This window comes from Populus euphratica, unplaced genomic scaffold (assembly GCF_000495115.2).
Source record: "Populus euphratica unplaced genomic scaffold, PopEup_1.0 scaffold4.1, whole genome shotgun sequence".
Taxonomy (NCBI): domain Eukaryota; kingdom Viridiplantae; phylum Streptophyta; class Magnoliopsida; order Malpighiales; family Salicaceae; genus Populus; species Populus euphratica.
In genome coordinates this window covers 1,999,016-2,063,827 of record NW_011499859.1, presented here as the reverse complement: position 1 = coordinate 2,063,827, position 64,812 = coordinate 1,999,016, and the positions used below count along the sequence as shown (strand labels likewise).

General features: G+C 31.0%; 4 protein-coding genes, 1 long non-coding RNA gene and 2 other non-coding genes across 7 annotated transcripts; 3 read left to right on the top strand and 4 right to left on the bottom strand.

Annotated features, from left to right (window-relative positions):
• Positions 1–4,454: 4,454 nt before the first annotated feature.
• On the bottom strand, positions 4,455–4,527 carry TRNAF-GAA (transfer RNA phenylalanine (anticodon GAA)). The gene has a single exon. It is a non-coding gene; the product is annotated as a tRNA-Phe (tRNA).
• A 7,121-nt stretch (positions 4,528–11,648) lies between these two features.
• LOC105124345 (BTB/POZ domain-containing protein At1g63850-like) lies at positions 11,649–14,452 on the top strand. Its single transcript, XM_011024331.1, has 2 exons — positions 11,649–12,837; positions 13,108–14,452. Exons 1-2 carry the CDS (start codon positions 11,803–11,805, stop codon positions 14,047–14,049), a joined length of 1,977 nt encoding a protein of 658 aa, XP_011022633.1. The 5' UTR covers positions 11,649–11,802; the 3' UTR covers positions 14,050–14,452.
• Positions 14,453–15,840: 1,388 nt separating this feature from the next.
• On the top strand, positions 15,841–15,913 carry TRNAA-AGC (transfer RNA alanine (anticodon AGC)). Its single transcript has one exon. It is a non-coding gene; the product is annotated as a tRNA-Ala (tRNA).
• An 82-nt stretch (positions 15,914–15,995) lies between these two features.
• Positions 15,996–18,042, bottom strand: LOC105124348 (phosphoglycerate mutase-like protein AT74H). The gene is made up of 5 exons (XM_011024332.1): positions 17,389–18,042; positions 17,102–17,221; positions 16,808–17,021; positions 16,632–16,712; positions 15,996–16,523 (listed from the first exon to the last, which is right to left on the bottom strand). Exons 1-5 carry the CDS (start codon positions 17,876–17,878, stop codon positions 16,433–16,435), a joined length of 996 nt encoding a protein of 331 aa, XP_011022634.1. The 5' UTR covers positions 17,879–18,042; the 3' UTR covers positions 15,996–16,432.
• Positions 18,043–37,574: 19,532 nt separating this feature from the next.
• On the bottom strand, positions 37,575–38,200 carry LOC105124343 (uncharacterized). The gene is made up of 2 exons (XR_842028.1): positions 38,122–38,200; positions 37,575–37,926 (listed from the first exon to the last, which is right to left on the bottom strand). It is a non-coding gene; the product is annotated as an uncharacterized LOC105124343 (long non-coding RNA).
• LOC105124344 (homeobox protein BEL1 homolog) lies at positions 37,766–41,530 on the top strand. The gene is made up of 5 exons (XM_011024330.1): positions 37,766–37,930; positions 38,133–39,113; positions 39,516–39,898; positions 40,340–40,400; positions 40,583–41,530. Exons 2-5 carry the CDS (start codon positions 38,193–38,195, stop codon positions 41,213–41,215), a joined length of 1,998 nt encoding a protein of 665 aa, XP_011022632.1. The 5' UTR covers positions 37,766–37,930; positions 38,133–38,192; the 3' UTR covers positions 41,216–41,530.
• A 9,494-nt stretch (positions 41,531–51,024) lies between these two features.
• Positions 51,025–54,712, bottom strand: LOC105124342 (uncharacterized). The gene is made up of 3 exons (XM_011024329.1): positions 53,424–54,712; positions 51,555–52,097; positions 51,025–51,440 (listed from the first exon to the last, which is right to left on the bottom strand). Exons 1-3 carry the CDS (start codon positions 54,333–54,335, stop codon positions 51,339–51,341), a joined length of 1,557 nt encoding a protein of 518 aa, XP_011022631.1. The 5' UTR covers positions 54,336–54,712; the 3' UTR covers positions 51,025–51,338.
• Positions 54,713–64,812: the final 10,100 nt, after the last annotated feature.

The window sequence follows — 64,812 nt, the reverse complement described above, 5'->3', positions numbered from 1 at the left end:
CAGCGAACTAATCCTTAAATTTTGATGTTAGACAACTTTATAACATTTTTTTATCCAATTTCTTTTTAGTGAAGAACTTATTTTCTTTTACATGTTTCATACAATTATATTGAATTAGTTTATAAATAATATCACATGTTATTTTATTATCATAATATAACCGAATCAATTTTCTAAATGAATAGCTCAAATCCTACAACAAAAATCTTAAACGTAATGCTTCACAAAATTGAAGAGTTGTAGGTTTAAAATCCGCTTATGAAATTGAGTGAGCAACAACATCTTGTTTCTTATTTTTTCTACATATAAAAGTAAAGTAACTAGAACTAGATCATTTATCGTCTCCTACTTTAACAATCTGTATTTTTAATGATCAAAATTCTTTTTTTATGTGAAACCTTCATATATATCAATGCATAAGCCGAATATGATCTCATGTGTGCTGAGTACATTAATCTTTTAAAAAATAATACATTCTTTTACTAGTGTATCAAATGGTTGTATGTTTATATGCTAATTTCTTATAGAAGATCTAAGGTATATTTTTTGAAAACACAAAGAATTTTTTATGATATTAAGACTTTTAAGTTTCAAGAAAATACTTCAAAGGACCTAGATCTTTCATTACAAATTGTTTAGTCATGTAATCTTACAGGGACTTGTTTTTTCCGTAACCATCATATCATCATCTATATATATATATATATAGTGAGTATTGTGATTATGCCTTTATGGTTTTTTAGAAACAATGTGTGATTTGAATTGCTCTAATTGTGGTAAAAGATCATTATAGATCTTGTGAACCTTCAAAAACATGCTATTAGAGATTGTTTTGATCCATAAAAATAATTTTTTTCAACTTGCATTCTATCTAATTACTTTAGTATGGTGATATGGTCATTGTTTTATTAACTTTGACACTAAATCAAGAACATCCTCAATAATCAATAGATTTAGTATATCAAATTTGATTTTTATTTTTTTAATTGTTATTTGTTATGTTTTGAATTTTTTTTTCTTAAATGAATTTTCTTTTCAATTTCAACTCTCAATATTTTATTTCATCTTATATTTATGTTAAATTTCATTCTTATTTTTTATTGTAAATTTTTTTTTGCATAGGATCCTTTTTTTATTGAGATTTTATTTTTTAATTTTATGTGTCAGTATTTTTTTATCGGGATTTAGCTTCATGATTTTATTTTTTTTACTTTTAGGTTGGAATAATTTTTTTGTTTTATTTATCTATTGTCATTTTTTTATTGTATTATTAAATTAATTGTAATTATTAGATCTACGCCCGAGTATTAGATTTTTTTTTTTTAAAAAAAATATTATCATTACATGAGCATATATTTTTTTAAGTCTAAAAAAACTTAGTCAGTAAGTGGTATAACGTGAATCACCGATCTAGTCTACAGTACTATTAATCTTCTTTTGCTTGTGGACATTATAAATGGAGATAGAAACGAAGATGGGATATAGCATCCACATCTTCAATCTGCAACATGATGCAGGGAATAGATACATGAATATTTTCTTTACCTTTTGCTTTTAATGGGGAGGAAAACAAGGATTTTAAAGGAATTACATTTTTTTTCCCGGACAAAACACCATTTAACCTTAAATCAAATAATGAAAAAGTTGTCTAGACAAAAAGAAAAGAAAGAGCGAAGCCACAAAGTCCTCGGTAGAATATGATGTCTTCATACGTGCCTTGCTTACACGAAGAAGAATCCCTACACATAGAAGGGTCCACGGAACAACTTGATCTATATATGGCTAAAAGAAAGAAAGAAAAAAAGTTCATTTCTCCTAAAGAAATGGTCATGGGTTAGTCTTCAAGCTGGCTCTCCACCGTCCTTGATTTGCATAATTTTACTTGGCCAACATAGGGGTTAGGGCTCCCAAAGTAACATGGCTAGAGAAACATAAAGCACCGAGGCATGCAGAATTGGACAGCTGGGCGTCGCAGAATTACTGATCAGAGATGAGCTAGCGTAATCCTCTTTTTGAACAACTTGCCTGAGTATATGGTCATTAATTACTATACTTGGCAGATATAGCTGCACACTGGAGAATAATTAATTATAATGGGTTTTACAGCTAATTGGTGACAGGAAACAACCAATGCAAGTATCTACTGTCTGTGATGTCTCCCTTAGTGTCTCGAAAAACAACGTGACTTCTAGACATGCTCTTGGCTCTGCAGAGTTAACTTAGCTGTAATTGGCCGCACTTACTGTACACCCACGTTTTGTTTGTGGCAGGAATTGTGGAATATTTTGGAGAAAGGACCTCTTTTTGCGATAAAATTAAACAGCAATGATTAATAAAGTGACAATCATTTTGTTAATCTCTCTATCTCCCCCCCTGTGTTCTTTCTTTAGTTCCCTCTCTCTACTCATGCTGAGACACCATCCGTACCATAGTGGCATTTTGTGCTCTTATTAATTTCGGCCATTATTTTGGCTACAATTCCCTACCTCGGTTGTCAGTGTACAGCTTGCTTGCTTGTTCAGGATGTTCTTCTCTTCTGGGATTTAGATGTAAAAGAAGGAATTTCACAATTTCGAAATGTTTATGTTGTATCGCATGGTCAGGAATATTACCCTAAGTTCCGAAGTTCACGCTTTTTTGTGGTGGTTAAGTCCCAAGGCCACCATCCCGTTCTCGAGAATATTACCCTTGATCAGACCGATGCCTGGTTTTTGTTGGTTAGACTGCAGACCATCGAGCTATTTTGTTGCCGTAACCTTGCCGCTAATCTCTTGCTCCAGGTACGGTCTCCCAAGTTAAATCTATTACAAGAGCAATGTTTTGGGTTGGGACCCCTGAAGACAAAAGGCCGAAGTGATCGATGGCAGATTTCAAGACTAAAACGACATCGGCCTGGACATAAGTCAGAATTGTGGGCCATCTTGTCATGTGGGGTGTCTGTTGTTGTTTTTGTACCTAACCCCTCCCCCTCTACCCACAAGTGCATGTAAATCTCGGAGTTATTACAGTAGAATTTTTTTTAAAAAAGTAGTATTGTAACCTTGTTTAAAAAAATAACCTATGAGTCATGTGTGCTTCTAACATCACACATCTCCTTTTCAGCTTTAAAAAACATATGGTAGAGGTAATTTTATTAAAATACTATACTTATCACAACTAAAATAACTTCTTCAAATAAATTTTAAATCTCTACTATTTTTTTAAATAAATCTTTCATTGTACTATTTAAAAATAATTACTGTGTTATTTTAAAAAAAAATACTTATAATTATGGTTATATTCTAACTCATATGATGGGAGTATGTTGGAGCTTCACTTCATGTTAATTTAGGAACACTGTACAAACAACATTATATGAAATTAAAAAAAAAGTACAAACAACATTATATGAAATTAAAAAAGAATTATTTAAATTTAATTTTTTTTATGTTTTTAGACTATTTTAATATGTTGATATTAAAAATAATTTTTTAAATAAAAAATATTATTTTAATATATTTCTAAAAAAACACTTTAAAAAAAATCATAACCATACATTCAAACACCTTCTAATAGAGATAATTATGGAGAATATTTATTTTATTATGAACAATAAATACACCTTCTAATAGAGATAATTATGGAGAATATTTATTTTATTATGAACAATAAATACACCTTCTAATAGAGATAATTATGGAGAATATTTATTTTATTATGAACAATAAATACACCTTCTAATAGAGATAATTATGGAGAATATTTATTTTATTATGAACAATAAATATGTGATAACTTGCAAAATAATAAATTCAAGTGGTGTCGTATTTGTAACGTAGAAGACGAAGAATTCAGGTGGACAGTAGGTTTATGTATAAACATCACCGAGCATGTCATGTTTGTTAACAAAAAAGAAAAAAGAAAAAAGAGGTAGCCGTCTCGGGGGAAAAGCAAAGGGCTCGATGGGCTTGCCAGTATTATTGGACTCTGGTCCTCTGGGCTTATTTTGGGCTTACTTTATTCTTATTATTGGACTCTTGTCTTCGGTTTTGCCTTTCTCCTCCCAGTTTTCTTGCCTCCTGCTGATCGATTATGCATTTTTTTTACCTGACCGATTTGGGCTTTATTTTTTTTTATATCTTTTATTTCTTGGTTACTGTTTGGGGCTTTCTTCTTTTCTTTTCTTTTCTTTTTTCTTTGATTTTCTTTGTTACTGTTTGGAAGTATCGTCCAAATAGAGGCCTGTGAGAATTCAGATTTAAAAAAAAAAAATTATCTTTTTATATTATTTTAATATGCTAGAGCTAAAAATAAAAAAATTATTTTAATATATTTCCAAATTTCTCCTACGTGTCTCTGATCTTCTGCAACAGTATGTTCATGATGTTATTGCTATGTGAAATCAGAGGTCCAGGAAAGTAAGGCCCAATCATCCAGTATACATCTTGACATTCAAAAAGGCGAAAACACTTTTATGCGGTGAGCGTGGATCGAACACGCGACCTTCAGATCTTCAGTCTGACGCTCTCCCAACTGAGCTATCCCCGCGGATGTAATTAATCCTTCTATTATAATATATAGCTTTTTCAAAAAAGACAGGAACTTCGATATTCTGTCTTGGATTTGGTTATGGCACACCATCTGGGAGGATTTTAAGATGAAGGGAAGGGAATGCAAATTTGACGTCGCAACTCTTTCGTGCAGGGAAGGAAAAGAAAATGAGGGTTTCTCTTTAAATCTCCTAAATCCTACAACAAAAAACGAATTAATTTGAGTTGATCTTGAAAATCAAAGCTTCGAGATCAAAACACAAATGAGGAAAGGCAGAAGCGTTCTTCTTTTATTACTATTACAAATACCAAAGAAAAAACTTTACTATGGATGGCACTTTGATTTTTTTTTTTTTATCTTATTCTTGAACTTTATTTATTTGCTATTTTATCCTCGCAGTCAATGTTAGTATCACTTTATGTGATAATATTTGTTTTTATTTCCATCCTATGATGTATGCAAGGTATATATGAGTATTTTGTTTGTAAGTTAAACATCAATTTTATAATAAAAAATAATTAATTTGTTAATGGGAAGAATTAAAAAAAAAAGAACCAGATTTTTTTAAAAATATAGAGATTTCAATTTTTATTAATCCAGAGGCATGGAAAACTTGGTTTGGTCCTTGAAGTTTTAAATATTTATATTATTTGCTATTTTATAATTTTATATTTAGATTCTAAATTTTATTTTATTTGTATTCCAATCATGAGATTGAAAAAACAGAGAAAAAAAGTTGAAAAAAAGAATGAGAGAGAAAACATTTAATCAATCACATTTTAAACCTAAAAAATATTAATTTTAATGACAATAAATTTATTTCAGGGAATAGATTTTAATGGAGATATTTTCTCCCTTCCAATATAAATCAGAGTTTGTTAATTTTTTTAATTTGGTTTGATTTTTTATTTTAAAAGTAGCTAGATGGTTGTTCTTTTTTACTCTGACGAATGGGTTTATTGAGTTTTTTAGGTTTATAGGATATTCTTAAGATATTTTTAAGTAAAAATATATTGAGAATAGATTTTTAAATATTTTTAAATAAAAAAACTTAAAACTTTATTTTTCTATAATTAGAAATGACCAGAAAAATGAACTGGGAATGATACATCATTCATTTATGCAAGTAAGCGACTTGCCATCCAAGATATTTTAAAAATATTTGGGTGGATGAATTGTTACTCACCCTTCAGCTTGTTGTTCTTGGTTTTGCTAGGTATACAGGCTTGATTTTCTAGACGCGGCAACACTTGTTTTTTTCTGTGTGTGTATTTTGAGTCATGGCCTTCTTCTTTTAATTATGTTTTTTCATTTTCTTCAAATAAAGTTATGAAGATAATATTTACAATATTGTTTAGCTGTGCCATTATTTTTAAATAAGATTATAATACCTCGCATTATTGTTCGAAATGACATGAACACTCTCTTCATATTTTCTCTCTATATTCAAATATGTAGGTTAATAAACAAATATTCAAAAAATTAAGGATGAAGGTATAGCTTTGTTAACAAAGTTCGTTGCAAATTCAAGCAATATTCAACATTTTTTTTCCTCCAGACCATTCACCATTCTTCCACTTCCCAGGTCAAGTGGCATCCCAGGAATACCTTTCTTTTTCCTTTTATTTTCATATGCTTTGCTTGCCCCTAAACCCAGCTTGTGGTTTAAAAAAAAAAAAAAAAACCATGTAAAAATTTAAAACTTTTAAGAGGCGTTCTCCAACTTTATATATATTGGTGGACTTCTGGCTTGGATTTAAAATTAGACGCCTATGGTTAGGCCTGTCTAGTTGTGTGATGATTTAAAAAGGAAAGAAAATAATCTATCAAACTAATTTAGAATAGATAAGAGATACTTTAAAACTAGGTTGATAGCAATAGAAGATAAACATGACAAAAATTATAAAATAAAATTATTATCCATTTAAATATTAAAAGATAAAATTAAAAAATAGATCAATCAAGAAAAAAATTTTAAAACAAAATACTTAGAAAAAAATAACAATTAAATTTGATATAGAAAACAAAACAAAACAAAACAATAAGGAATGGAATTAAAAAATAAAATAAATCAAGAAAATAATAATAATTAAAATATTGAGGATCAAATTAAATAGAATTAAATAACAAGTAATGAAATTGAAAAAAAAAATCAGTTTTAAAACTAAAATAAATAATAATAAAAAATATAAAAATTAAAATTAATATAAATATAATATAAATTTCAAATACAAGAGAATTGAAGAAAATGTTTTTTGTGATAATACGCACTTTAACATTGTTATCAATTTTTGTGTGTAATTCCGCGTAATATCCTTTTGACTTTATAATTAAAGTACTCTCGTCTTAATTTAGAATTATTTAAGGCCCTACTTGCATGGTATCATTATTACTATGTGCATAACTAAATACATAAATTGTCAATAATAATAATAGATTTGGAATAATTATAAATCCTATCCCTCTAGATTGTTTGCTACTGTATTATATATAAAACCTTCAAATACATAACATACATATAAAAAAAAAATTATTTCTTGAGATTGATGCATCAAACAATATACAAGTATATTTTTAAAATTAAAACAGTAGTAGAAGTAAATTTAGTTTTTGATTAAAGTGTAAATTCTAGTGGTAAATGAACGAAAAGAAACTTCGATAAATATCACACACGGATGCTATCCAGGTATGCTGCAGCCATGGTCAAAACTCCAAAAGGTGGAAAACATTTACATGAGGAATTCGTCTGCATAGGACATAGTGATGTTTCCACATCAGATTTTCTTAATTTCATACATGGGCATCGCAGTGTTCCTTTGCCTTGTCAAAAAAGTTGGGCCACAGGCCTAAGTACTGTCTCAAAATTAAGAAAAAGAGAGAGAGAGACGCCTGGACATCAAGCTGTCCAGGCTAGCTACAGACGACGAGGACTGCAGCTTCATGCCCCAAGATTTCAGTTAGTCATTGGTCCAAACAGGCTGGAGAGCTTCTGGCAGAAACGAAACCTGCCAGGCTACCAGCCAAAAAGCAAACAGAACTTAAGAAAACTCAAGGAGAGGCAACATGCTTGCCACGCTGTTGCTCATTATAGTGACGGGGATAAAGCAATGAAAGTAGTATTCCATCAGAAACATCCACAGCAAGAATAAATGCAGCCCTCGTCGCCAGTTGAAGATTATGGGAGCCTGGGATATTGGAACCAGTGCTCGGCATTTGAGATTATTTTAAAATCCAATGATGATGATTGTGTTTTCATGTTGAAACCAAAAGGTAAAAGAGGAACTTCATTATTTCTTCTTCTTCCTCGCACATTTAAAAGCAACGAAAGTGGCATTCCATCAAAAACATTCGCAGCAAGAATAAATGCCTGCAGACCAATTTTTACCAAAACCGTGTAAATATTCATAATCTGCAAGAACAAGTAGACCAGTGTGATTGTGCAACCGTTTGTAAAAGAGACTGAAATTCTTGATGACGAATTCGATCATCATGGTTGATGATTGCGGTCTAATATTGTCCATCATTTTCCTTCAAAAGGACGCAACGGCACTTTCCGTTGTCGGACTCGACCGAGATTTGGAAAGTGGGTCACGAACCATAACTGTAATTGGCCCACTTAAGACAATGTGTCCTCTGTTTCCACAATAAGATATTTTGGATGAACTTTTCCAAGCCATGTGTCCTTCAGATTTCGGCCGAGTCCATGAGAAGAAATTCACGGGCCACCTAGTCCTAGACCACGAGTCATGCCTTGCCATCCCTAGGCTGGGTATAGAAAACGAGGAGAACGAGAAGCAAAAGACCCTTTTGCCTCCCCCTCATTCTGTGTTTAAAGTGTCTGTTTCTTCTTTTTCTTCATCTATTCCACCTCAATCGCCAAGTCTAAGTTGTCATTTTATTTTTTCAACAAAGGGTAATCACCTAGCCAAGCCAATCTTTGGCCTGTACCATCCATGATCTGTATTATCGCAACACCTTTACAGCTTTACCATAGTTTCTACAAGAGTGATAGAGATGTGTGGTAAGATATTGGCTTGCATCAAATAGATTCACAAGATTATGGACTTGCTCATCGTTATGGGAGTCGTATGACAAACAACTTTAGAGTCACGAGCATGCCTTTCCATTAAAGGTTTGATTAATGTTATAAACTATTATGTGTTTTTAAATGAAAAATGATCAAAAATATTATTTTTTTTGTCCAAAAAGTTACTTTCCAATCAAATCTACAAATGGATGATGAATAGCTTGCCTTCGCTGTTTTTTTTAGATGAACACACACAGGCTTGACCTTACAGTGCAATGGCCTTCTGTGTTATTGGTTAGGAATGCTGACCTGTTTAGACCTAGACTTTTGGTCTCTTTTTATAAAGATTTTAAGATATGTTTTTTTTAAATTAATTAAAAATAATGAAAACATACTATTTATTTTTTTAACTTTAATTAAAATTAATTAGAATAAAGTAATTTTATTTTTACTCGTTTTTTTTCAAATAAGATTATAACATTTATTTTATAGAATTAGCAAACACTCTTTTTGTACAATTCTCTATATTTTTTTATTTTTCTTGTAAATATTTATTTTTATTATTATATTATTAAATAAAAATATATTTTAAAGAGGTCTCCTTGACAACGCTCTCGTATATTATTTTTATATTTTTCTAAATATAATAATATCTAATTATGTTTAAAAATATATAAGTTTAATAATAATATATATTAAGGATAAATTACAAAAATAATTATTTTATCTTGTATATTATTATCAATTATAATTTTATTTACATCTTTTATTATGTTATGTTTCTTTATCTTTATTATTTTTGTTTTTTTATAACAAAATAGTAATCAAATACTACTACTTTAATATTCATGTTTTTTTTATTCCTCCAGTCAATTATTAGGAGGTGTTAATGTTTTTCTTTAAATTAATTTTTTAATATTTTTTATCATGTTAATGTATTAATATTAAAATATTTTTTTTAAATAAAATTTATTACTGTATTCCAGACACCCTTTAGATGACAATGGCCGATTGCCCCAGCTTCTTATCTCCATTCGCGGACCTTTAAAGAATCATCCATCGGCGCATGAGATACCTAGTAAAGACGAGTAACATGGACCCCTGATCTCCTTGACGGCGTGTTTGTTTCAGCAGTCTACTAGTTTTTTAACAAGCTTTTCAAATTGTTTTTCTTATTAAAAAATAAATAAATTTATGTTTTTTATTTTTTAATAATTTTTACATTACAATTCCATTACTATGTTTACATCATAATTATTCAACTTAAATCCTGTTTATTTCTTAAAAAATAAATTTTTTTAAAATAATTTTTTTTTATGATATTTGATAATATAATAAAAAATAAATTAAAAAATACTTTCTAGTATTTGGTTATGTGATTAACTTTATAAATTATTTTAAATAAAATAAGGATAAAATTTGATAAATAAAATTTTTAATTAAAAATAATAAAAGAAGAACAAATAATAATCATTATAAAAATGAGGATAAAAATTAATATAAAAATCAAATTTTAAGGAATGAAATTTTAAAAAAATCATAATATATATATATATATATTAATTAAAAGTTTGATTATCAAATTTGATACGATTAGCAAGTAATATGATATTCTAAATTTTTTAAAATTTTTAAAAAGTATTTTCCGTTTAAAATAAAAAAATATTTTTCTGAAAATCAAATTAAATTTTTCTTTAATTAAAAGGTTTTTCTGATATTTTTCTAAAAATCAAATTAAATTTTTCTTTAACTAAAAGGTTTTTTTATTGATCAACAAATACAAAAAAAATTAAAAAAATAATTTTTAAAATATCATTGTCCAACAAAATCTTTAATTAAAAAACATTTTTATATAAAAACATTTACAAACACACAATTATCAATCATGGTCACACAATACAAATAGTTAAATAATAAATACCAATTCTCTATGATTAACTGGTCCAACATGAAATCCCAAATCCAATAATCAAAATAAAAATAATCATAGCAGGCATAATCCCATAATTTCAAGCAGTGAACCCACTAGAGACAACACTGCAAGCACATAAGCAGCAGTGGGCATCAGCAATAAAGAATGAAACAAGAACGGAGACTGTCGGCGACTGCATGGGGCCTCTCTCATCTTATTGCATGTAGACTGAATCAGCAATTCCGAAGTTCCACTCACCTGGCGGACTCACCGCGTAAAAATCACAGGAGACCCGTTCCATTCACCGCCCCGCAGGGTAAATCTTATTAGTTCTTGTAGATTTGGAGATGTTTCACTTTGATCTGTCTGGTTTATCAGTCCCGAGGGCAAACTCAGTGATTTCTCAAAAAGCTGCAATCCAGGACCTTTGGCTGATGAATAGCTAGCAGGAGCCAGGGGCTAGCCCACCTTTAGAATTACTTTTGTTTATCTCCATATTTTTGAGCTTTGAAGAAATTTCTCGGAATACTTCTCCCTCCATATTTAAGAGCACGGAGGGAGAAGATGAAAGAAAGACGAGAAAAATGCAAGAAAATGAAATCATCGATAAGTTTTTTTAAGGCCATTTAACAACCAAGAAACAAAGTAGAGTCACTTGATTTTTTGTGAGCATTTATCTGTATAGTATCATTTCATTGTCTGGCTTTCTTCTTTAATTTAAACATTTTTATTCCTGTGGGATTTAGATTGGGATATTTTAAAAACCGTGGTGTCAAAATGAAAGATTTCTTAATAAAGGGGCTAAAGAAGAGTTTACAAAAAGAAAAGGGGTGAAAATGAGGGAAATTTATATCCAACTTGGAGTGTTCAAACAAAACATAAACAGAAGGGATTTAGCTGTTGTGTTTTTTATTTTTTTAGTTTTAAATTATTTTTTAAAATTTATTTTAATGTGTTAATATTAAAAATAAATTTTAAAGAATAGAAAAAAATATTATTTTAAAATATTTCTGAATCAAAACACTTAAAAAAAATAATCTCTAACATATTTAAAATAAAAATAAAAAGCAGAGTCTCATCTGTGTGTGAACGTGAGGGTGTCATTTCACATATAATATTACAAAGAGAATAAGTTCCTTTCTTGTTCGCAATTTCGCATTCATTCTCACTCCTCGCTGTTTCTGTCTCGCATCCTTCTCCCTTTTTATTTTTTTAATTCAACATCTTATTGATCAGAGACCCACGATAAAAAAAAAAAAAAACAGCCCCCATTCCCTCTCCCATTTGCCGATGCCATCAACTAAAAGACAACAAGCATACACGCTTAACTCTCATGGCCACCACCACCACCACCACAACTACTTCAACAGCCAAAGCTCAACTTATTAAAGTCCAAGCTCAGCCCATCAAGCCCAAACGCCGTAGATTCCGTGAAACCACCATTTCCTCCTCTGCGTCCACCACCACATTAAATAACTCTGAATCCGCCAGCTACTTGACCCAAACCCAAAAACATGACCCACCAACAATAGCCTCTCCAGATAACTTTTGGTTCTGTCCAGCTTCTAAACCTCTCCGAACTCCGCCTCCACCATCACCTCCTCCACAGAAAACCCGTTTCCCCATTAACCATAGTCCACAACCTGACCCGGTTACAACCTCACCTTCAGAATTCAAGATCCTGTTGTCTCCAGGAAGTCAGTCACCAGTGATGGAATTTACAACAACAACACTACTAACAAATGGCCACCACCAAACTGCTTCTCCAAATGAACACTCATCTTTCCCTTCTAGTTTTACTAAGTTTAACTCTGCACTCACTGCCGGTTTGTTGAACCCTATGTCACCTCCACCACCTGATCATAAACCCCGGTCAAGCCCGACCCTTTTTGAAATGATGGCTAGTGAACCCGAAATTCAACCCAGAAACACAACCCAGATACCCATTATCGGCAATAATGGAAATATCAATGTCAAAAACACACAGAGCAGTCAAATGTCGGTTCAAGATAGACAAGCTTTAATCTTGCAACGTATAACTAACATTCTGGGAAACAGGAGTCCTGGTAATCAGTTTAATGATTCGAGTTCTAGTGATGTGAACTTGACATTGAGTTCTAAAGATGGTATTAGTGTTTCAATGAATGTGCATAGGCAGATCTTGGTGGGTCATAGTCGGTTTTTTGCAGTGAAGTTGTCGGATAAGTGGGCTAATAAGCAACAAAGGATGTATGCTCCTTATGTTGTGGAGATTGCTGATTGTGATGATGTTGAGGTTTATATTGAGACTCTGAGGTTGATGTATTGTAAGGATCTGAGAAGGAAGCTTATGAAAGAGGATGTATCTAGAGTTCTTGGTATTTTAAAGGTAAAGTCTTTGTTTTTTAATTTTTGTTGTTGTTAGACAGCAGAGACAGAGAGTAAATTGGCTTTTTTTTAACATAAGTTGATATGTTTAGTCGAGAAGAAACTATGGAAATAGATAGGTACAGTTAAAAACTTTATTTGTGTTTTTGGTAGTTGAGGAAATGCAGGCTGTTCTTGTTTTCTGAAAGTTTTGATCTTTATTGTTGACTGAATTTTTTCATGAGGTGCTAAATCTGTTTATTGTGTTTTTTTTTCCTTTTCTTTTTTGCAGGTTTCTGCAGCAATTGGGTTTGATGCTGGGGTTTTATCTTGCTTGGAGTACTTAGAGGCTGCTCCATGGGCTGAGGATGAAGAAGAGAAGGTGGCTTCACTTCTATCGGAGCTTCGCCTTGAAGGGGTTGGAGTGAGTGAAGTTTTGAAGAGGGTTTCTGTTGAAGTCACCAATGGAACTCAAGATGGTGGCGACAATGAAGAAGTGCTTCTCAAGCTTTTACATGTAGTTCTGGAAGGGAAAGATGAGAAAGCGAGGCGTGAGATGAAAGGATTATTGTCAAAGATGCTTCGTGAGAATTCTTCTCAGAATGACCTTCGGAAAGAGTCATTGTACCTGGCATGTAATGGGTGTTTGCAATTGCTTCAAGACCATTTTCTCCGGGTAGCTTCAGGGGTTTTGAATGATGTTGGACAAATTGCGCGGCAAGCAGATAACTTGCATTGGATTTTGGATATTTTGATTGATAGACAGATCGCTGAAGATTTTTTGAAAACATGGGCCTCTCAATCTGAATTGTCTGCTGTACATTCTAAAATTCCAACTATTCACAGGTATGAGGTTAGTAGAGTTACAGCTAGGTTGTTTGTTGGGATCGGAAAGGGGCAGCTGTTGGCTTCCAAAGAAGCAAGGTCTTTGCTTCTACAGACGTGGTTAGTGCCATTTTATGATGATTTTGGTTGGATGAGGAGGGCAACAAAAGGCCTTGATCGACATTTGATTGAAGATGGTCTTAGCAACACAATTTTAACTCTGCCACTGGCTTGGCAACAGGATATTTTGCTTGCTTGGTTTGATCGATTTCTGAATTCTGGTGAAGATTGTCCTAATATACAAAGGGGATTTGAAGTTTGGTGGAGGAGGGCATTTTGGAGACGTGGTGGTGAGCAGGAAAGGACACGGCCAATAAGAATTACAACGGCAACCATTGAGAACTCATAACAAGTTAGAGCTTCCATGATGCAGGATATGATGGTGAAGAGGTGACGGTTTCATACAGGTCAGTTGTGATCAGTTTGGTCCTGACTGCAAATCAACGATTCTCATTCTTCTTCCTTTCTAAACCAGGGCCAACAAATCATGTTGGAGTGAAAATTGCATAGAGGTGAATGGCGTGTTCTGAGTCCTGAAATAGCTAGGTTTAGTCTGGAAGAAGATTGAAAGAATTTGGATGCTACTTCCACAATTTATTGGGATTAAAAAATAATAGAGATTGCTTCTTTTGTTCAACTTGATACTTAATTCAGTAGTTGTCTCTCTTTATTACTCTTACATTGCTTTTTATCTTGTTAGGTTAGGTGTGTCCTAATCATCATATATAAAATTGTTCTTTAAATTATGATCATCACTTGAGTGTATTGCTTCTCTGTTTGAAGGGGACAATCTGTTTTCTATTTCTAGACCAGGATCGCTGCTGGTTTTTTGTCTGAATCCTTTTGGATTGGTTGGTCTTTCACAATGTAGCTTACTCATGGTATAATATGAATATCTGAGAAATGCAACGGGCTCTCACAGTGTCAATACTTGAGAATGCATGTGCGGGTTAATGCTGGTATGTTCTTTTGAAACATCATGCATGATGAAACTCGGTTCTTATTTCTTAGTAAATGGCCTTGTTGGCAGAACCGAACTTCCTCGAACTCTGTCATATGTCAGGAAGGAAGCAATAAATAAAGGCTCAGGTATCCTTTTCAAATTTCCTTCTTCTACAAAACATTTTAAAATTCTCCTTCACCTGTTGAAGAACATTTTCTTCTCCTTGGTTAATATAATCATGGTTGCTGTATTTATTGGCAATAGCCAAATTCTTTGCAATCTCTGTTCTCACGTTGAAATATTGTTCAATCCTTTTCTTTTGGGCAACGTTTGCCTGTATAAATACGTTGCCTGTAAAAGCCTCGGATATATGATTCGTTGTTTTGTGGTTGAGAATCTTGAAACAAAGTTTCGGCTTCCATTTGCAACCTATTGTCTCGTTTTTACATGTAATGTACCCAAGATCAGAGCCGCAAGTTCAAGGGTGACTGGTGATGAAAGCTTCATTGGAATTTGGAAACCTAGTTTCAAGGACTTGCAATTGAATGGCCAAACAGTAACTTAAGGTGGGCTGTTGGTGGAATTTGAATCAGTGTAGAGAATGCTTTTCTTATCAAATCACTAAAGTGTACTGATAAATATTTCATCAGTACTCTCCGTGCAGTAAGTACTAACTAGCACGGTGGCTGTGTTGAATCCTTTTTGCCGTGGGCTACATATCCAATCACAAACTATATAATGAACTGTTCATCAAACTGTCACCTTTAGGTTTTTTTTTTTATTCTTTTATGTTTTTGGGGGGACCAAAATCTCATAGCAATGGCACCTTTTCTCCTTTTATATGAATGAAAGAATTCATTAGTAAGAAAAAAAGCGTTAAATTAAAGAGCTCACGTTGCTTACAAATTAGTACTAAAAAGGAAAGAATCAAAGAAAAACTCAAATTCTGCTAAAAGACTGATGAAACAATCAACCAACCCCAGCAAGCAACGGTGCTGGTGAAATTTAACCATATTAGAATTGTGAAGAACTTCACGCAGTAACTTGGAGTCTGGACAACAGAAACAATTTGGTTGACCAAAGCCCGCAGGAAGGCCACCTTATCACATTGTTCAAATTTAAGCATCAAAGAATTTATTGGATGACAACGAGCTGAATATGGGTTTTTCATTTCTATATTCCCAAGACAGCTCAACAGGGGATGTAGCTCAGATGGTAGAGCGCTCGCTTAGCATGCGAGAGGTACGGGGATCGATACCCCGCATCTCCATTTTCTCTTGGCCACGATTCAGCTGTATTTTATTTTATCGTGCTAGTGTTTGAGGTTATGCCCGTAGAATGAGACGCCAGAAGAGACATAAACAAGCCATTACTCTGATTTTGCTACACCTACATTTCACAGTAATTGACAGCAATTCAACCATCGATTGGATCATTCTCAGAGATGTTAATTAGAGAAATGTATCTAGACAGTTGCGCCTCCTTTTTCCTGTGGCAGACTCTGTTTATTGTCTTCCTTCACACATAATTGTATGTTTCAACAAGTGTTACAGTCTGGTAGCGAGTTCAATTATTCTTCTTCATGACAGACTTGACAAGGAGGAACCCTAGTAATCACGCCCCAGAAAAGAGGGCCAAATAGTAAGAACTCGCCCCGGAGCTAGTCTTACAAGGCGCAGCCCTAAACGCCGCTGATCAATGCTTTCTGACTCCAGTCTGCTTGACAAGGTTCAACCTCTTCTACATCTGCGTAACTAGTTGAGGAAACCGTACATCTTTCTTTGATTCATCATTGGCGGTCGTCATGTTTAAAATGGGTGAAGAAAGAATTCATCATAGGAAAATCATAGTTCAATTCACCTGGTCTTGCAAATTTTTGCCTTGATCAGAAACCATAAGGAAAAATTAAAACCTCGATATGATCGTTTATCAGCATTGTGTTTGGAACCTTGAAGTGTACTAAAATATGAGATTAGTTTTATAATTACCATTCTTGATCCTTAAGCATTTCATCTGTCAACCCAAACTCCTTTAGCTCTTCTTCAGTGTGATGCATCAATAAGCTGTACCTATAAAATATAGAATTGTGTGCAAAATACTTCGTCAAGTGTCCCCCCCATACTCAATTCTGCACATCAGAAATGCAGAAGACAACAAGAATTACCTTCCACCAAAGCCTCTCTCCATGACGACCATTCCTCCATTCCCAAAGTTATGGAGTTTCTCATATTGCTCAACAGTCCATTTATACCACCTCATTAGAAACACACGAAGTGTGAGACCATGAGAAACTATCACTAAGTTCATGTTTGGACTTTGTTCACCGGGAGGCTGAAAGCGTCCTATATCAATGTCTGCTCTGAGTGTTTCTCTGAATCCTGTTTCATTAACACTGCATAGCATCAAAATGCTTTATTTTTCTCTTCGCGACTGAGAAAGGCTAAGATATTAGACAAACCTGTGATTCTATCATAAACATCAGCTGCCGATTCTCCATTGGGAAATCGGAAAAAGAATCGACCATAGAGCATTCGAATAGCCTTTTCAGCTCTCATCCTCTCTCTATCCTGAAAATTGCCTTTCAAGAAAAACATAAACAGGATTTATTTAGGCAGATTGTATTGGCATTCAATAAATATCTGTTTTACACATAAACTGGCAGGCTTGAATTGTTTTTTCCACTTTGCATGTACTCTCTTTTCTGCTTCCAATCATTGGCCTAATACAGTGTCTGAAGGAACTTACCGAAATCTTGCTCGCGCAGACGAGGCTCTTCTCTCATACCGGCAATTCTTGAGCGCTCAAATGCTCTGGCCAAATTCTGTAATGTTTCACGAGTCCTTTTATATGGTGACACATAGAAGTAAACCTTCCAATCATCGGCCTCATCTTTCTCAATCATCTCCCTGATTCTCTTACCACATTCTTCAGCCTGAGCCTTTCCTTTCGCAGTGAGGGCGATCTTCGGATCAGCGATCCTTGTATAGACACTCTCATCAACATTTCCTTGGCTTTGTCCATGCCGAACCAGTATTATACGGCGAGGCCTGGGAGGACGATTATTTGACGGTTGTTTTTGTAGACTCTTTTCAGGAAAACTGGCCTTTCCATTTGCAGAAAGTTCAATGCTCTCATTTTGGGTTTTACAGCATTGGATGAAACTTGATTTAATCAGTTTTCGCGGCGGAAGTAGCAGTGATGAAGCTGGGGAGGTTGTGAGGGAATGTATGGCCATTGCTTGAGAAGCAACAAAACATATGATAAAGAAAATGAAATAAAATTAGGTGAAACATGTCTAATTGAAGCATGTTTCCTGCGAAATCTTGACCTGTATACTGTTCTACGAGCATGCTACTGCTACATGGCTATCCTGAAACATGTCAAATTTCATTTCTGTTTGCAGAGAGGACCACAAAAACGAACGGTTCACAATGAAATGTGGTGGCCCAAGCACCTTGTATTTGTGGGCTATATTTTCTCTTGTGACACCATTGTTTTCACGTCGCGCCATCATTTCTTGTGCCCTTAGTGCGTTTTCTGTTTTTTTCCGATGGCTATGCGTTTCGGTTTTAATAAAAACGGACCCTTTTTCTTTTTGTTATTTTGTGAATATATTCATGATAAACACAAACAAAAGAGGGAGGAGACAAAGTGAATTGAATCATTGAAATTAAAATGTGTTCAATAATATGGTTAGGATGTGAACAAATTACAAGCTTTTTTTTTAGATTAACGGGGTGTTCGGGCCAGCTTGCGCGTACCACGACTAATCCCACAGGCCCTGAAGTTAACGACCATGTAAGCCTCCAGTGGCCATCATATGAGCAACCAAGGACTCGAACCTGAGACCATAGAGGGAGCAAACCTCTTAGTCCCAAGTTTTTACCACTTGACCACCACTTAGATGGTTAACTACAAGCTTTTTCTGCAAATACCTGCAAGCGCCCTTGTTGTTGTTTGCCAAAAAAAAATTTTTTGTTAAATTATTTTTGTATTATTTTATTGTGATGATGTTAAAAATAAATTTTTAAAATTTAAAAACATTGATATTTTTAAATTATTTTAATGTATTAATATTAAATATAAATTTTAAAAAATAAAAAATATTATTTTAATATATTTTTAAGTGAAAAATAACAATTACCATGATATAAAATATTACTTTAGAAGGCATTTGATAATACAACCAAAACATTTTTTGCTCAGAATTTATTTTTTACTTAAAATTTATTTTTTAATGTATTAAAATTAAAAATAAATTTTCCAAAAATATTATTTTAACATATATTTTTTAAAAAATAAACTTTATTACACTCTCATACTAATCATAACAATGTGCGTGTAGCGGGTCAAATGCGTTTCACTTGTGTGATGGCTATTCCATTAATTGTGTGGTGAAGGTGTTGTCTTTCGTGTCCGCTACGTTGTCCACTTGTTTTTATCTTTATTATTATTTACTAATAATAAGAGCACTTGCCCGCCGGACACGCCAAATTTTGTTTTACATAACAAAAATAAATCTGTAAACATTTTCTTCAACCATAAATAATAAAAAATTTGATTGTGTGCAAAATAGTTGTTTTACATGTTTAATAAAATAAGTTAAGAATTATATATATATATAAAAAAATAAAAAAATAACACTAATTTTATATTAAATTAATAAGTTAAGATAAAAATACATGTTAAAATATATAAGTGAGATGCTCTTCAAAATCTTTTTTATTTAATAATATAATAATAAAATTATTTCTTATAAGAAAAGTATCAATTTCAACTCCATTGAAAAAAATAATTTTCTACATAATTCTTGCTTTTCTTATCAATATAGTTTTTCATTAAAAAAATCATATTTTTATATTGATTCTTTATCATGATAAGACTCAAAAGCAATTATAATAATTAAAAAAAATAGATGATTTGAGATAAGGATAATTTTTTTTCCTTCAATTAAAACTCCATTATCTCATTAATTTCCTCTATTTTCTTTGCCATGATTTTTAATAAAAGTTTGTGTGAATGAAAATAAAGGATTTAAGAAAAAATAATAATTAACCCATTTGAAATAAGTAGAGAAAATACATCCCGCCAATCTAAACCTCACTCACATATTAACACATATCTTGATTGTTTTGGAAAAAAAACATATTTTTTAATTGCAAGTAATGTTTTCTGAACAAAATCTATGATGATATTAAAAGTAAACCAAAACAAAAAGAAATATTCAAACAAAATCTAAGTATTCTTATGTGATTGAAAATATAAACATGATAAAATAATATTAAAAATTAAAAAAAAACATAAATTGAATATCTATAAACTTACCATTTTATCTCATAGGTGCACAATAATTGAAAAACAAATTACTAACATCCTCGTAAAAACCTAAAAAGTTATTAGATAACCATGAAAAAATTGAAAACTAATCTCAATATTAAGTCAAGTGTTTTTTTAGTGCATTTAAATTTAAATCCAAAAAAAAAATGCAACAAAATCAATCTCAAACACCTAATTCAATAGAAAAATGATAAAAAACACGAGGGCCTTTTAAGGCCAGGCTCAGGCAAAAACATAACATGTTATTCATTTTTATTAAAAAAAAAATACGACACGAGATCTAAAAAATTATGGTTTGATTTTTCAAAATTCATTTTCAAGTTTTTTTTTCATTTAAAAACATCTAAATCATAAATTAATATTATATAACTATGGTTTCAATTCATGTATAAATATTTAAAAAAAATTACAATGGGCTTCTTATATTTTGATTTTATTTTTATTTTTTATTGTTGAGAAATTAAACTTTATATTTTTTTATTAACATAAAAATATTTAAAAAAATAAATAAATTAATCTTCATATATAATATAACAAACACACAAACAACATATTATTTTTAGTCTCTTTCTACTTCTTAATTTTTTCACTTCTCTCTCTCTCATCATCTTTTCAAAAGACAATAGATTTTTCAATTAAAAGAAAAAAATTCATACAAATTATAAAAGTTATAGGTATTCTTTTCCACATAAAGAGAAAAACAAACTCTCAAGCATGTGTTGAACTATTTGGTATTGTAATTGAAACTGTATTTTATTCCAATCATAATTTATAATCATTTGATAAATATTTAAAATAAAAATTTTAAAAATAAATCTCACTAAAAATTAAGTTTACACCAACAATTTTGTGAAGCAGAAAATTACTGCTTTTCAATTCACTTTTACCCTCTACTATCAAGGAAAAGACAAGCCCACCCTGTTGTTTGCTTCATTCCTTCTCAGCTTAAATAAGAGTATTTTTTTAGAATGATCATCATTTGGATACTATAAAGTGGATTTACATGATACTATTTACGTGAACAATAATACTATTGAAATTAATTCATAGGTTATTGTCCGTGTGAATAATAACTTCACTATTCATATGAACAGTATTTATTGAACAACATCTAACCCAAAAAATTTAATTTTTTAAAATTATATTTTATTTGAAAAAACTAGTATTTAATATTACTTAATAACAATATATAAATTAGAAGGAGATCGTATAATTAAGTAGTATTTGTAGAATTTAATTACAATTTTAATTTTATTTTTGATGATATTTTACTTAATTTTGTTGCGCGCTCAAAAAACCATGAAAACTGTAGTCTTTGTTAGATTAATTTCATATGTGATGAAATTATAGATAAGTTAATGAAACAATTAAAAATATTTGATATGAAATATTATTTATTTAATGATGTAATAGTGGTAGTTAAATTTATAATATTTAAATTAAAATCATTAATATATATATATTAGTTATTTTATAACTTCAATTTGAAAAGCATGTTTAACCAAATATATTGAACTACTTTTTATTCAATCTTAATTTCAATCATAGTTCTAATTAAATATATATAAATATCAAACAAATCTCAATTAAAAATACTTTTTATAAAAATACTTTTTTTAAAATCATAGTTATAAAAGTTACCATAATATCAAATATATCAGAAAATACGATTAAAATCATGTTCCCTCAAGTTTTTTTTTTAATTTTAGTTAAAAATTATTTTTTAATACTTTCAAATCATTTTAATATGTTAATCTTAAAAATAATTTTTTAAAAATAAAAAAATATTTTTTAATATATTTTTAAATAAAAAATACTTTAAATTATAACCAATACCATAATTTTAAACAGACTCCTTATTAAAAAAAGTAATGCAGTTCAAGGTCAAACTTAAAGAAAAATCCTGTTGCACCTGAAGCTAAGTAAAAACTAAGTGAATTTAAATAAATATACTAATTAAAAAAATAAGACTTCTATTCTCAATAATATCATATATCTAGTGTCACAATACTAACTAAGTTTAAGATTTGAAATATAGAAACTTAATTGAAAAATAAATCACTGAGAAACTAAATTATTGTCAAATACGAGGATAAAAGGACTCGATTAAGGACTTTTTTGTAAGAAAAATAATATGCGTGTGTGTGTATCAAAATAGAATCTTTAAGAAATCTTAGGAACCAGGATGTATATCAGCGAAAACAATAATATAGACGGGACAGCATCAGTGACCCATTGTTCGTCCTTCGCCAATCTCTTCTCAGAATTTGGGCCAACATCAATGTCTCTGTCATAAGGCTTAACAATATTTGGGCCATTAGTTCTCATCAGTTGTTAAGAATACCAGTCCAGCTACAACAATTTGGGCTTTAAGCATGTTTTTCGAATCCTGCTTGAGGTTGGGCATGAGAAACGCCCAAAATATCCAATCCGATATACTTATATTGATTTGTAAGCTTCGAATAAGCTCATTCATAATTCTGAATGAATCCAAATGGCCCTTATGCTATATTATGTTTCGTAGATTTTGGGATTATTTTCGAGGTACACGCTATCAAGTAATTATGAACTTGAATTTAACTATTAAATATTGGGTATGCGACCAAAATCCCACATTGGTTAGAAATGGGAAGGATCAAGGGTATATAAGGATGAACAAATATCTCCATTGGTATAAGGCCTTTTGGGTATAACCCAAGAGCAAATCCATGAGGGCTTAGGTTCAAAGTGGACAATATCATACCAATGTAGAGATAAATGGTGTCCGTAATCTTTACAAGTGGTATCAGAGTCATGCCCTAGAGTTAGCCATGATGGATGGATCCTCGGAATGCTGAACAAAAGGTGGTGAGCCCTAATTAAATCACGATGTGATCCATGGATCAGCTCTATTGGATAGGCGGTGTGCTCCGGATGCTTCATGGACGTGTCCTGATCTCAACACGGTGAAGAGGAGTTGACCTAGAAAGAGCAAAAACTCTCAAGTCAAGTAGTGCTCTCCGGATGCTTCATGGACGTGTCCTAACCCCAACACGATGAAGTAGAGGATGAAAAATCCTGGTTGGCAGAGAGTGGATGGATAAATGATCGTTTAAGGAGAGGCTCAGTGGTCCTTTATTCGAGGGAAAGATTGTTGGGTATGCGACCAAAGTCTCACATTGGTTAGAAATGGGAAGGATCAAGGGTATATAAGGATGAACAAATATCTCCATTGATATGAGGCCTTTTTGGTATAACCCAAGAGCAAATCCATGAAGGCTTAGGCTCAAAGTGGACAATATCATACCAATGTGGAGATAAGTGGTGTCCGTAATCTTTACACCAAAAAGATTAATGTTCCTGAAAATTTCATATTATTCCATCAAATTTCATAAAGCAAATTAATTAAAATGGTGATTGATGAACTTGATCTCTTTAAGAGATGCTCATCAAATTTACTCTTCATAAAGGGAGTCTCCATAAGGATTTGCCTTGTCTTTCTTTGTCCACGTATATAGTTGCTTGGCAATAACCAGTGCAAGGATGGTTAATGCTATGTCCTAGAGTGTAAGCCCTCGTGTATATTCATATAAAACATAGAGAGAAGCCGGCCCGTTTTATAAGATTTTTTAGGGTTCAATTCAGCACTAACTAACCATCTTATTTCTTGATTTGATTAGCCATAAAAGGTGGTCGTTGACAAAGGTTGCCGATTATTTGGAGGAAAGAGCGTGAAAAAGGAAAGAAAATAGTGATTTGATTTTAACGGTTGATTTTAATTTACTATTATATTTTAATTAGAATTAATATTTATTGATAATAAAGTGTTGATTCAGTAGTTAAAATATTGTTGTATTTTTATAAAAATAAAAATACAAGTTCAATTTTCAAAAAATATATACTTATTAAAAGGGATAATCACAAATCCTGAATAAAATTAATTTTATATTTTAAAAAGATACGAAGATAAGAAAAAGAGAAGGTAATTTGAAGAGAAATTTATATATAAACGATCCCCCTAGCGGTTTCTCATATTGTTTCTCCCAATATCATATAATATTTCGAGACTGTCTTTTAGCTTGGCAAGGATGGGATTGTGATTTTCTTCCAACCTTCTTCAGTCTTAAACCCTCTTGTCCTGTAATGGGTTTTTTCCAAGTAGATTGATCAAAACAAAATAGAGAAAAATGGCGGAAGTTTAATGGGAGAATATCTTCACGTAGGGACCAGCTAATTAAACTCCAACCTCAAAGTGGGGATACAGAACGCATTTGTTTGTGGTATAATTATTTCATATCCTATAGACACTATATTTACATCAAGATATTAAGGTGGAGTTTGGAATTACAATTTATAGAGGTTTGAAAAAGTATTTTTTACCTAGAAATATATTAAAATAATATATATATTTTAAATGTTTAAAATTTATTTTTAACACCATTATACCTAAATAAAAATATTAAAAAAATTAATATAAAACAAAAAAAATCAATTTTTTTTAAAAACAAAGCACTAATACAAAAAAAAAAAAAACAATGGTTGACTTAAAATCTGTTTGGAAGTGTGGTTGTTGTTGTTTTTCAAATAACTTTTCGTGTCAAAATACATATTAATGATTTTTTTTATTTTTTAAAAATTATTTTTGATATCAGTATATCAAAATGATTTAAAAACACTAAAAATATATTAATTTAAAATTAATAAAAAAAATTAATTTTTTTTTAAATATTTTTAACATGTAGAAATAAACAGGAACTATACATACCTGACATCCATCGTAGCACAAATAAATATGTGTGAGATTTTATTTTAACTCTAAATGACAATGGAATATTTTTTTGGGTCCATGGATAATGAAAGCTGGGCTACCATTTCTGTGATAATGAATTGGAAAACAGGGCAATAAGTGCTGTTTATCAACTGTCGATGGAATTGTTTGTCTGGAGAGATGATATTTCTACTGATTCCAGACAATCTAGCCATGCTGGCTAATGTCCATATCTATAGATGTACTGTGACCCCGAATTGTTGGAAAGAGTACTTATTACTCTCCTGCAGATTAGGAGGGGAAAGTTTCCAAAGAGCCTTTGAGAAATGAGATTTGAGACAAATCTATCGTGGCCTTAATAGTTAATACGTGCAAAGATTAATCAACATGGATTTTCAGACATCAACCCAGCACTTAAATGTGTACACTAAATTAGCAAACAACAACATACAAGTTAACAGACAGATCCAACTCGAGACAAAAGGCCAAGAAATTCCTTTCTCCTCTGGCTTTTGTCATTTGTACTGGCTTTAGTCTTGTCGGTGCCTTATGTTACGTGCGAGCTAAGGAGATGAAGATTAATGGATAGGCATAGAAGAGGGTCAAGATACCGTGTAGGTTTGGACTTTTAGCCTAAAAATCTTCCTGTTAGGTTTCTTAATAACTAGTTTCGTGTAATAATTTAAGCAATATTCACCAAAATTGAATGGTTGCTGTTAATGATGCTTAATTTATTAATATCCTGTTACGTACGTATGCAATACGCGTTGTAATTAGACAGTAGATGAAAGCACAATATGTTTACTGTTTAATTGGTAGACAATGAGAGTGAAGATGGATCTGCAACGTAAGCTTTAGGTGCCATGGAACCTCAAACTTGAAGAAAATTTCACTTCGCTTTTTAATTACTACTCTACATGTTTTTGGCTGCTGATGAATGCGGCTTGCTGTCGAAGAAAAATAGAAGCGTACAACAACAAATCATCATTATGCCTGTAATATTGTCACTGAACTTGTAAAAGAAAAACACGAGTTGCTGTGTGGGATTTCAGTATTCATCTGCCTTTTCATATTGACTATATATATCTGGTTCTTTTCCCTCTTGATAGCTGACAGATTTCGAAAATTCTACAGAAAGTTCACACTTCCCCCTGGTAGAGTAAAAGAAAAGTCCAGGTTGTAATCATCGTTAAAAGAAAAAACAAACTAAAAAACGCCAGCGATTTACCGTGTCTTGAAAAACATGTTTCTATGAACTGGAGCAGTGTATTTTTTTCCTTTTTGGATTATTTGGTAATTTTATATTATTAAATATTATTAAAAAAGGTGCTTAATGGCTTCTGCGCCATTCAAGTGGCGCCTAGAGGTCTCTTCTCTCTACCAAAAATCTGCTTCCGTGGTGGCATCAACAGCTACGAGTCATTCCTTTTCCTATGAGGTGACACGTGTTAATGGAGAGGCCTGGTTGAGCTACAGTGGGGTTTTGTTTTTTTTCCTTTCTCCTCTCTTCTCTCTCATTTCCTGGAAATTCATGCACAACCTTCGAAACAACAGTTGGGTTCTTTATTTTATGATTTTATTTATTTATTTGATTTTTGATGATTTTTGAATTATTATTTTTTAAATCTTATTTAATTTTATTTTTAACTTAATTTGGTCCCTCTACTTTTAATTACTCTATTTATGTGTTTTATACCTTTTTTAATTATTATTTATTTTCAATTTCATTCCTTTTAATTTTATTGCATTTGTTTTCTTAATTTATTTTTGGTTTTTATTTTTTTCATTGCTGTATTATTATCATTTTCTTGATTTATCTTGTTCTCAATCATGCTCCAAAGCATTTGATTTTATATCCAGATTTCGATCCTTATTCTTTTAATTATTTTTTTATTTTTTTAGTTTTTCAATTTAGCCCCTAAATATTTTTTGATTTTGTTTTTATATCATATTTAGTTTGTATTGTTTTATTTTTTAATTATTTTATATTTGAATATTTTACTTTGTTATTTTTTCATAATTGTCTTCCAATAGGACAATCTTTTATTGAAAATTAGTTTATTTTCAAACATATAATTTGACATTTTATTATTAGGCTCTTAGCTTCATTGTTTGTTCCACTTTTCACTTTTCTTTCTGTTGCATTATCCCGATCTCATATTCCATATAATAGGTTAGTTAAGTTAATTATGATTGACTCAGATTTTTTTAAAAAAAAAACAATTAGGTTGTTAGAATTTGATACTTTAATGTTAAATTATTGGCCATTGAATTATGTGATTTTTCACCTTTTTTTTGTGTTGTGTTATCTTGAGTATGAGTAAATCAAGTTAACCCGTGTTAACTTGTATTTTCTTGTATTTTTTTTTACTGAACTTTGATCTTTTTTGCTAGTTGTTTTTTTTAGAAGCCTAATTTTTTTAATCTTGGTATGACGAGTTGGTCGAGTTAACCTAAATGGACTCAATTTTATTTCTTAATTTTTAATGATTCTTTTTTTAATTTCATCATTCTGCATTAAGTTATCTGAAATTGATCTTTGTCATGTTTTTGCATCTCTTCTTGTTTTGTTATATTAAGAGTGAGTTGGTCAAATTAACTCGGGTTAATTTGCCTTTTCTTTCTCAATTTTTTTTATTTAACTTTAGTCTTTTCTTATAGGTCCTCCTATTGTAAGTCTTATTTTTCTTATCCCAATCTCATGTCACAAATGGTTGGTTAGTCCAGTTAACTTGTATTGGCAAGGATATTTTTCCTTGATTTTTTTATGTCTTTTTTTTAATTTCAGCGTTTTGCTTTAAATTATTTGCCTTTGAGCATTGTTATTTTTTCACTTTTTTTTTGTTTGGTTATTTAAAGAGTGGATTGGTAAAGTTAACCCAGATTAACTTGATTTTTTTTTTGTGTGTGTATATATATATATATATATATATATATTATCTTGGTCTCATATTGTAGGTTTTGTGTTTATAAAGTTAGCTTGAATTGACCTGTGTTTTTTTTTTGGTATTATATTCTTTGAATTTGTTTTTTTATTTTCATTTCTGACATTTAGTTATTAGGTCTCAAAACTTTATGATTTCTTTTATCTTTCCTTTCCTTTCTGGTGGTTATTTCAGTCTCTCAGGTCACATTTCAATAACCTTAACTTGATTTTTCTTGGATTATTGCCATATGAATATCATTTTTCACTGTTGAAAAAATTTGGTTCGGCCTGTAGTGTATCACGGGCCGTTTATCTAGTTTATAAGCTAAAAACGAGTAAGGAAAATATAGTGTCAATATGATATGAATTTTATAGCACTAATAATATTTCACAGTTTTGTATTCATTTTCCATGCAATTTTGAATGTATTTAAAATTTAATCTTTATGATAAGTAGGCACTAAGAACATATTGAACTTAATTAGAAAAACATTGGTAATTAATTTAAATTCAAATTCCTTTTATTTGATTTGGCTTATCTTTAATTTCTCTATAGAGGTTCTCATTTTCAATCAATATGCATTTTATTAAAGATGTCTAGTGCAACTTGTAAAGTTATTAATGTTGTATCTAAAGATGGAGCAAATTCTTCTCAACGAAGTGATGCAAAAACAACTTATATGGCATTAAAATCTTTTAAATTTGTTTTCATATTACATTTAATTAAACAAATTATGTTGAGTTTTGTAGCAACAAGATCAAAACTTTGTCGATGCTATAAGTTTAGTTTCCATTACAAAGTTATTGATTCAAAAGTTATGGAATGATGGATGGAAACATTTACTTTATAGTTTCAAAGCATTTTGTATAAAAAATGATATTGACAATTAATACACAAGATTTCATGGTGGGTCTTATCATTAAAGCAAGATTCTTATAGCTTATTTATTGTTGATGATGCATGCAATTTGACTAAAAACTTTTATCTCAAAGATTTTAGTTAGTAAGAGAATTTTTTTTTGAAATTGCAATTGCAACATTCTAAATTTAATGTATCAAAACATCTAGAGTTTCATAAATTAACTATTCTTTCTGAGTTGTGTAGACTTTTGGAAGATAAAAAATCAAATATTTTATTGATAGATTAATCTGAGAAATCTGAATTCTTCTTATATCTATGTTAACTATAAACGAGTGTTGTCTGCAATGAATTTTATGGAAAAAAAAATTTGCAACAAAATAAATGAATATTTTTTGTTGACAATTTAGTTGTCTTTATAGAAAAGGATATTGATAAGAACTTCAAGACATATATAATTATGAATAAGTTCTACTCAATAAAAGATCATGGATGATGATTTTATTTAGAGTTATTTTCTTTATTTCTTTTCTTTTTTATGTTTATATTAAATATCTTTAAATTTTTTTAGATTAATTGGTTGTTCAGGCTAGTTTATGCGGATCTCGACTAATCTCATAGGCTTTGAAGTTAATAACCATGTAAGTCTTCAATGGTCTGAAGTTTGTGAGACTCGAATTAGTTATCTTTAAGGAGCAAATCCAAAACCTAACCAATTAAGTTTTACCCCTCAGAGTTAAACATCTTTAATTTTTTGTATGTATTGGAATGTAATAGAATAATTCATATAAGAAAATAAATTATTTTATTTTATTATAAGTATAATTATTGAGCTTATTGCAATGAAAATTGATTTTATTTTTTAACTTGTATCTATGCATTTCACCCCACAAGCTAGAATTTGCAGATACACTCCTGATTATAATTAATTACTTTAATATATTGCTGAACTTATTAGTTGATAATATCACTAATAAAATGCCGAAGATTAAAAGTTATTTTTCTCCTTATTGTTTATAAACTTTTTTTTTGTAAGAAATACACTCACACGCTGGATTTCATTCTAAAATCATGATTCACAAGTTTATATATATTTTTAAAGGTTTTTTATTTTTTATTTTTTAAAGTTTAACATTTTTGTTTTGAGTTGGGCTACAAATCATGTAATCCAAATCATTGGTGAATATAAATAATAACGTGCTGTAAATAAATGCAACTTCTTGCCCATTTATTATTAAATGCTAGCGTTCGCTGACAGAATCATTAACCGACTAAATCCCTTTGATAATTTCAGAATCATTACTAACAATACATAAATCACTGGCAGGTTCAATCTGTTGATAATATAAAATAAATCATTGATGGATTTATAATTAACGTACATGATTGTATATCTAAATACTGACAAAACAATGTGTTAATAAGATGCAAAATTCTCGTAGCGAGTAGACATACCCTCCATAATGATTTCGTACATGTGATTTATCCACGCATTGAATGTTTAATTTTTTTGTTCCTACGGAACGAAATGAAAAATGGAAGTCAATTAATAGTACAATGGACGTGACTAATTGATCACAATTTAGTTTCTTGACAATTCAAATCAATTTCCAAATAAAATCACAAGCATGATTGAATTGGCGGTGGTCTCAAGACATGGCCACAATTGCAGTTATTTCCAAAAAATAATACCTAGAGTGAAAAATTAAGGATCATGAGTTAGTGAATTGAAATCTTTCAACTTCCATTCCTTCTCCTTGAATCACCATATCCATAATATTCCAATTTTAAGTGTCCTTATCTTTTTAATTTTTAATTATCTGTTATTAACTTTTTTCCATTTAATTTGTTTTAATTTTGAATTAGCTATTAGCTTTATCTTTCAAAAAACAACCAATATGTATATATGGAGAAGTATTTATATAACTTTATTGATTTTTGAAATTCATAATTTGAATATAATTGTGTTTATTTCTCATGCTATCATTTCCCGTTAAAACTTAATAAAAAAAAATTGTGAGGCTAAGAATATGGTGAAGGCAGGCATGGTCTCGGTTAGAATAATAGCATATAACCGGTCTAAAATCCCTCTAAAAGGTTAAAAGAATTGTAACCAGCATATACTTTTTAGCTAGAGGTACACATCCAAATCAACGGGGGTATAATTAATATATAGTTGTTTAATTGAGAAAAAAAAGAAAAACCGCTTTCCATCTTCTGAAACCAACAGCAATAAAAGCAGTTTTCGGTTTGGAATATGAAATCCTTCTTTCACTTTCACTTGACATTTTTAAGGATGCGTTTTCTTTTTGTCTCTTAACTGCCCCTCAGGATCTGCACTCTCTGTTTGATGGCTGGCATTGTTAGTTAATGCAATTGGTTCCTGCTGCGAAAGCATCGTTTGTATCCTCGATCTTGATGTTGGTTTGATCTAAAGGCTATATATATATGAAGATAAATAACATTTTGATTTTAAACTATGTTATTTGGATTTTGTACTGTATATATATATAGACACACACACACACAGAGTACAAAATCCAAATAACATAGTTTAAAATCAAGATATATATATAGCTAGAGAGAGTTACATTTAAGCACACTAGCAAATCCCAAATTAAAATAACTCCCACAAAAGTTGGAACACATTAGAGTACTACGCATAGTGTTTCCCCTCTTCTCTATATACAGATCATGTAAGAATAATTTAATTTTATGTCATTTGGTTTGACATAATTAAAAATAATATATGTGGAGTTATAATTTTTATTGGCGGCATTAATAATCCAAATCTTCAACCATATATTAAAAAAGATTATCGTATGATCGATAGGCTCTGAAACTTCTGATAAACAGTGTCGCCCCACATGCATGAACCTACCCGCCGCAGGGTTGTGCTGTGATGATTATGTTCTAAAAGAGAGAGCAAAAAAAAAAAACAGAGGAAAACAATAAGAATTTGTAATCACAGACATTATAATTAATTCTAGGACATCATGTTTGTCCTTGGTTATACTAGTATATGATGGTTTGTTGGACCAGATAAGGCATAGTGCTACTCCAATAGTCCTCATTTCATGAGAACAGTCCCAGCATATGTATAATTGTGGAAAGCATCATATTTCAGTATGAGCTGGATATTTGTCCTGTAAATGAAAGAAACAAATGGCTGGAGATTAAACATGCAACAAACGAGCATCAAAGTGGGACATGCAGTAAACAGTGCCCTCTATTTATTTTTATTTATTTTAAATCCGAAATATATATACCGTTACTTCCTATCAAAGCAATTGGACATCTCAACCTCTCTTTGCTTCGCATTCCCTAAAAACTCAAAGCAAGATGACAATAAACTAGTTTATTTTATTTCTTGAAGTCTTGCCATGAAAACTGAGTAGAATATACGATCGAAAGCTCTTAATCATTGCAGGAAAAAGACAACGATAAACCGCATCCTCTTTTTGCAAGCCCTAGACCAGTTCGACGAGCAACTTCTTGCTCTTGAACACTTATTTTTCTTTTCTTTCGTTTTGTCTTCAACTTGATGGTCATATTTTAGAGCCAATATATATATTTGCCCTCTTAAACGCAGACGTCTAGCTAAACTTTGATGACAGAGGATTTATAATGACAAGTAACATTGCATGGATCGATATTACACTCTAATATGTTCGGGTGCCTAAGTGACCTGCGTCGCCCGTTAACCAAAATCCTAATAAAAAGTGATCAGCCTGTATCCAATTGCAGAACACAAAAAAGGGCGCCGTTGATTAATTAACCTCAATCCCAAACAGTCAGACACCGTACCTCCAAATGAGTTATTAATCGAACGCAGGCTGACCTAACCCTACCGCCCTTGCTGACACCGTACTGCCAAAAAGAACACCTTGTTCCATGGACCCACAACCATATATAATCTCACGATCAGAACCATAATCACCAATCCAAACAAATCCCCATTAAAAAAAAAAAACATTCGACTACAAACTATTTTTTAGGGCTTTACTTCTTCTTAATTTGTTTTCAAACTCCCAGCTTGTATCCCTAGCTGGGTTCAACCCAAACTTAAGAGGTTGATCCAGTGAATAAGTAGGTTTTCTTGCTTTCTATTTTCTAGGTTCAAATATTGGAATCAACATCCAAGAAAATTACTAAATTCTTTTCAATATACCAGATTAATATAAAAATATATCCTTTAAATAATTTTTAAAAAGGATTTAATTTCAGGCACAAGTTTATCAAAAACATAGCCTTGATGTCTAAAAAAAAGTGCTAGGTACAACCTGCGCTTCCTGTGGTTTATGCTGCCTGTACAACAGCTCTCACTGTAGTTACTACTTGTAACTATATTTTGAATATTATTTTTAAAAAATATTATTTAAATATTTTTATATTTTTATATAGTTGTAATGTGTAAATATTAAAAATAATTTTTTAAAAAAATATTTTAATATATTTTGTAAAAAATATTTAAAAAATCAAAATATCCACTTTGGTTCGATGGGCCCAAGAAAAAAAACGATGATTGACCACTCTATTAGTTCAGCAAAACGTAGCCGTTGTAAGACCTACAATCACAATTTTCAAAAACATTTGAAGAACACAGACTGCAGCTAGTGACATATAGTGATGAGACTCAGACTTTCACAGTTGCTTTTAACCCCCCGAATTTTGTGGGTGCTAATTTACCTGGAAAAAAATCCCACCGAATCACAAACAAAATATACACCTTTTCGCTTTCTGGCTTCGGTTAAAAAAAAATCGCCATTCACATATAAGAGACAATGAAAGTTACAGCAGAACCTGAACTCCTGCGTATTGCTGATGGATAAGATGCGCAATCGGTGCAGTTTAAGCAAGAGAAAAACAGAGTTTTTTTTTAACATAATAAATTTTTTATAAAATAATACAATGTAAAAGGTATTTAGAAAAATAGTATATTTTAAAATATTATAAATAATATTTATAATTTACAAGTCACAAGTATTACACGTGACTCTCAAAATTTTTCAAAAAAAAAAAGAGAAAAAATTTAAAAACATACCTAAACTTTGATAATGATATTACTAGTATTGTTAAAAAGATTTCGATTAAATGAATCTGACAATACCCAAAAAGATCATCAATGGTAACAAGAGTGGATCACATGAATGGATTATTTTGTGTCATTTGATTCATCTTCTCATGATCTTTTTTATAATATTAATGGTATCTTCATTGAAATTTCATTGTGTATATGGAGTCATTTTTTTTTCTCTTATCTTCTCTTTGCAATTTATGAAGAGAGAGGAGAATGAGAAAAGTAAAAGTAAAAATAAAAAGATATTAGAGATGTTTAGAAGTTATGATGTCGAAATCATTGGTATCATAGAAAATATATCAACAAGATGAATTCAATAACAGTAAATAAGGCCACAAATGATGAACGAAGTGGGTTACACAAGACGTTTAAATTGTCATAACTCACTTGTTTTTAGACCGCTCAGATGTCTCACTCTAATCACTATTAGTGGTCATCCTTAATATTAGTGAATTGGTCCCATCAAAATCTTATCAATAATATTAATGGTATTATTATTATTAAAGTTTCGGTGCATTTCAATGATTTTTTTTTCTTTTTTATTTTATTTTATTAAATCTTTTGTCCAGTAAATTAGCAAATTGAAATGATAGTGTATGACGCTTATTACTCATAAATCACGTATATTATTTACAACTTTTTAAAGTATATTATTTTCTTTAATATTTTTCACACCATATTATTTTATTTAAAAAAAATTATATGCTGGAGTCCCAATAAACTCCAAAAAAAGAAGTAAATAAAAGTGCAAGCAGAGAGCGCACCGAATTGTTGATGTAAGCAAGAAGTGTAATTTAGTGCAGTATAGTGTTGCAGAGTTAAAGACGGAGAGAGAGAGTGGCAGAGAGAAAATTGGCAAGCGGCGGAGAAAGCTTGGGTTACAGGACCACCAACTTTTAACGGACAAAAATTAAAGCTTGTGAGAGTTTCTTCGCCAACTCTCACCTTAGGGGCGTGTATTAGAAATGCGTATACACACGTGTTTATTCAACGGAATTATCCCATCATTAGAAAGGAGGTCCTCATTATGACTGCAGATTGAAATATTTTTTTTCAATGTAAAAATAAACAAAATCAATCAAAATAAAAAAAATATAAAAATATAAAAATAAAATTAAAATTAAATAAAAAATATATTTATATTTTAACAAATAAAATAGAAAAAATAAAAAAATAAAAAAATCGTTAGAATCCAACCATTATGCCGTTATGTATACGCTCCACACTATAAAAAAATAACATCAATATATGTAAAATGACAAAATCACACCAAAATCAACTTCTTAATTAATAATAAAAAAATAATTTAAAAATATAAAAATATCACTAGTTACAGGTTTAAAAAATTATATTTTTAAGGATATGATAGTTTTTACATTACACTTTTAAAATGTAAAAACACTAAATTACCCTCGATCAATCTTATAATAAATTTTATTTTTAAAGGTAATATAATCTTTACATAAATCACGAATTCTTAATTGTCAAATAAGAATTCATCTTTCAAATAATCTTGATATAAATAATTTATGTTTTCATTGCCATTAAAAAAATTCGTGTAGTAAAAAAAATAAATTAGTGTTGATGGTGATTGATACTCTTCTTAGTTTATGTATCCTCCTCGTATTTCGAACTCATGCAAAAATCATGGAATACATAATGTATGCATAACATGTAAAATAAACTTAGAAATTTTACAAATACTAAAGTTTAATTTGTAAGAACATTGAATTCAATACAATTGTGATTTTTATAAAAAAATCAATTTGATACAATAAGTATGTTCATTTTGAATATTAAAGAATTATATCTCTATTCTTCGTTAAAGACGCATTAATTTAGGATTTATGTCCTATAATCACATATCAAAGCTATACACATGATCTTATTCATGATGTTGAACACAATTTTTACCTCAAAAAAAAAAAATTGCAATTGAGAAATAGGCTGTGGTTAGACAAGCAAGACACGGACGCGCGTGGGAGGTGGGCATATTTGATGATGATCGATGGAGAGAAAAGGTGACGGTCCCCCCTTGCAATGGAGAAAGAGAGGGAGGGAAATGGGTGGGATACTTTATTAGAGCAATTAATTAGGGGATTAAATGTGGAAACATTGGACCACCACATCTCTTTCTCCCTCACCACAGTCCCTTATTATGGGAACAAATTTTTTGGCACCACCACCACCACCACCACCACCACTCCACTCCAGCAGTCGCATCCATTCTTTTCATTCCATTCTCTCTCTTAGAACTCCTTTCGGAGTTTTTTCGGCCATGTATAAACGAACCTATTGCAGCACATACAAAATTCAGGCCCCCTTCGGAGACAGGACCAGAGGCTCTCCGCGCATAAGTCTCACTGAAACCCATCTGAAAAAGCCTCGACCTAACTCCAACTTCGGAATAGTTTCTTGGGATTCGTCAGAACTGCGAAGATTTCTTTATACTATACTATGAATTAAATAAGTTGTTTTTTAGGGGTCCGTGTTCCTTTTACTCATTTATCTTTTCATATGATATGACTACCGGTATTTCTAGGTACTTTTCGAAGAAAAAAAATACTCTCTTTTTCTTGGGATCTCATCATGTCTTTATATATAATCCAGTCATGGAGGAGAATTGCTCGTATCAAAAGTTCTATATCCTGTGGTGTTCTAGTAGATTGTTTCAAAAAATAAATAGCACATGCTTTCCAAGTCATATAAGACTATTTCATGAAATTCTATAACGAACTGGAAAAATGAAATCTAGATGCATTCCAAATGAATTATAGAATTATATGCCTATGTGTATGGGCCAGGGCTAGCAAATAATGGAGGGATTAGTAGTATTTTAGCTTGTATGTGCCCCATAAAAAAGAAATTCAGGTCTGGGGAAATATTTCTACATTATTATTATATCAAAAAATATAGTTGTTTCCAATTACTTTTTTATAAAAATAATTTTTCCATTCAACATACTTGTTGTTTATTTTAACCAACATAATATTTTTAATTGGAAGTGTTATGTATCTTTTAATATATATATATATATAATTATTAAAATAAAATAATAAAAAAATATCAAAATAATATATTCAAAGAAAAAAAACTAATAACCTCCAGTATAAATTAGTACCATTCAATTCAATGTTTGCTTCAATGGGTTATGATTGCATCCTAGCTCTATAATTAATTCAAATTAGGTTACAACCCATTTCAGTAAAATTTTCATTAGCAATTATTAGTATTATTATTTTTAGACCAGATACATAATAATTGAAAAGATATTATTAAAATTTTAATAAAAATTTATAAACCATCTCAAAATTAAAAAAAAAATGAATCTATTAAGATTTTTCAGGGTACAAAAAAAAAACCAGCAAAGAACCGAGCACAAACACCTAAAATGTTTTATTTTTTTCATCTACCTCTCATTACTTGTATTTGAAGAAAAAAGTGACAGATTATTTGTTAAAATTTTGAAAATAAGTACGTGAACTTGTGATTTTTTACTTGTCACGCGCGCTAATATAACCTGAGCTGTGATATGAATTTGTTATAAAATAATTACAAAAATTAATTAATATATTTTACAATATAGATAGTAAAACTCCATTAAAAAACAGCAAATATATGGCGTAGGTTAATGGTATGGCTTTATTAAAAAAAAGTAATTAATTAAAGCAAGCAAAAGAAAAAGTCATGTGGCGGCTTGTAGTTAGTGTAGCAGGCAAAGGGCGATTGCTTCTTTCTATGGCTCCTGGTTTATGTGTCATCAGTGAAGCAGAGGAGTTCAATATATATATATATATAACTTTTTCACTATAAAACAATGATTTTAGGATATATTATTTTTTCCTGGTTATGGTCATATTTTATTTGGTTGGTGTGAAATAATTGAGGGAATTATATGGTTTTCTTACTAGGAGAAGTCTATTTTGGATGTATTTATACCTTGCTGCATTGACCCACTTGGGCTAGCTATAGCGATAGAGAGAGAGAGAGAGAGAGAGAGAGGCATATATCAAATGATGATCGTGGCTAGAGGGTCATCATCACTTCTATCTGATCTTCTATTCCAGAGAACGTATATTTGATCTTTTTTCTTCTTCCTAGATTTTGCTTTCATTTCATGGCATGCCATGTTGGCTTATTAAGAGAAGCAGACTGAAAAAAAGGAAGGCTTTTTACCTCCCTTTGGCTACCTCCATTTTATCATAAATCATCACCTTCTTCTTCTTCTTTTTCTTCTTCTTCTTCTGTCTCCCCCACCAAATCTCCACCACTGAGCAGCACAAACCCTCTTCTTGTATATTGATTCTTGAAAAACAGCCACTCTTTCTTCCTTAAGTAGGTAAAGTCTCCTCTTAAATTAGCATAAAAAAATTACAGTTCTCCATTTGTTTCTTTTCTTTTTCTGGTTTAGTTGGGTATTAAAAAAATGGCAATTTCGTTGATTGCTCTTGCTTTATGATACTTGTAACTGTGTTTTAGTGCTATGATTTCTTTGAGTTCTCTTATTATAGTGAATCTTGATCATGAAATTGTAGTTGCAGAATCAACATCGGTTAAAAGAGGGAACAGCAATATAAAGAAGAGAAACTTCTTGGGGATACATGGCTAGAGAACAGTGTGAAGATAAGTCGAGGAACATGGTATCTTCAGGAAGTTTTTGTTACCCAGATGTTTCATCGAGTAACCCAACAATCCAAACCCATCTTGGGAATCAGATCCAAGGATTTGAATCCAATCCGGAGATCTTCAACTTGACTACAGGTATGGAGATGATAGGGTTTTCAAAGAATCTACAGCACCAACAAAGCGACAGTAACTCTGTCATGTGGAAAGGTTTCTTTAACAAACCAGCAAACAACCACCACCCTGGTGGTCCTTCTTCTTCAAAGACGATTCATGAATCGACAAGTGGTGATTTTTATCAACATGAATTCAGCAAACCTGATTTCTCAACTGGAATTTCTGAGGCAAGTAATGAGAATCTAATGGTTGGGGCTGATCACTCAGCTCCTTGGCAAGAAAACAGGTTGCTTGTTGATGATTCTTCGTTGACATGTGTGTTTCCATGTGAAGGAAATGAGAGGCCAAGTCAAGGTCTTTCACTCTCTCTGTGCCCAAGCAACCCTTCCAGTATTGGTTTACATTCTTTTGAACTAAGACACACCCCTACTCATCAGAATCAAGATAATTCACAAGAAGAAATGAGGTTCTTTGGCAAATCTCCAGCAAATATACAGCAACAGATGATGCAGGATGGTTTTTTGACAAAAGCTGCAAATTTGCATCATCAAGCGCAGTTTCAGCTGAGGAACTCAAAGTACTTGGGTCCTGTACAGGACCTATTGAATGAGTTCTGTAATATTCGGACAAAGCAAGGTGATGCGCTAAAGCAAAAGCCACACAAGCCTAAACAGTGGGATGATGATCAGAATGGAAGTTATTCAAGAAAGCAATCTCTTGAATCTCTTCAATTCATTGAATTGCAGAAGAGAAAGACAAAGATGCTTTCAATGCTGGAAGAGGTATATATGTTCGTGAACTCCTTGTTTTAAAGTTTATAAAGATCCTATCTTTTTCGTTATTCCTTTCGACAAAGATAAAAAGGACACAGCAACATGTTTCTTGTACCTTATTACTGACAAGAAAGATTGAAAATTTTACTCTTGTTGTTGATTAGTTGTTCCTGAACTAATTTAGCGACTTGGGGCCTCGTCTTTAATGCCCCCATCATGACAATTCAAGCTTTTTATGTACTTTCAGAAACCTCGATTCCTTTATCTTCTTTTCATGGCATCTTTGTTTTCATCTTATTACTCTCCTTCTGTATGTAGTCATCCTAGATGAAACTCGTATTTTCAATGGCTAATAAAAGCTAACAACTCAATTTTCACATATATCACTATCTGTTTCTTTTTTTCTTTTAGGTGGATAGAAGATACAGGCACTACTGTGATCAAATGAAAACTATGGTGTCATCCTTTGAAGCCGTGGCAGGTACTGGAGCTGCGTCAGTCTACTCAGCTTTAGCATCTAAAGCCATGTCAAGGCACTTCAGATGTTTAAGAGATGGAATTGTGGAACAAATTCATGCAACAAAGAAAGCTATGGGGGAGAAAGATCCTGTTGCACCAGGTACAACAAAAGGTGAAACTCCAAGGCTTAAGATTCTTGATCAAGCTTTAAGGCAACAAAGGGCTTTTCAACAAATGGGCATGATGGAGAGCCATCCATGGAGACCTCAAAGAGGCCTTCCCGAAAGATCTGTGTCGTTTCTTCGAGCGTGGTTGTTTGAGCATTTTCTCCATCCGTAAATATCTCTCTCTATCTTTGAGCTTCTGCAAAATTTAGTGTCTATATAACTACACTACAAAGTAGATTTAATGAAAGAATCAAGGTTTTCTGCAAAAAAAAACAAAATACAACACATGTTGTTGTGTTATAGCCCCAGTAACTTCTTTCATAAGTTAAGTGTTAAGAATGGTCTCAATCATTTTGCTTTCAAATACCTTCTTAGTCTCTACCCACCTCCATCAGATTCTTTTTTTTTTTTCCTTTTTTTTCATATTATTTCAATCATTTTAGTTCTCATTCTATGTACATATTTTAAATTTTTGCGTGGATTTGATTCTATTGCATAGGACCCATATCTCTCACTCACACACGCAAGAGGAGTTAAGTAACATACACATGTTGTTCTAGCCTCACATCAAGCTTAACCTCCATGTTTTTCATGGCAAACCTTTTGCAGGTACCCAAGTGATGTTGATAAACATATTTTATCCCGTCAAACTGGTCTCTCGAGAAGCCAGGCACGTCCACATCTCTCTATAGATTATTTTAATCTTACATGAATTAATCTATATTATCGATGGGGCATATCTTCATAGGATCCACAGTTTACTCATATGATCTCAAATGTGATTATAATATTTTTATGTGTATGATATTAAATTAATTATATGATGCCTCTTGTTCTTACGTCTTTCAATAGGTATCCAATTGGTTTATCAATGCAAGAGTGAGGCTATGGAAACCTATGGTGGAAGAGATGTATTTAGAAGAAACAAAGGAGCAAGACAATAACATGGCCTCCTCGGATGGAGTCACTGATCTTGATGAAAATATCAATGGCCGGCCTAATCAAAATCCTTCTTCAACAGATCAAAAACCGACACCGGACCATCTCATTCGAATTGACTCTGAATGCCTGTCTTCCATTATCTCTAACCCAGATAAAAACGGCACCAATAAAAGCACCATATCATTTCAAAGCCACCACTTGCAACACCAACAACAGAGTTTTGGAAACTTTGGTAGTATGGATTTGGATTTTTCATCTTACAATCATCACGCGGCGGGTGGGGTTTCTTATGCTAATGATAGTGCTAGTAACCAGAACTTCAATAGTGGTGGTGGAGTGTCGTTGACATTAGGGTTGCAACAGCATGGAGGGAGCGGAGTGAGCTTAGCATTCTCTCCTGCCTCTCAAAGTTCTCTATTTTACCATAGAGACCATATTGAAGATTGCCAACCAGTCCAATACTCACTTCTAGATGGTGAAGGACAGAATTTGCCTTACAGGAATTTGATGGGAGCTCAGTTACTGCATGACATGGCTGGATGAAAAAAAAATTGCTTGATCGGACATTCGGTGGGGATATTGCCGGAGTTCTTACTAAAGGATGGTGATGGTTGCCAAGTAGTTTTAGGTGTAGATAAAAACTCCATACGTATCTACATAAAGCTATCCTAGTTAGTTAAAAATACTGTGGACATTAGTTCCATAGCTAGAATAGTTTGGCCTTTTTTTTTTCTTTTTTTGCATTGGAAATTAAGAACTTGTTTCTTTTATGAGAGGCTAAATTGGAATTGCATGTGATCGACGCAAGGTAATTCAGGTATTTCTTCACTCTTTTGGGTAGAATCAGTTTTTCAAGAATTTTATCATGTTTTATTTTCTGAAGGTAGATGTCTCCTCCTCCTTTTTGCAGTGTGGTTGTGATTTTTTCAAAATGTTTTTTATTAAAAAATATATTAAAATAAATTTTTATTTTTTAATAATAATTTTTTATATCACGTATCAAAATAATCTAAAAACAGTAAAAAATATTAATTTAAAATAAAAAATAAAAAAATAATTTTTTTCAAATGCTTTTAAAATAAAAAATAAACATGATCAAAATGATTATCTAAGCTGAGTGATTGAATCATTTCTGGCTCTTGTTTAAGTGGTGATTTCAATTTTTTATTTTTTTTTGTAATGGTTTATTATAGCTAGATATTTGTTTTTTATTTGCTAGACAAAATTAAGTTAGCAACTCAATTTGGTTGGACCTCGGTTTTGGAGATTAAGACAATTGCTATACATGGTGGTCCCTAATTCATCTTCATGAAGGTGATCTTTCATGCTCATAAGAATTGCTTGCTTAATGATTTGTCCACTTTGGCTACTGCTTTTGCTGATGGAAAGGTGCTTTTTTTTTACCTTCCTTTTCGACATGGTGTGATAGCTAGAGGATTTTCTAGGATTATATGCTCCTTCAAGTGGAAAACGCAGCTCTTCCGGGGAAGGTTTTTATTAATTGCTGCCCTAAATATTATTCCCATGATTGAAGATCATGAACTTGTTCTGGTAATCAACATGAGTAGCTTTTTTTCAGTGGGAAAACAAGTAGTGGCCTTCTCGATTCTTGATTTCGTAATAAAAGTTCTTAGCAATGGTTTTAATTTTGTATCACGCGCTAATTAATTAAGGAGCTACATAAATATAACTGTGTAGGAGCAAGATTAGGCAAAATGCGTGAAGGTTATATATGCTCCATTAAGAACAATTTGCATTACCGATTAATGCATTTTCCAAAAAGGTTAGGCCATCATAACTCTCAGGGGGGTGGGGGGGCTAAAAAACAACATCAGCACTTACATTAGCATGGTGATCTGCGTGACCAAACATTGCAAACGACTTTACTAAAAGCATAGGGCAATAGTTAATTAAGCATATGGGAGCATTAATTAATTAAACAATAGTTAATTAAGCATATGGGAGCTTTAATTAAACAATACTTAATTACGCATATGAAAGCATTAATTAAATCAAGCAAACAACAGTTAATTTATGCTCTTTTTGCTCAAACAGAAAGTGGGAAAGGTTTTAGTGATTCATGCATTACCTTTGACGCTGACGCTGATGATTATCATTTTATATGCTGTAACGCTTCAATCATTTACTTGTCTTATGAAAAATGTGTGCCTAACTGGCTACTCATCCTGAAGGTGACATCGCTAAAAAGCATTATGTTCTTTTTTATATCGCACACATGCATTGAAGGTACAGGGTCCCTTCTACTGTTTGTGAATATCTATATATCTTTGAAACTCCTTATTGAAGAACTTAGCTAAATTATTATACTAATTAATTGCAGATCATGCTGGTGGGATCGATCCATTCATGTAATGGATGGAAAGTTTCTCTACAAGTCATTTAACAGTGGTGATTTTGCTACACCTCCAACAGCGCATTTCAGCTTTGCCGAGCAGCTTATTATTACAGTATTGAGGTATGGCGATATAAGAGAAAACACAGCATGGTAAAATCACCATCTCCCATTTATTTAGGCAAAACAAGTGATGGGTGCCCAAGTGCACATGATCTTAAACAAAAGCCTATTCGCAATAACACATGACTAAAGGGCCAGCACAGGAAAGCAGAAGGCAAAGTTTACGTGATAATATAGTAATTTAAGTTATTAGATAAAATTTTAAAATATGATTTATATTATATTTTTAATATATATTTTTTAATGAATACTTTTTAAATTTAAAACTTACATCGACCTACATTACCCTATGCTTAATTTTTATCAAATAAATAAAGATAATAAGATTCAAACTCGAGATCTCTTAATTATCAAGGTTCTAATATCATGTCAAAGAATTATCTAAACCCAATAAATTAAGCTATTAAGTAAAGTTATGGAATATAATTTATATTATTCTCTGATAATTTATCATCAAAACATAAAGGTTAAAGTTTTTAGCACCTTTCAATCTAACTTTCAATTTATTTTCATTTAAAGTTACCCTGAAATATATTATAAAAAGCTCAATAATTCTATTTTCAACCCCAAAACATGCTATAATTAGTTTAAAAAGCAAAAATCAAACAGAATAAAAAACAATACAGGCCATGAAAGACATTTTTAGACGTGGTTGAAGTACAAGATCACATCATTTGAACTCTCATCTCCAAGACTAATTAACTAATACTAAGATTGGTGTTTTTCTCTTCTTTTTTAATAGCAGCTTTCTCTCTTCTTTCTCAGCAATTAAGGATTGAAACATAATAAAAATATTTGATACCAAAAAGTAAAAACTCAAAACTATAGGAACCAAATAATGTAAAAATAAAAAAATTTACAAGACCAAATGAAATATTTTGCAACTTATAAACGATATGTGTGTGTCATAAGTTTGATATTTCAAGCTATATTCTTCCATCGTGTTGAAAGCATAAGCAGGACTAAAATTAACCAGGTTCATATTGGGCCTCATAATCCCACCACCAGCAATAATTGAGCCCAAAAGTAGGATATAGAATTTCTCTCGGGCTTGGAGCTTGGACGTTGGAGCTCTATCTAAACCCAGTCCAAGTCTGTTTGGGCCACTTAATTAACCATCTTGTTTCAGGCATCTCAGCTTCATAGATCAACAGGAGTCTAAAAAGTTCTACAAATTATTGAGCCGAGACTTAGATACAGTCTAGGATTTTTATTTTATTTTGCTGTTTCGACAGGCCCAAGGCTGTGTTCAAGGACAGTGGCCCGGTTCCCCTTGTTTTGAAAATGCCAACCGGGTTCTGGACAAATTTCTCTTGCCTGTAATCATGCACCGACCACATGCAGGCCCACTCTTGATCATCTTGATTTTCTTGTCTGTCATTTTATTTTTTGTCTTGCAATAAAAAAACATAGTCTAAAAAACAAGGAGGCTAGCTTTGAAAGAAATCTCTTCCCAGGCCGATAATGCAACATCTGAAATCGGCTTTTCAAGGGGCTGACCGTACCTAGTGGACCAATGTATGCTCACAATTCAATTATAGAGCCTACAGTCGATGTGACCCTAGAAAAATTTCAATTCAGGTGGTTTTCTATTGGTCGCACCTCAATTCACGTATGCACAGCCCGTATCTCACAGTATTTTTATTCCTCTACAGCATCTCACGTCAAGCTTGTACGTGGCGGGAAATCCATTTGGAGCGCTTTTATTCGATATCAAACAAGATATCCTGTAAGATTACGATTATGATTACGATTACTATTACGATTACGATTACAAATTATTAAAATTAAAATGCTTCGGTGCGTGCACCCAAGTGTCCGCGCATACTACAGTGGAATGAAAATGTGAACTGAAACTTTTGCTGTTGTTGAATAAAATTATTTAACTTTTTCATAGAATCTATTTATTGTTATTATATTAATTGGAGACAAATTAATCTACTAATATTTTAAAGGAAGAATAAGATAATTTAAATACCATTAAAATTTTAAAAACTAGGGGTCAAAGAAATTTTTTTTTCTCTTTTAACTTTTTGACTGCAAAATTAAATAAGTACATTGTCCTTAAAAAAAAGATTTTAAAACTAACTTCTAGTATTTTCATCATGGTATTTAAGTTATAAATAATATATGTAAAGAGCAATTTATTTTTTTAAGAAACATAGATACAAATTAAAAAATAATTAGCATGTGCAGCACACACACTATTGAAAAGATACATTTTACATCTCCCCACATCCAACTATCATTTTCCGCATATATTTTGAAAGTATCACGACTTTCTTTTCCTGGTGATCAAGCATATATACATGATGACACACCGATTCTATTTAGATAGACGTTGTTTCTTTCCCTTCTTCTTCTTTCTCTTCTCACTTAGAATTTCGAGTTAAGCCTTTAAAAATTTAAATGTATCATGTTAGTTTGAATTTGTATTAATCTTAGTTTTCATTATTTTTATTGTTATTTATTTTATTTTTAATGCCTTTTCAAGTTTATTTTTTTAAAAAAAAAATTATCTATCATCATTTTATTTTTATTTAGTTTTTGTATCCAATTGATTTTTTTTTATTTACATCATTCAATACTATGTTATTCAACTTTAAACTTATTGATTTTCCTTACTTTTCCCTTTAAACTCTAATATTATATCCAAAGTTATGAGTTAAAACAAGTTAACTCATGTTTTTTCAATGTATTTGTAATTAATTTTTTTCTAATGTCTTTAATCATTTAGTTGTATTGAGAGCTAACCTTCATTGCTTTATTTAGTTTCTTCTATACGGAATTATTCTGATTTTGTAATAAGGTCATGAGTTTGGTATATTGATTCAAGTTAGTTTTTTTTATTTTTTTAAATTCAATTTATTTTTAACATTTAATTTATTGATAATTAAGCTTCAAGTTTTTTTTTTATTTTTCTCAACATAAATTTATTCTATTCTTATTTAATTTTTTTTTATTATTAAATGAGATCATTGAGATATTTTAATAATATTTATAGGATATCTCTATAATCCAAGAGTTTTTTTTACCGGTCATTTGCTTTTTTATTTTTATTTTTTTAATGATATTATTAAATTAACCAAAATTATCAAACTTATTTAAATCAATAATTTGAGTTTTGAATTTTTTTCCTTTAAAAATACTATTATTAACTGAATATTTTTTTTACAGTTCATAATATAGAACGAACCACCTCTCTATCTAGTGTATAACGAGAGGGAAGGTTCAAAATAGCGAAAATGTAGTGCTCCCATTATTATTATTTTACTGCAGTCTGTTAATTACCATGCTAAGCTACCTTAATTTATCAAAGCTAGTCTCAATATTATCTTCTTTTTACGAATCGAGTACTGATACCGCTGTCACTGCAACCACCTCTCTTATTATTATTATTATTATTAAAAATATAGAATCTGAGAAAAACCATATAAAAGTTCTACAACAAGAAAATAATTAATTACGTATTTTATCCACATTAAATGTTTTATAAGGAAAGTTTTTCAAAAAACTAAACATAAGTTCATACATAATTATTAAAAAGGTAACCATTCATGTTATCATAAACGTATATAATATTATTTGAAGACTATACCATAATCGAATAACAATTTAAATATCAATAGGATAAATTTATTTAAATTACATCCCATTATAAAATATATAAAAAAATAGAGTCTTTAATATAACTTGTAAGGATATAATTTAAAATAAATAAAATTTTGAGGACCAAATTGGGAAAAACGCCATTCATCTACTCCCAAAACAGTGTTCATGTATTGTAAATGAATCGGACCCGTTGGAGAGATTTGCTTGAGACATAAAACTCCCCAGCAAAAAGGATCACCCATCCACTTACAAGAGAATTATACCACACTTCATCGAATAACTAATGAGAAAGAAGGTTTGAACAAGACGCCATGCATTATTGTGGATTTATGCTGCAACTGATCATGCCCGAAAATATACAGTTAATTTTCACAGCAAGAGGGGACAGAGATCCGATACTGAAATCATCAATGGGCTGGTACAATAATTGATGATGCTCGTGCAAGAGATGGGCCACCGATCAAGGAATAGCTAGGACCCACCTCTCTGCAACAAGAGAGAAATGAGAAAAACTCTTCCTCCGGGCGCTTTCCGGGGAAAACCATGGCGGTGAATTGAAGATCCCTTCTCCTTCCTAGATCTTACCTACCCTGAGAAATTGCGGTGTCTAAAAAGGCAATTGGAGCTTGGAGGTGGTAGCTGGTGGAATTATTGCAATCATGGGACATGAATTCTTAGAGAAAGCAACGTTGGAAAAGTAGTTTGACATTTTACATATTTTATGTGAATTTTGGACCGACACTTTTGGCGTGTTATGGCTATATTGAATTTCAAGAACACGTGATTAGTTTGTGTCACTTTAGTGCTGGTTCGATTTGTGATATATTCCTCAACAAGATGCATGGTTCCACTGGAAAGAAGAAGAGGAAGAAGAATGCATGGTCTCAAAGTGGCACACAGCGCATAGTAGCAATCAATACATCAAATTATTAAGTTAATGTATGTTTATTGTTTCAGTGTAGAAAAAGACAGACAACATGAATAGAAGGAGATATAAATTTATCTTTAATGTATCTATTTTTTTTTAATTTCTAAAATATTCATGCAAAAAAAATTAATTTTAAAATTATTCAACTAAAATATAAAATAATAAAAATAATAATTATTATAATTTTAAAACTCATTCCGGTAATCAACTTAGGACAAGACTCTAGTCACGAGTTCAGAGAATCAATTTAGGTTTATTTTAATTTTTTTAAGAATTAGAATGATATTATTTTAATTGAATTATTTTTTTAAATTAACAAGTTTTTTACTGTGGATCGAATAAATTTTTATTTGAGTTAGATTAAGTTAATTTTTTTTATATTTTTTTTAAAAACATTAAATAAATCTTAACTTTTAATCAACCAGGACCTGTTCTAACTTTATAATTTAAGTTATTATACTATTATTAATTTTAATATTTAATATAAATTATATTTAAAAAATAATATTATATTTTATCTATCATTAATAAGGTAAGATATATTGAATCATTTTACCTTGTATATTATTATTAAATATTTTTTTTATTTTGTTTTTATAAATTTTTTTTTCCTGCAATGATAACCAGATGCTGCTTAAAATATTAAAAGATATTGAATCAACAAGACATAAAAAAAAAGAAAAAAAAGAAGGGTCCTCACCATCCAACAGGCACTTAGTGTTATCTCTATGCTTCCATCCTTCCGGCGAAAAATACTCCTAAACCCGCGCCCATTTTAAAAGCGCCCTTCGGAAGCAACAGGAGTCAATAATAAACAAATAAGGAATCAACTGGTCCCCCGCCCCGCTAGAGGCTCTTTCTTTGACCGAGAGGCTCAATCATGCTCAATATAATGTTTTTTTATTTTTAAATTGTGATAGATTTTTCTTTTTATAATTTTTTTATTTAAAAATATATTTAAATAATATATATTTTTAATTTTTAAAAATTTATTCTTAATATCAAAAAACTAAAAACATTAAATTTTAACCGATTTTGATTAGGGCCACGATACCAAATCAAATTTCAATTGTCGGTCTCTTTTCAAACTAATAGCGCGTATTTGATAATGTGATGGTGATTGTTTTTTAAATAATTTTTTATGTTGAAATATATATTAATAATTTTTTTTATTTTTAAAAAATTATTTTTAATATTAGTATATTAAAATAATTTAAAATGTATAAATTATATTAAATGTTAATAACAAAATAAAAAAAATAAATTTTTTAGAAATATAGATTAAATGTATTCTCAAACAGTCCATCAGGGAACCCGTGGTGAGCTCTATGTCCATTCCAGAATATTTCGCACAGCGCTGCAGATAAGATGCTAAAGTTAATTTATCACGTCAAAAAAAAAAAAAGCGTTGCCTTTAAAAAACGTCTTCGATAATTATGTTTGAGAAACGGAAAATGGTGTTTATATTTAATAAAAAAAAATATAAACTTATAGATAAAAAATTATTATTAACACCAATTAAATTTTATATGAATAAAAACCCAAGCATTTATGGCACTAAAAGGCCATTCCCACACGCCTGTTAAAATTGGTTCACGTGATCGTGAACCAATTTTAATAAACAACTAAGAGATTAATGCTTGATTATTTTTATGTGATTGTATAAATAAATAAAACAATAATTAATTTGAAAAATATATCAAATTGATAATATATATACACACACTCTTTATTTTATTTTATTTTTATTTTAATAAAAGTAATACTAAAAGTGAAAAAGGAAATGCCATGGATGACATGATTGAAGGGTCAAACAGGAATCCAAAGCTTCTTACTGGTCACCGCACTCTACACCATCATGCTACGAGTAGAGTTAAAAGTAAATTTGCAATGCGAGAGAAAAAGGTTCTAGAGCTGTGGATATGTTAAGGCTTTTAAATTAAGAACTAAAAACTAAAAAGACGGTGTTTGTGTTTTATTAAATGAAATTGAAAAATATATGAATTGTTAAATCATAGAGAAAAAATTGTTAATACTAATTAAAAATAAGGTTATCTTCAATGTAGAGAAAAATAGATATACATAATAATTTTTTTATCCAATTACGTGGGTAACTTTAAAATTTTTATATTTAATTGTGAAGCCATAAAAATAAATATTCATTTAAAAAAATAATTCAAACCATGAAGAAAAAATTTATTTTTCAATCAAAATTCTCTCTTTTCATTCATGTATTTTTTTAATTAAAAACACATTTTTATTAGCATTATGGTTTATTGAATGAAATATTAAGGCAGTTAAAATAAAAATTAGAAAAAAAAAATATTAATTTAAATACATTGTAAAAATTTATCTCTCTAATCAAAAACTTCTTTTTCATATTCATGGATTTCTTTTTTTCTTTCAACAAAAGCATGAATTATTTTATTAGAAGTATTATTTTTAAAATTAAAACTTATCATAATCTTAAAAACAAGTTAAAAAATTATAAATCAATAATTTTGATGTAAAACATTAAAAAATGTATAATGTGAGAAAAATCATATAAAAATTCACAATAAAAAAATAAATATTTCTATCCGCATTAAATGTTCATGAGGAAATTTCTTTATCCGCATTAAATGTTCATTTACCAGACTTTCCAACGACCTCTGTATCATTATGTTCCTGTTCTACAAAAGTTGGAAGGACCTAAATGCAAAGAAATTAAAATTGGTGATTGAAATGTAAGAAGGCTACAATTTCAAGGAATTGAAAGGAAAAATGAGCTATGAACATTAACGTCAACAGGAAAATGAAGAGAAGAGTTATGGTAAATGAACAATAAAAACTTCAAATCTTTTGGTTTCTATTATATTTAATGGCCAAACTTTCCGGCAACCATTATTCCATACATTTTATTTATTTATTTATTACTTGTTTTTATTCAGGAAAAAAAAGAAGGAAGTATAGCATTTACCAGACTTTCCAACCACCTCTGTAGCCTTATGTTCCAGTTCCACAAGACTTTTAAAAAATGTTTATGGCATAGCTTTCCTTGCTATCCTTGAGGCTTTAACAACCCAATCAGCTGCCATTTGCATTCCTACCCTCACGCTTCACTAGCATCTTGATTCTAGAGTTATTTTTTGGAGAGGTAGAAATGGTTATATCAAGTTAAAGAGATCCATCTGATCTCTGATGGAACTTGGTAAGGCACCATGTATTGCATGCACATGGGGACATGATGCTGCTGTGCTCAAATTGATCCCTTTGTCAACTTTCTGTCACAGATTACTTTTTCCCTATGTTTATTTATGCCATATGCTCTGTCCAAGGGAAACAAGATACTGTAGGTACAAGCAAGAATCATAATAGATTTTGATAGAATTAAGGGCAGCACATGCCTTTCGGTAAGGCTATATCTCAGTCTCTAAAAATAAATCTAGTAATTGAAAACTACATCTAGCACATGTATAAAATGTGGAAGCCACAATGTTTTATATATGAACATATTTCTTTTCTAATGATTCTTTGGAGAGGGCTACAGTGGAATACAGTTACTCGTACAAAATTGGTAACTAAAGAAATAAATTAAAGAACCAAGAATTTGAAAGGGAAGGGAAGGGAAGCGGCTCCTATCTTGAAACTTTTCACTTACCCCCTCCCCCCTATACTTCACTGATCTCGTCATCCCTGCAGACACCCACATTGATCATGATACTTCCTTTCTTCTTTGAGTTCATTACACGGCAGCAGTTTCTTCTTGGAGACTACGAATGACATGCACAAACAAAGCCACAGAGGCCCCATGTTACTCTTTCTGGTTTATCAAAAACAAGTTTAATGGTGCTAGTGACAAAGTAAACAAAATTAGAGCTACTTACTCTATCCCATAAATGAGGATCAGGCTTCTTGTGAACCACAATTGTCTCAATTTTGTCAGGATCAGCCATCTTCCACTTGCATGCAGGATGTGGGACTTGATGCCTGGAATACTCGCTCACTGTTGTGTTAAGTGAAGAATCAAATTTGACCTTCGACAAGTAAAACACGAAGGGCTTTTGGCAAGGGTTTCGGCTGACTGGACGAGTGTTGAATGCGTATGCTGTGTAATCTGCTTTTCTGTACCAATTCAAGAATGTTCTTGAAGGCATCTCTATCTCACGGGGTGAAAAGACCCCTCGGAAAATTTGAACTGCAAAACCCCATGAAACAGAAACGGTCCACCTCTTGGATTTATCATAGCAAATGGATTGCTGCATTAACCCTGCAGAGTCAAGCTTCATTGGCACTGTCAACCATCGAAGGGCTTGAACTCGAGTTGCATTTGGGAAAATGGGCTCAACAACATCAAGATGATGCAACGAGACCAAGGGTGTAACAGGATGCGCTGCAAGGAGTCCAAACAAGTTCCCATACACATCATACTGACAGGCAACAAAAAATATTAGGATCACTATTTCAATGGCAAGGATCATACTTCAGAAACTAAAAATTTCATAAAAACATAGAAGGACGATATAAATATAATCAATGCCCCTGGGTGCATAAACCCTCTTTCCTGTCAACTAGCTTCGTCAATTGGAGTTCATTCCATATTTTGCAAAACAAATGATACATGAACCCTAAAAATCAAGCAGCTATTATTGCGCTCCTGATTCATATAATGATTTTTGTCTCACTAATGACAGTGCTTTGCGTCCAAGCAACCCTTTCAAATTGCATGGAGCACACCATATGCACGCAATTGCCAAGACAATTTGTCCCATAATTTGCCACACAAGAAAAGCCTGAAAGTGGTTAAAAAGTTATCTTCTCTTGATATGGCCTACTATTTTTTATAAACTTTTCCTAGATTGCCAGACATCAAAACAAACTGCCTCTTGTCTACCATAAGAAATTTGTGCCAAAATTATCAAAGATGCCCCATTAGGGGCATGGCCCACTACCATACTAATTATGTGGTTCCTTCTACAATCAGCAAATATGTACATCCTATATCAAGACGAGTTTCTCCGGTCTCCCCAGCAAAATCAGCAGAATTTTCTGTCCACTTTCTGGTTAAACCAGTGTGACATACACGAACTCAGAATGAATGCAGGTAGTGATACAGGCATGGTGAGGGGCAAAACTAGGTCCAAGTCCAAAGTACACGCGGGGCTCAATACGAAACCTTACAAACTCATCAATGGACAGGACAACTTAATGAGTTAATTAGGGCTGGAACTCAGGACTCGAGAGTTTACGGACCAATGTTGGCACCTAGAATAAAGTGGCAAAACTCACGAGTCACAGTTCATAGTTCACATTTCAATGTCCATTAACATCTCCCTGAAAATGCCCGAAATAAAAAATCTTGAAAATGTAAAAAGGGAAAGAATCCTGCTGAAAAACAATTAGCATTGCCAATGAGCATGTAGCTCAAGCAGTAGGGTCCCCTCCCCCATGAAGAGGTTTTATGTTCGAGCCTCTCTTTTGTTTAAAAAAAACAGTTAGCATTAAGTGCGCCATTTAGCTCCATCGCCACGCTACTTCCCGTAACCAATATCGGCCGAAATATCGGCAAAAAATCTAAAAACAGAAGAATCCAGAATTCTAAGGCGTCCACCTGCCACTGGGTTTGTATACTAAACTGGACACTCCCAATTTGTTAACACCATCAAGGCAGATAAATCAAAACCAAAAAACACCAAACAAAACCCACAAAAAAGGCATCACCTAGAACAGTGAAAAACATCAAGAAATTCAATTACCTGGTGAAAGCCGACTTCTTTAGTGAGGGGGACACCGAGTTCAGCCATACAAGCCTGCATTCTATCATCAGATCCATAAAGCCCTGGGTATCTCTGTATACATCTATCCTGCATCTTATCAAGAGCTTTCGCTAACGGATAACTAACAGCAAAACCACCTCCACCATAAGCCATTCCATAAGAAAAGTGAATGTTTTGCAAATGAGATTCTGATAAGCTTCCAATATAATAATACTGATTATGATCATACTTTCTCAAGATTCTCACAAGATTCTCCGCTATAAAAACAGTGTCATCATCTCCCATTACAAACCACCGCACATTTTTTAGCCCGAGACGCAATGTTTCGGACACGATCCGGGAGATCCTGATTGCAGACCTATGACCCTGTTTGTTTGTGTAAGAAAATTTTGATGTATCACTCGAGATTTTAATTGGTGGCAAATTGTTGTCTTCTCTTCCTTGATTCTTCACTTTGTCGTCTAACCAAACAATGCCTCTCATTTCTTGAGGTTTATACCAAATCTTGATGTAATTTTGTCGCTGTTCCCATAACTTTGCAGACGCTGCAATACCAAAAACTATGTGTTGTAACCCAGTTTCTTGACGGGGTTCATGATTTTCTCTTCTGTGAATGGCTAGAGATGTGTGGTTTTGAATCAAGTGTAAGGAATTGTTGTGGGAAATTGAAGAAAGATGACGATTTGTAGTGAACGGTTCATCATTGCAAGCACGTGAAGTTGAAACAAGCTTGAGTGTGTAAACAACATAAGAGACTGAAACAAGGAGGATTAGCCATACCATGAGTTTTGGTAAGGTTCTGGTTTGTGACCCAGAAATTGGGTTGGCAGACGGACTTCTCATTTGATCCCAGATTATCTTCTCTGGATCTTTCTGGGCATTCAATTTCATGGTTTCCTGTCTTTTTTCCCTTCTCTTGCCTCTCTCGCTTTGTAAGAACACTTGTCTTGTTTTTGGTTTTGAGGTTGTGAGCTACTTTTTACAGCTAACAAGCAAAAGAAATGTGAATTGAAAGATAAATTTAGCAGGATTTAGGAGGGTTTTCTGCTAGACTGGCGAGATACAGGTGCATGGGAGAGAAAATGGAGCTTGAATCTAGCGAGAAAAGAAATTGAGGGAGTAGAATGAATATATAAATCAATGTGATAACTTAAAACCCAGAAAGAGGAAATGAGGGACGGCGAAAGAAAGTGAGGTAAAATTTTTGGGAGGATGGGGATAAGGGAATTCAATTACAGCAGAGGAGAGAAGGTAAAGATCAGATTAGACTGAGAGACCATGCAGAGCTGCCAGGGTGCCCACTCACACAGTAAAGAGCTACTTTCTCAAAAAGTATTTAAAAAAAAAATATTTTTTTTTTATTTTAAATTAATTTATTTTTTATAATTTTAGATCTGCACAGTTAAAAATATATTTAAAAAATTAAAAAAATATTTTAATACATTTTTAAATAAAAACATTTTAAAAAACATTTATTAATATAATTTCATGTAATGATTGTATATAAAAATGCTATATTACTTTTTTTTTTATTGTAGTTTATATCAAATTTTTTTAATATTCAACAATAATAATAGAAAAAAAGAGAAATGTTCAACAATAATAATAGAAAAAAACTATGGTTTCTATGTGGTAACTGTGTTGATGTCTTTTTTATACTGGTCTCGTATGCACCAGTTAGTGTTATAACTTAATAATTTATATTGATTAATTGTTATGTATTATTAAATAACTATGAATAGTAGTGGTTGTGGCTATAGAGTAGAACGTGTTCATGTAGAAGGGATGAAGTGTTTTTCACTCAAGAAATAGATGTTCAAGAATCAATAAGAGAAGACATGTAAAGGTACAAAATTGGCATGTCAGTAAATGATAATAATGTTATATAGGCAAGTTGAAGAATTGTCATATTTAAATAACAAAGATGAAAAAATAAAAATACAATCACAAATTAATAAATAGTTTTGAAAATATGCCTCGAAGGCATAAACATGACACACAGTTTTTTGATTGGGATAAGTATTGTTGAGATTTTAGTAACCTTATTTAAGACGAAGTAAATGTAAATTGATATTTGTCTTCAACTTATAATACTTATTTTTATAATAATTATGTTAATAATAATATCACATAGGCGGTCACAGGAGCAAAGGCAAGAGGTGGCTAGCAGGGCCCCGATGCAAAAATTATTTTTTTCCTATGCCTTTTTCCCTTCTAGAGGTTAAGTGCAAGATGATCAACAAAAAAAAAAAAACATTGATTTAAATTATATTAATTATTTTGATTACAGGCTTACTATTATCACAGCTATAAATATTTTCAAGGATTATATGGACACAGCAATATTAATAAAATAAGTTTGAGTTTTGTAATTTATTATTCTATAAGCAAATTAAAATGAAATAATATGCTAATTGTTGTTTACTGTGCAAGTTTTAAGATGAAAAAAAAACTAAAATTAATGTTTAAAATTTTTAAACATCCAAAGCCAAAAAAGAAAAGAGATGTGAGAGTCGACTAGACATCTACAAAGTCAAGGCGGAGTAATCTAAAATAAAGGGCAAGTTTTTTCAACCCCGAGGGACTAATGCAGAGACTTTTAAGAAAAAGAAATGTGTTTTTTTTAGTTATTTTTTTCTAATTAGTTTATAAAATTAAATATTATGTTTGATAATTTTATTTTTTATAGTTTGTTTAGGAATTTTATGGCTGTTTCTTTGTTTTTAGGTTTTCTATTTCATTTAAGTTGATTTTTAAATTTGTTTAAGACATTGTAAATCTTTTAAAGGGACAAATTTCTTGAAGAGAAATATCTATAATAAAATGTTAAATTAATTTTTTCACAAGAAGATTTTATATAATAGAATTTTTTTTTGTTTATGGTTATTGTCTTTTTTTATAATATTTTTTTCAACGTAAATAATTAAATATAAATATAAATATAAATATGCATCAAAACACCAAATTCCAGATGAGATTATTATTAATTAGAACACATACAATGAGATTATTCTTTTTTTTCCTTAAACAAGGAAGGCAATTAAACACCATGCTTGCATTGGATTCGATGATCTCGTTTTAAATGCACGGTGGGTATTTAGGTTTTTTTCCCCACATTAGTTTTTCTTATTTGAAGTACACTATTGTCATAAATATACCAATTAAGATGTAAATAATTTATTAGATGAATTTTGATGTTAATATTAAAAAAATGGATGATATTTCCATTAAACTAAAAATTAATTCTTTAAAATAAACTTTTTATATAAAATTTCCATACCAGTACATATGGTAATTTATTTTTCCATGGAAACCAATCATTTAAATCTTATGAAATCCACATTTTAGTATTTATACATTTACACTTCAGTTTCTGTGAAAATTTATTATAAAAAAATACCTGTAAATTATTATTTTTTAATTAAAGAAAAAAAATTGCATGTTTTGTGAGGGAACACTCAATTTTTCAGGGGTGGCATGGTTGCTCGAAGCGCGTGAACGGAAGAGGTCGAAAGTGGTATTGCCTGGGTCGTTGTCTTGCATGCCTGCTCGTCCAAAAGCTAGCTACAGGTAACCGACTTGTGAAAACCATGGACATCTTTTGGTATTATCAATTATGATCGAGTCATGTTTTTAATCTTATTTTTAGTTTTAAATTAATATTTGTTAATGTATATTTTTATAATTCTAATGTATTAATATATATACATATATAAATACATATAAAAAATTTATTCTTCTATTAAACTTTCAAACAGACTTTAATCTACAAAATATACTATGAGAAACTAGTCAGTCGCACCTTCATGAAAAATAAAAAATTGCCATAAACAATTGAAGAGGGAAAAAAACATTCTTTGTTTAAATATATGGATTATTAGAAACTAGACAATCGCACCTTCGTGAAAAATTAAAAATTGCCAAAAAAAATTGAAAAGGGAAAAAAAAACATTCTTTGTTTAAATATATGGATTTAAGGGCAGATAATTTATCTTGAAATCTAATAAAAAATATTTTAATCTTGATATAACGAAAGAGTGTCGGAAAAACATTGATCATTTAAACAAAAAATTATGGAAAATATGTCGACGTTCTAATTATATTTTTCACCTAAAACACATGTTTTTTTTTATTATATTATGCTCTCTGCCTTCAACTAATATCTTTAAAACCATAACAGTATTTTCAAAGTTATAACCTTTTTTTAGTGTTAAATGGTGAGATAACCATGGTGATACGATGGCTGTGAAAAAAAAAGAAGTGAAAATAATAATGTGATAAAAATAATGATTGTAATAGATGGCTGATATTATGAATGAACTATTATTTCTAAATTATTTTATAAAATTTTACGAGTTAAAAATATTATTTAATCAATTAATTAATTTTGAAGGCTAGAAGTGATGTATTTTACATTGATTAATTTTTCTGTGAGATATTTTTAAAGAAACAAATACAAAAACTTAATTTTTAAAAATAAAAACTAAAAATTTTAAAGATATTTTATTGTAAAATATACCACACAAAACAGACGGATCCATACCGCGTATTCTTTCCGCCTTGAAGATCCATTTCTTTTCAAACCCGCAACCCGTTCCTCAAGGAAAGAGTGCAGCTGTCGATAAAGCTGCCGTATATCTGTCTTCTGTAGATAGAAACCGAAGCGTATAGGAAGGGTTGCTTTCTTAGGTGGCATGAAAGGTTCGAACAGTAATTATCAATCCAACGTAATTAAGAAGGGGAAAGGAAAATGATTATCATTGGTTCTCTAGAAAGCCTCGTCAGCTTAGAGCGTGTGTTAGGCAGTAGCTCTAGCATGGATATCAAAACTTGGAAAAAATAAAAGCAATTCCTAAAAATAATTTTGATGCCATGTGTTGCGGAAGATAATAAAATTTGTTATAAGTTAAGATTTAAATAATTTAAAAATACTATAAGTTTAAAGAAATATTTAGAATGTTTAATTTTATTCATCAAAGTTTTATTATTAAAAAGTCATTACAACTCTTTAAATAAAAAATTAAAGAACCCTGATGTGAATAGGAAAACATAATAAGATAAAAACAGAGTCTTAATTATACTGATCTATCCTAAGAATTTGTGCTTGTTTTATTGTATTGCACATTCAACCCGTCCAGAACTTCTCGAAGCCTATAAAATTTTAATGAGTAAATAAATATTATGATGAAAATACTTTAGACTAAATTATTAATATTTGTCAAATTTCAATATGTTTCATTTTATGTTTTGTTTTCTATCCAATTAATAACTTTTTATGATAAGAATATACATCACCTTACACATCAGTTCAATAATTCTTGTAAAATATCCCTTGCTCACGCCAACCCCACATGGTGTCCACCGAAGAAAACTAATAGCATGTTTGTTATTTTGATAGTAATTATTTTTAAAAATATATTTTATTTAAAAATATATTAAAATATTTTTTTAATTTTTTTAATATTAATACATTAAAATAATCTAAAAATGCTAAAAAATTATGGTTCTCCACCGAAAAAAACCAATAACGTGTTTAATATTTTTAAAATAATTATTTTTAAAAATATATTTTACTTTAAAATATATTAAAATAATAATATTATTATTATTTTTTATATTAATACTTCAAAATAATCTAAAAATATTAAAAAATTAATTCTTTTGAAAACAACATTTCAGCCCCCAAAAAAAACAAACAATAACTAACACAATGAGATGTCAACAATTGTGTGATCTTTAAATATTTAAGCCTGTTATTAACATTAATTTAGATAATGCTTGAGTTTGTGGTGTAAAATGTTTCTTTTAAATGTTTTTTACTTGAAAATATATTAAATTAATATTTTTTATATATTTTAAATTTTGAATATTAGCATATCAAAATAAAAAAAATATTAAAAATATAAACTTAACACTTTTATTTAATAAAAAAATATAAAAAAAATATGTTACAACCGCACCTATAAATGGTAATTTGGTGCCTCAACAGTTATCTCCCTCGTTTGTCTTTCCATTTCTTTACAATGAATGATTTGTCGATAATATGGAGTATATTGTTCTATTATTCTACTTTTAAAATAATGTGATACATCAAATGGATTTAAAAAAATGAATGAATTAAAATTTTAATTTGTAATATATTCAAGAACAAATTAAATATAATTTTAAAGCCCAGCAGCACCCAACTGTATGCCGTGTATATTCGTGCGTGTTAATGTGTTCCGAGTCGAAACTGTATGCCCGAAGAATCGTGGTTTTTAGTAATTTGTGGGAAATTGTCGATGGTTAGTCCGAAAATCACTCGGGTCTCCCAATAAAAATTACAATTAGTGTTTTTTTTTGCCTGGAGGACTGTTGACTCCTACCGTACAATTGACCTATCTTTTATTAGAACTTCGAGGGCATAAAGTTACTCTATACTAAAGTTATTTGTATTACCATGCCTCTGCTTATTTTATACACCGCAAACATGTCCGCGTGATAAAATCACTACTAGTTCCTGATTGCGATAGGTTGTTAAGCTGGAACCCACAAAAGAGAAGAACACTCGCCACATTGACAGTGATGGAAAGAGAGAAGCAGTGACAGCGCTCACCAATGCCCAAAACTTGTCAAATCCCGTTGACCTTCAACTTTTTTTTTTTAATGATGTTTAATTGAGTTGTGTCGCGTGTCGGCCAGCTTTCGGAGGGATTCGAGTGTTACTGATTTTGCGTTAAAAAATATTTTTGGTTTGTCTATTATTTTAAATGTGTTAAAATTAAATTTTAAAAAATAAGAAAATATTTTAAAAAATATTTTTAATCATGAATATCAAAGGAGACAACGCACATGGATAAAAAAGGTTGCTAACAGCAGCTGGAAATCAATCAATTTTTTTATATATATATTTTTAAAAAGAAAAGAGTTTTTTGGAGACGTTACATCTAATAGGAGATACACCCTTCTCTCCCGCCTTTCACTTGGGATTTGTCAAAGGTTATGGTTAGATTGGGTGGGACAATCTCGCTGTTTGTCCATTGACGTGTAAACTATAGAGTGGTGACAGCCAACTGTATCTGTGGTGTCGTTTTATAAAAGGTGATGCGTCGTCACTGTCCATGTTATCACGCCTTATAGACATAGCACTCGCTTTAAGCCCATGTCCCGTGGGCTAGCACTGTTGGCCACCTTTGGCCCATGCATAAGACATTAAATTATTTTTGATATTATATAGATTAATTAATTTTCTCTTGTGTCTACTTATTTGCATGCTATTCTATTTTGTTTTTTCAGGGAACTATACTTTTCGTTGTTCAATTAATGATGTAGGCAATTAAGCCAGGTGTTGTGTTTTCTAGTGAGAGTGTAAAAAAATGAAAAACTATTATTATATAGCTAGAACAATTTCACCAATGCTTTTACTTAATGAGAAATTTGATGGGTATTTAGAAAAGCTGGAGTACATATGATGGATAGGTCAATTACTCCCCCATATCTTAGGGTTTCTAACTCCTCAATCACAAAAAGAACTTTTCATGATGACGAAGCGTGGAATGAAAATAAACTAGTTTTTGTATAGGTTTCCACAACTATATAAGATCTTAACCTAACCAAAATAATTATTGATGAATTATTATACTTAAAATTAAGTTTAGTTGAAGAAGATGCAAAATACCTCATAATACATATCATGTTAAGAGAGTGTTTGTCTATATTATTGTGTTTGTATTTTGTTTAAAACACAGATACAACAATATTTAATAAAAAAAATATAAAATACTAATTATGGGTTCCATTCAATTTCACATTGTGGAGGGAAGCTGCATGGTGCAGCAGCAAGAAGCAAGTAGAACCTGTTTTTTAGTGAACAGTGCACGTGCACTGTTTATTAAGTGAACAGTGTTTGTTTTTAATTTTTTTTTTAAAAATCAGTTAATATTTTTTTAAAAAATAATAATAATTTTTTAAAAAAATTAATTTAAAGTGAGTTAAATTTATTTGTACTGTAATCTCAATTTTATTTTTGATAATAATATATCTAATTTTATTGCATGCTCAAAAAATCATGAAACTGTAATTTTTGTCAGATGAATTTTATATGTAATAGAATTGTAGATAGTTTAATGGAACAATAATTTTTTATATATATAAAGTGTGATTTATTTCATGATATAATAGCAATAGTTAAATCTACAATATTTAAATTAAAAACCATAAATATTAATATATATTTTTTAAAATTATTTTATAATCTCAATTTCAAAAGCATTCTTAACCAAACACATTAAATTATTTTTTGTTTAACCTCAATTTCAACCACAGTTTTAACGAAACACTTATTTTTTCAAAACCAACCTCAACTAAAAATATTTTTTATAAAATAATTTTTTTCAAATCACAACCATAACAGCAACCGCAATACCAAATACACTCTAAATATAATTCATATTGCGTTGTGTTTATGCTTTACATATATCAATCAATTCTATATCTAACAATACTCACAACAACATATAAAATCCATATTGTGTTGATAGCTATTATTATTATTATTATTATTATTATTATTTTCGTTGTAAATTGCAAGAACAACGACAATCTAATGAAATCATCATCTTTCTTCGAGCTTTTGATTTTAACATTAAATTTTATGTTTGTCAATTCCGTAAATTCCTCGTATAAAGTTGGTTTTTATTTATTTATCAAATAAAAAAATGCATTTATCACTTACAACGCAGTCATTTCTTTAAAAATGCCTTCCGTGTTGTCCTTGAAGCATGTATAACAGATATGCAACAGGGAAGAGCAGTCCATACCCTATCACTAAAAACTGTATTTGATCAAGATAGCTATGTTGAAAGTTCTGTTATTGACATTTATTACAAGTATGGCAGCATAGGAGAAGCAAAGAAAGCATCCAGGAGTTCATCTATGCACAATTTGGCTGCTTGGAATGCCATGATGATGGGATTTGTCCAGCATGGTTTCTGTCAAGATTTTTTTTTAATCTCTTTAACAAGATGCCTCAATTTGGAAGAGAACCTGACGGGACAACTTATCTTGGTGTTTTTAGTCATGCTGCCATGGAAGGCTCATGAAAGAGGCATGTTACTACTTAAGACTCTATGTTCGAACTTCATGGAATTGTCTCACGTTTAGAACATTATGCTTGCATGATTGATCTACTTGGTTGAGTAGATTTCCAGGAAGATGCCTATATTATTCAATCTGATGTTCATACATGGCAAAATCTTCTGTCTGCCTGGAACATCCATGGACATGTTGAGCTGGGAAGAGTTGTGGCAAGCAATATTCTTGAGATGCATCCTGAAAACGAATCTGCCTATGTTCTTCTATCAAATCTCTATGCTTCATTTGGTATTTGGAATGCTGTTGGAAGATTAAGAAAGAGATGAAAGAAAAAAATTCTTTTAAGGAATCTGGTTCTAGTAGGATTCAAGTTGGTAGATCAATTCATAATATTATGGCTAATGATACCTCACATCCTCAAAGTAAAGAAAAATATGCGGAGTCAACAAGGTTGTATGAACAAATGATAGTGTCCATGGAACCGGAACAAGATGGTGCTTCTCTCTGGATCTATGGACCCAACAAATACCCCTTGGTTTTTTCATTTCAGAAGTGAACTGTTAATACTTCTATCCAATCAGGTGTCCTCAATTAACTTCAAAGGCATTTCCGCTCAATCCATTCTTTATTTGAAATGAGTGTCTAATGATTAACTGAAAATCTTCTTTATCCCTCATGTCAACTCTTCTAGAATACACTGTCTTCATATTGAAAAATGAACGAGTGGTTCCAGTCGCTGTGAGGTGCATGTAAAATTTACAGCAAGGGAGATATATAACTGTTTATAATAGTTAGTGTAAATAATGTCCTCAGTGTTAATTAGAGGAGGGTGCATTATGCCGTTCATCAAAAATAAAAAATGGGACAGGACGTTGATATTTGGCTCAGATCATGCCATCCTGGAGGTTAGTTTACTATGGTAATGCTGATCTCTGTTATTTGATGTAGAGGATAAGAGTATGTAGTCAGACACTTTACGAACCATTTTGTTTTCATTCTTTTCTCTCACTGCTTTTTTTTTTTTTACCTGCTTACTAATCCGAGTTAATGTCTCTCCATTGTGTCCATGTGGATGAACAATTAGTGTCCTTAAAAATTCATTGATTCTGATCCTTTTTCTAGGTAAGCTGAGTGAGCAAATGTTACCCAGATTATCTCTGTGAGGAAGTTGTTGGTAAGTTGTCTGGGAATTCAAAATATGTGCTTAATGCCTAGGTCAAGTGTTTGACGGAATTGCTTTGCATTATGTTCTAGTGATCCCTTAACTTTGGAGATTCAGAGGTTTTATTATTTCTTCAAATTATGTACCTTAGTTTAAATCTAATCCTTAGCAATCCTTCCTTTTCTATTGGCCATGCTCTGAATCTTTCTTCCAACAAGGAAATGCAGACACCATTCCCATTATTTGCATAATAATAATAAAAAATACAGGTGCTAGAAGTGAACAGGAAAAGATAAGAAAATTGCAAGCTCAATTGTCAGTGCTAAAAACTATACCATTAATCTTCAGTAGCTCAACCTATACCCTCGTGCAAGACAACAACTCCTCTGGCATGCCTCCTAACCACCAATTCTTCCTACAAAGCCCGTTTTCTGTTTCTAACGCACGCTATGGCTGGTATGACACCCAATTCCTCCATGCTACTTTTCTATCTAGGTTCCAAATCATATCATCCGCTTAACGTAAATGTTTAATTCCTGTTGAACTCTTTGTTGTGGCAACGAAAATGGGGAAGCGAATTGGTTACTCCAAAACTGAGGAGAATATTTTTTACAGTTGAATAAAAAAAATACCAGGTGCAATTAGAAATATTTGAATGAGATACCACTACGTACAAGAACAAACTTGAAATGGAGGCAAATTAAAGACAAGATAGAGGACAAATATGTTGTTTTTGGAAGATCAAATACATTACTATTATGAGAATTTTGAAAATTCTAGTAATAGTACCATGCTCCCTCCCACAGAAGACAAAAGAAAAGGTATAAATAATTTTTATGCATGTTTAGAACTTAGTATAATTGCTTTTCAAAATAGTTTTTATTTAGAAAGGTATTAAAATAATATTTTTTATATTAGTTTGTTAAAATATTTAAAAACACCAAAAAATATTAATTTAAAAAAAATTAATTTTTTTTTAAAATAGGCTCTATATCATGGAAAAAATAAACGAGGAGGTTGGATAACAAACACAAGCTATGATCAAACCAGACATGCCATGTGACCATGAGCTATCTAAACGACGGAACCACCCCATTGCTGGCCTTGCACAAGGAACGTTGAGATATCTCTATT

Coding starts and splice junctions, on each gene's coding strand:
- LOC105124345 (XM_011024331.1), top strand. CDS start 11,803: ATGGCCACCACCACCACCACCACAACTACTTCAACAGCCAAAGCTCAA. Junction 12,838..13,107: donor GAGTTCTTGGTATTTTAAAG/GTAAAGTCTTTG, acceptor TCTTTTTTGCAG/GTTTCTGCAGCAATTGGGTT.
- LOC105124348 (XM_011024332.1), bottom strand. CDS start 17,878: ATGGCCATACATTCCCTCACAACCTCCCCAGCTTCATCACTGCTACTT. Junction 16,713..16,807: donor GAGAGAGGCTTTGGTGGAAG/GTAATTCTTGTT, acceptor TATATTTTATAG/GTACAGCTTATTGATGCATC. Junction 16,524..16,631: donor ATGCTTAAGGATCAAGAATG/GTAATTATAAAA, acceptor TTTCTGATCAAG/GCAAAAATTTGCAAGACCAG.
- LOC105124344 (XM_011024330.1), top strand. CDS start 38,193: ATGGCTAGAGAACAGTGTGAAGATAAGTCGAGGAACATGGTATCTTCA. Junction 39,114..39,515: donor TGCTTTCAATGCTGGAAGAG/GTATATATGTTC, acceptor TTTTTCTTTTAG/GTGGATAGAAGATACAGGCA. Junction 39,899..40,339: donor TTTGAGCATTTTCTCCATCC/GTAAATATCTCT, acceptor AACCTTTTGCAG/GTACCCAAGTGATGTTGATA.
- LOC105124342 (XM_011024329.1), bottom strand. CDS start 54,335: ATGAAATTGAATGCCCAGAAAGATCCAGAGAAGATAATCTGGGATCAA. Junction 52,098..53,423: donor AAGAAGTCGGCTTTCACCAG/GTAATTGAATTT, acceptor GTTGCCTGTCAG/TATGATGTGTATGGGAACTT. Junction 51,441..51,554: donor ATCCTCATTTATGGGATAGA/GTAAGTAGCTCT, acceptor TGTCATTCGTAG/TCTCCAAGAAGAAACTGCTG.